General features: G+C 42.0%; 1 protein-coding gene across 1 annotated transcript; it reads right to left on the bottom strand.

Moving 5' to 3' along the window:
* Positions 1–24,042: 24,042 nt before the first annotated feature.
* Positions 24,043–56,223, bottom strand: VGLL1 (vestigial like family member 1). The gene is made up of 3 exons (XM_082263819.1): positions 56,004–56,223; positions 35,321–35,725; positions 24,043–24,811 (listed from the first exon to the last, which is right to left on the bottom strand). The coding sequence occupies exons 1-3, from the start codon at positions 56,215–56,217 to the stop codon at positions 24,738–24,740; spliced, it is 693 nt and encodes a 230-aa protein (XP_082119945.1). The 5' UTR covers positions 56,218–56,223; the 3' UTR covers positions 24,043–24,737.
* Between the last annotated feature and the right edge of the window lie 15,866 nt (positions 56,224–72,089).

The following is a 72,089-nucleotide window of genomic DNA, read 5'->3' as shown; positions in this document are numbered from 1 at the left end:
AAGTGCAGAATCACGTATCTTTACGTGATTCTGTGCAGAGGAGCCGCTGCCCCACAGTAAATGTACGTGGAGCGGTCGGCAAGGGGTGGAATAAATTGAAATCCTCTTTCCCTCATTGAGTATATAGCTAGGTACTTTTACTAGTAACTAGGGCTCATACAGCCAATCACACTTGTGTGCTGTGGTAATAAACAGTAAAATTTGCATTTAAAGCGGAGTTCCACCCTGGATTTTTTTTTTTTTTTTTTAATACCCCCGGGACAGTCAGGGCTAGTGCATTCCACAATGGCTAGCCTCTGATCTGTCCCGGGTTGCACTTACCTGCAAGACGAAATACTTACCTTGCAAACGTCTTGTCCAGCGCTGCCATCTCAGATGTGGGCAGCTTGAAGCCAGCGCGTCCTCTTCGGCGTCTTCTTCCGCCTTCTGCGGTCCCACGATGCTCTGCGCCGGCCCCGACGTCACTTCCGGGTCGCGCGCGTCACCCCTCCACAGCTTCTGGGCATGCCCAGAAGCTGTTTAGAAGGGGATGACGCGCGCGACCCGGAACTGACGTCGGGGCCGGTGCAGGCGCAATGATTCCTGGGAGCTATGACGTCCAGCTCCCAGGAATCATTGCAGAGCCAGGAAGTGACGACGGGCCGCGGCCGAGGAAGGAGGAAGAAGGAAGTAAGGTAAGTATATTTTCTTCGCTACGAGATAAGTAAAAAAAAAAAAAATATGCGACTATCCATTTCTTTTTCAGGTGACCCGGAGCGAGAAGATGGAGGTAAGTATAAAAATAGGGTGGAACTCCACTTTAAAGTATATTTAATGACAAAAAAACAAAAGCAGTACTTCTCTGCTACACATGCATCTTTTACCATGTTTTATCTTTTTAATGACCTTGCAAGCACAGATAAATACCTGTTAACGTGTCAGAAATGTACTCACCTTCTAATTTATTGCTGTGACCTGAGAACACACAGAATTTTATGGACTAAATGGTGTCAGCTCTGCCCTGTTGTCTTTTGCTAAACTACGGGGGTTTACATATATCAATGGCACTCCAAGTCCAATTATACTAAAAGAAAATGCACTTGTTGAATATTTTGTGCATTGTGTTGCTCTTTGTTGCCAAAATTATTGCAGGTGCACTTTTTCATGCAGTGAGATAAATTGACTGCCATTTTAAAACAAAGGGTTTGCATTAAAGCGAAGCATCACTTTCTCAATTACCCTGAACCATTTTTAATCCTTATGCTGCTAGCATTGGTAAATAGATAAGAAAGTATATTGTATTTGTTTAAAACATTTTTTTTTAATTTCTTCAGTTTTTTCCTGGTATCCAGGCCTAGACAAAGTATGTCATACATAGTTACATAGTTAGCCAGATTGAAATAAGACACAAGTCCATCCGGTGCAACCAAAAAAAAACAGTATTGAAAACCCAATACCTAAAACCTTGACACTTTTGGGGGTACCAGTGACATTACTACAGTAATCAGTACTATAAATATGCACTGTTACTGTAAAAATGACACTGGCAGGGAAGGGGTTAACTTTATTGGTGATCAAGGGGTTAAGTATGTCCCTAGGGTCGTGATTCTAACTGTCAGGGGGAGTGGCTTGTTGGATCATCACAGAGACATAGCAGGATTGCATAGCCTCAGTGATGATCTAAGGGAGAATGACAGAAGGCTGTGTTTACATCAGCCGTCTGTCTTTCTCCCTCTCCTGAGCGAAATCGTGAGTGGCCGGCGTACATCGGAGCTGCCGGTCACACGCGCGGGGAAGGCAGGGAACGAGTGGGCGAGTGACGTACCCATACGTCACTTTGCCCAGGAGAGGCTAACTGCCGCAGTATATAGTCGTGCGGCAGTCTGCAAGTGGTTAAGGAATCCATAAAAATTAGATACAAAGGCTTTGAAATTACAGCTCTCAATTATTTGCAGAAGTGCAGAAGTCTTCAGGAAGGAAGTCTTCTCCTATCCTTATGAGCAAACCAGCAGTGGTGAAATGCATCAAAGAAGGTTGGTTTTGGGTGGAGACATCAATGCATGCAGTCTTTTTTTGACAAAATAAACACAGAAAGAAGAGATAAGCTTTGGAATGTGACTTATATTTTTTACTTTTGACTGAGAGTGGAGATGCGCTGTAGTAGCCAGCACCCTGGTTGTCTGTGTGGGGTAAAAGGAGAAAGTCTGGAGCGGTGCCAGGGGTTTGGGTATGTTCTTGTTACAGTAAAATTGTCTTTTGGATATTCATGCTTTCATTGCCAACCAGTATGAGTTTCCTTGCCACTGGGGCCTGCTGGGAGAGAGTACATTTGGGGAGGGCAAAGTGTTTGCTCTCTTTCCTCTAGTCTGTGGAGGGTGTATGAGGAGCTGCTGAGTGATTAGGCCTGAAGCCTTAGGCCTGTACATGTGCTTGGAGCAGAAAATGACTATCTGTCCAGTGTGTTCAGGTGCTTGCAGCCTGGTATTGGTGCTTGCAGCCTTGGTGAGGACAGAATAGAACAAGATGATGTCTAAGATGAAGAACCAGAGGTGACACTGCTGCTTGAGGTCCTGGTTGAGGAACCTGTGGAAAGGCTGGGAAACCATCAAGATGGAATCATCAAAGCTGATGCTGCTACCACTAGATAAGATCTGGTTCGTCATAGAGACAGTAGCTTTTAGGAAGATAAAGATTGTTGCACTCAGCTTAGAGGACCTTTTTCTGTACTGGTGTCTACTGTTGTCTGCAATACACTAATTTGGTGTTCTGAACTCCCTACCCCTTCCTACCCCTCTCTTCCTGGAACTTTAGTGTGAACTAATAAACTCCTGTTTGTTGTGCATCGTAAATGAACTGGAGCCCATCTGTATAGATGTCCCTCTATTGCCTAAATAATTTACACCCTGAGGTGAAATGTCAGCCAACCCTGTCTCTGGAGGTGGCCACCATACCTCCTTGTTGGGGGGGATGGTTCTACATTTCTGGTGCCCAATGTGGGGCTCAGCAAGATTTTTGCTTTGGTTGCCCTTAGAAATGGGCTACAATTGCAAAGAAATTTCATTTGGCTCTGTGGGGAAGTGGCAGATTAAAATCCTTATGTCTCAGAGACTGTATTGCCATCATCTTATGCACTATGGGGAGAGTGTTGCCTGGTTCTTTGTCACTTCAGATCAATGCTGAATGGGTTAAGACCAAGCTTCAGAAGATTGTTGGTGTGTTGTTGGAAACAGAATGTGGGCGCTGAAGTTCTCAGAGAGTAGCTGGGCCAATCTCTTGGCAGCGGGAGGATTTGTTGCTCTGCTGGGAAGAAGGAGTTGCAGCCTGTGCCCATCTTGATACATGTGCTGATGGGATTGCTGCGAGCTTGTGGGAGCGAAGCATGGTGGGCTTTAGTCTTTCCAATGTCCCTTATGCCTCTGTGAACTTAAAGACCTTTGCACTTGACATTGGCTGGACTGAGAGAGACTGTCACAGCACCAGGTTATGTCTGCTAGCATGCAGCAGCCTAGCACTCTACACCACAGGTAGACTGGGTCAGCGGAATTGCTGCTGCTGTAGAATTTGCCAAACCCACTTTTGGACATTATGTATGCCTAACTGCCGCCGCAAAGAGTATTCCATCACCACCTGCCGCAAGTAAAACCAACGCTTGACAGACTTACCACTGCTGCAGTAGAGCTCTACAACACACCTAATCAGCACCAGATGCAGAGGGCTGTCTTCTGCTGACCCTCAGATCAGCAAAGGTCGGTAAGCCCACTGAAGTGATGTGAGTGCAAAGATCTGCTTTTGCAAGAGAAAGCTAAAGAGACACAGTCACTGTTGTTCCCGTTGTGGCTATGTCAGCGGCATACCAACAGTGGGGGGGGGGGGGGGGCGCTAAGGGGGGGGGGGGTCGGTCCACCCCAGGTGCCACACATTGGGGGGGGGGGTGTCAGGCTGGTGCTGTGTTTCTGCCATATCTGTACCAGGCACCTTCGTTCTGGGACAATACAGTGTCCCGGAATGAAACTGACACACAGCAGCCACCCTATCAGCTATATTGCCTGATTCCTGAACTGGTTGCTGGCCGCTTGCCGCCTGGCGTCTAGCAACCAGTGACGTCAGGCACACAGACAGATGCAGAGTAAGCTTGAGGCCCCAGCATTCACAGCAGAGGGGGATTTAACTTCCTCCTCTGCACTGAGTGCTTAGCTCCACCCACCCCCTCCTCTTCTCTGGTCCAGTTGCATGCTCTCAGGGATGGAGTGCTGAAGCTGCAGGTAATTGGGTTGTGTGATCATCTTCTTCTGCTGACAGTGTTGAGATGGCTGCCCATGCCTGACTACTCCTCCCTGCCTGAATCCCGACTGAGGGATCGTCCTCATCACAGGGTAGGTGTCTCCTCATGTACCCCAGATTGTAAGCTTTTGTGGTCATGTCCTTGTTCGACCCCTGTCACAAAGGCCGGATCCGTCCAAGCGAAATCCACCTGCTCAGCAGGGGATCTCTCTGCTGATCCCAAATGATTCCCGCTAGCAGGCAGATGACAGGTTCGTGTCTGCTCTGCACAGTGGATCAGACACATGTCCACTGACGTCCACTGTCCCATAAAGGACAATGGGTGGCCCGATCGGCTCTGCCTAAAGACGGTCAGGCAGACCGATCAGGTCTGCTGGTGTGAAAAGGGCCTTCTTTTTCATTGTTTATTATATTGTTAACTCTTGCTTGTCTATTCCAGACTTTTTCAACCAGGTGGCCCAGGCACCCTGGGTTGCCTTTAGGTTTTTTCAGGGATGCCTTGGCAAAATGCCCAAAATGTAGGCTTTTAGTTACTTAGTCACAGGTTTTAATTGTGCACCATTACAACCTTCTAGCTGCCAGCACCTAAAGACACACTGCAGGTGGCGATGCTGACACTCTGCATCTGGTGACAGGCGATGGTGGCATGCTGCATCTGGTGGCAGGTGATGGTGGCACGCTGCATCTGTTGGCAGGCATTGGTGGCACACTGCATCTGGTGGCAGGCGACAGTGGCACGCTGCATCTGTTGGCAGGCGAAGGTGGCATCTGCATCTGGTGGCAAGTGACAAGCTCAGGGTTCCCACTGATTCTGCATTATGGTGAGTTTAACTATTTTATTATATATTACAATGTACCGTATTTATCGGCGTATAACACGCACTTTTTTCCCCTGAAAATATAGTGCAAACTGTGGGTGCGTGTTATACGCCGATATTTTTTTTTTCCAACGAGGGGGGGGGCGGGGATTGGGCGGTCCGCTCCGCCTCTCCTGGCCCTAGAACAGCCCTGCCAGCGTACTCTGCAGTTAAAAAAAGAATCACTGCCAGCCCTTTTTATAGATCGTTACTACATAATATATCACTGTCATTGAAAAATGCAGCCTCTAAATACCTTGGTAGCTTCGTTCTTGCTGGCTGCTCTCCTCCTCCCACTCCTCCTCCTCTCTGAGTGTAGCTTCAGATTGGTGGAGGAGAGTGATCACATGACCGGCCATTGAACGTCAGAGAAGAGCAGTCACATGACCGGCCATGAAAGAATGGAGATACTGAGGTATTTAGAGGCACCGGTTTACAACAATAACAGTGACACATTGTAGGAAGCATCTATGGAAAGGGGCTGGCAGTGATTTTGTTTTTACTTTAGAGTACGCTGTCAGGGCTGTCCCAGGAGACTGGAGGTCTCCTGGGAGTGCAGGGGGGCTGTGCAATGTAAAGGGGGCTTTGTAATAAAAGGGGGCATGTAGTGTGCATGGGGGGAACTGTGCAATGTATAGTATGTATAGGGGGGGCTGTTTAATTTAAGGGGCAGTGTACTGTTATTTTTAAATATTTAAAATGTTTTTTTCCTAAAACTTCCCTCTTAAAGTGAAGGTGCGTGTTATACGCCTGTGCGTGTTATACGCCAATAAATACGGTAATCATAGAAATAATGTTGTGATTTGATCACCCTGACACCATATAAAGCATGGTGTTGGGATGATTTAAGTGCTAACACCAACCATTTGCCAAACAAATCACCCACCGCTGAATTTCCATCACTTGGGGGGTGCCAGATATAGCATCCGCCCCGGGTGCCAAGTGCTCCAAATACGCTGAGAATTTTGGAATACCCCGAATCTCGTGGGATGACATTCATCACATCCAAGAAAAATCTTCTAGTAAGATTTGGGATCATCAGTGCTTCCAGAATCTCACTGGAACGATCACGACATCACTCTTGTCCAGAGAACAAAAAATGTCTGGATGGCCGTACTCCGATGCAACTCTCATTTATTGGAAAAAATAAAATCCATACAGCATTGTGGAGGTACAGGAATCAAGAAAGCTGACCTGTTTCGCACGTACATTACTGCTTAGTCATAGATACCCTTGCCTAGCTGCAGCTGGCCTAAGGCATGGGTAAGTTAAAGTGATATTACAGGTTAGTTGTTTTTTTTTTAAATAATGATATTTTATACTTATCTGCTCTGTGCAATAGTTTCGCACAGAACAGCACCAATCCTCTTCTTCTCAGGTCCCCATGCCAGCACTCCTGGCTCCTACCCCTTGACCAGTGCCCCTAATTGCTATGGGGGAAACTGGTGTGTGCCCCATAAGACACATAGAGCCACCCCCCACTCTCTCCTTATTGGCTCACTGGCTGTGTCTCAGGTAATGAAGAGAGAGGGACCCAGAACAGCCGAGGCTCCCGTGCACATTGCTGGATCCAGAGGGGGCTCAGGTAAGTATTAGGGGGGTGGGGCTGTGGGGGAAGCAGCACACAGAAGGTTTATTTACCTTCATGCATAGAATGCTTAAAGGTAAAAAACCTTCAGCCTTCACTACCACTTTAAGAATATTTTCTATTTTTTTTCCCCACAGAATCTATTTTTTTTTTAAAGGGATGATTTTGTATGGGATTTTGTATGGGAGTAGGGACTCTGATGTAATGACTGGACTTTTTTCTTCGGTGCAAACTCTACTTTATCTGTAGTAGTGTTATTGAAACCTAGGAAAATCTAAACACTCCAAAGACATGCTGATTGGATCCTGACTAAGTTGGCCCTAATGCGTATATGCATGTGACTTACGGACATTAGATTGTAAACTCCTTGAGGGCTTGGACTGATGTGAATGTATAATATATATGTAAAGCACTGAGTAAATTGATGGTGCTATATGAGTACCTGCAATAAATAAATAAATGGTATGTGTTGTTAGAAACCCGTGTGCCTGCCTGGAATGCAACAATACTTTTTTAGGCAGTTACAGGGTGGCTTGTGTGTTGCCTTAGGACAGACACGTCACACCACTGTGTTGTATAGGTAGCCACAGAAACTACAGCTGCCATGAACAATCACTCCTATTCAGCCACACCATCCAGGTGCCTGGAAGAAATGACTGAAAACTGAAATAGTAAGAGTTTGTAGAAATGGGATTATGCCAAATGATGTCACTTTAGCATGTACTGCAGTTGTCCAGCCCTAGATTACTGGTCAGTGCCATCTTAAGAGCATTATAGGCCCCCGGGCAATGCAGTGCACTGGGGCCCCCGCCTACATAATCGCTCACGAGAATAAAAATGCAAATTATCGATAAGGTAAGGCGATATTTATTGGTAGATGTACATCGGTCCCGCGCAGGAAGCTAGGGGGCAAGCGTGCGCTGCCGGTGGCACGCTCCTGCCCCCACTTGGCAGCGGGGGAAGCCGATGCGTGGGTAAGGCGGCTCCGATTAGGGTGGAGAGCACAGGGGGGACAGGGAAAACCAGGGGGGGGTGAAGAGCACGGAGGGAAGGGGGGGAACTGTAAATCACTGAGGGGGGAGCCAGGGAGCACAGGGGGGTGGCGAGCACTGGGGGAGCCAGAGATCATAGGGGGGAAGCTGAAGAACACGGGGGGCTAAATAGCATGGGGGGCTAAAGAGCACGGGGGGACAAGAGCACTGGGGGGGGGACAAGAGCACTGGGGGGGGACAAGGGCACTGGGGGGTGTTAAGATTACGGGGGGGGTGTTAAGAGCAGGGGGGTGTTAAGAGCACTGGGGATGTTAAAAGCACTGGGGGGTGTTAAGAGCACTGAGGGGGGTGTTAGGAGCACAGGGGGGGGGGGGTGTTAGGAGCACAGGGGGGTGTTAAGAGCACAGGGGGGGTGTTAAGAGCACAGGGGGTGTTAAGAGCACAGGGGGGTGCTAAGGGCAGGGGGGTGTTAAAAGCACTGAGGGGGGGTGTTAGGAGCACTGGGGGGTGTTAGGAGCACTGGGGGGGTGTTAAGAGCAGGGGGGGTGTTAAGAGCACTGGGGGGTGTTAAGAGCACTGAGGTGGGTGTTAGGAGCACAGGGGGGTGTTAGGAGCACAGGGGTGGTGTTAGGAGCACTGGGGGGGTGTTAGGAGCAGGGGGGGTGTTAACAGCACAGGGAGGGTGTTAAGAGCAGGGGGGGTGTTAAGAGCAGGGGGGCTGGAAAGCACTAGGGGGCCAGCAAATTGTATTGGGAGGGGGATGGGACGGCTGTGTGTGGATGGGTTGGTCCTTCCGTGTTCCTCCTGCTGCCACTGGGTGACTGCAGGAGGGAGAGGAGAATCAGCCGTTCGGTGGCAGCGGGAGGAGTGCGGAGGGATGGATTCCTCTGTATGCAGCTGTTCCATCCCCTCTCCTATTCAGTCACACACAAGGCTGCTCACCTTCTTCCCGCCGGCTGCCCCCCCACCCCCGATAGAGAGAGAGAATAAAAAAAAAAAGGGCAGCAGTCTCATTACCTTCCCCCAGGGCCGCACACAGAGCTTCAATGGAGGAGGTGGGTGGAGCCATTCTAGGCACGGAGGAGGATGAGGAGGATCCTCCCCCGCTGTGCATGCCGGGTCCTCGCCTCCAGACGTCACTGGTTGCTAGATGCCAATCGGCTGGCCATCCTAGCAACCAGTGTAGCGCAGAGCCGAAGCTACAGCAGCTGGCGTCCGCGACTCCGCGGAGGAGCAGGCTAGTCTGGGGGGGCCTAGACCACCAGGTAAATTAAACTGGGGGGGGGGACAGATGGGGGTAAATTGCCACCCTGCGTGGGGCGCCTTGGCAAGTGGGGCCCCCGGGCAACCGCCGGGCGTGCCCATTCGGAAAGACGGCCCTGTTACTGGTACAAAGACGACAATGCTTATTGCCATTTCAATGCTGGAATATCAGTATTATCATTTCACCAAAGGAAGTTATATTAAAGCTGAATCTTTGGCACCTATTATAGCAGAGAACGTGGACAGAGCACCATGTGGATTTATGCACACACTCTGCACATGTATAAATTGTTTAATTTTTGCCTACAGCTACACTTTAAGTCCTGTAATTTTTAATATATTTGAAGAGGTGTAACTGTACTTTCTGAAGAATACTTTGCCCATAGAGCAATACAAAAATCTCAAAATACCAAACTCCCCCCCAGTATTTATATTTTTATATCTCTCTTTTTCCTCTCCAGGTCCTCAGTTTCGCACCTATGTAAAAGTGCATATTACAAAAGCAGAAACAACGGGGATTGGATGCAACGGATTAATTTTGTAATATATGAAAGAAGGAGGGAGGAGGGGGTGCCACCTGAGTGTAGTATTGCAGTATAGATTTCATTGCCACAGGTCTAAAAACACTTACAAGTGCTTATCATATGGTACTCAGCCCAAAAAGTCCTGCCGCCTTGCAGGCTACACCGGTTAGGTCCAGGTTGCTGGAAGGGGATGGATAGAGGCACTGACGCCCTGTGATTCAAGGGGAATTCTCACGGTGACCAGGGTAGACCACACAGGTGGAAATAACGTCACCGGAAGTAATTTGAGCTGAGGCTGGAACTGTCGGTCACAGGCTATGCGCTTGAAGCACACAGCTGGCCTCTACTGCCTTGATTAACGTATCCACAGTAAGCAAGAGTAAGGAAGAAATTTATATAAATAATGTTAGAGAGAAACCTTTAGGTGCTTCTGCCGAAAATTTCTGTATCCACATTGGTTTGTGCCACAATGAATGTGTCAGACAATTCTGTTCATGAGGCGAGGCAGCAGTGTAAGTGTAGATGATAGCCCTCTGATAGCCACTGAAATAGGTCAAACTGGTTGTAAATTCAGATAAACAGGTTGCAGTATTATGCCTGTAAGTGAACTGGAGTCATGGGGTTACAGCAGGGTCTGTGTTGGACCTTGCTCCAGAGTGAGTAAACCACTATCAACCAGAAAGAATCTTCGACTTTCCTCAGGGCCTGTGTCAATGTCATTGCTGTCTGTCTCATGTCTTCACGCTTCCAAGTGTCTGTAGTCCTCCATTGATAAATGAGGGTCTTCCGCTGCAGGGTACTCACAGGACGAATGTAAATTAAGAAGGTTCGGCATGTCCGGCATGAGGTAGTCGCAGTAACCGAGGTTCAGTAGCTGTTTATTTTGGAGTCAGGAAACAGGTGGTATGGCAAATGATCAGCTTGCATTGTCGGCAGAAATAGGCCAAACACCAAATTTGAATAGGTAAATACTATAAAAATGTAACTTATTAGATTGAATAGTGAAACAGTACAGTTAGCGAAAAACACTAAGAATGCAAACACTGTACATCTGTGCCCAAAGATATGTACAGTATCTCACTAAAGTGTAATTATTTTATTAAATCTTTTCATGTGACAACACTGAAGAAATGACACTTTGCTACCATGTAAAGTAGTGAGTGTACAGCTTGTATAACAGTGTAAATTTTCTGTCCTCTCAAAATAACTCAACACACAGCCATTAATGTCTTAACCGCTGGCAACAAAAGTGAGTACACCCCTAAGTGGAAATGTCCAAACTGTGCCCAAAGTGTCAATATTTTGTGTGGCTACCATTATTTTCCGATACTTTCTTAACCCTCTTGGGCATGGATTTAACCAGAGCTTCACAGGTTGCCACTGGAGTCCTCTTCCACTGTTCCATGGCAACATCACGGAGCTGGAGGATGTTAGAGACCTTGCGCTCCTCCACCTTCCATTTGAGGATGCCCCACAGATGCTTAATAGGGTTTAGGTCTGGAGACATGCTTGGCAAATCCATCACCTTTACCCTCAACTTCTTTAGCAAGGCAGTGGCCATCTTGGAGGTGTGTTTGGGGTCGTTTTCATGCTGGAATACTGCCCTGCCGCCCATTCGCTGAAGGAAGGGGATCATGCTCTGCTTCAGTATGTCACAGTACATGTTGCTTTTCATGGTTCCCTCAATGAACTGTAGCTCCCCAATGCCAGCAGCACTCATGCAGCCCCAGACCATGACACTCCCACCATCATGCTTGACTGTAGGCAAGACACACTTGTCTTTGTACTCATCTGGTTGCTGCCACACACGCTTGACACCATCTGAACCAAGAAGGTTTATCTTGGTCTCATCAGACCACAGGACATGGTTTCAGTAATCCATGTCATTAGTCTGCTTGTCTTAAGCAAACTGTTTGCGGGCTTTCTTGTGCATAATCTTTAGAAGAGGCTTCCTTCTGGGATGACAGCCATGCAGATTAATTTGATGGAGTGTGCAGAGTATGGTCTGAGCACGGACAGTCTGACCCCACCCCACCCCACCCCTTCCAACTCTGCAGCAATTCTGGCAGCATTCATACATCTATTTCCCAAAGACAACCTCTGGATATGAGGCTGAGCACGTGCACTCAACTTCTTTGGTGAGGCCTGTTCTGAGTGGAACCTGTCCTGTTAAACCGCTATATGGTCTTGGCCACCGTGCTACAGCTCAGTTTCAGGGTCTTGGCACTCTTCTTATAGCCTATGCCATCTTTATGTAGAGCAACAATTCTTTTTTTCAGATCCTCAGAGAGTTCTTTGCAATGAGGTGCCATGTTGAACTTCCAGTGACCAGTATGAGAGAGTGAGAGCGATAACACCAAATTTAACACACCTGCTCCCTATTCACACCGGAGACCTTGTAACACTAACGAGTCACATGACACCGGGGAGGGAAAATGGCTAATTGGACCCAATTTGGACATTTTCACTTAGGGGTGTACTCACTTTTATTGCCAGGGGTTTAGACATGAATGGCTGTGTGTTGAGTTATTTTGAGGGGACAGCAAATGTATACTGTTATGCAAGCTGTACACTGATTACTTTACATTGTAGCAAAGTGTAATTTCTTCAGTGTTGTCACATGAAAAGATATAATAAAATATTTACAAAAATGTGAGGGGTGTACTCACTTTTGTGAGATATTGTATATAGATTGTGTGTATAGCACTACAGTATGTGTTGAAGGATAAGAATGCAATTGTATACTACAGAGTTTTCAAGACATGTAAGCTATGAACCAGTATGTAAAAGGCACCCATTCTTACCTTGTCCACGTTGCTGGTCCCATCCAGGATTCAGGCTTTGCACATTAAGGTTGAAATACTTGTAGAGTAGTCTTCAGGGTCTGGGTTCCATCAAAATGGACCACAGCCCTGGACCTGAAAAGCACCCTGTGGCTAACTACACTTGTTGCACCATGTGCCAAGGTGAACACTGAACACAGGATCCAGTGCCCAGGACAAACATTATAGACCAGCCTTGCGACTGTAGGGACTGGGTATGGTAGCATGCTTGAGGGTCTTCTTCATCTCCTAAGAACACTAAGAAAAAAATTGGGGCCTCACAGAGTGGACAAGGTTATAAGGGGACACTAGATGGGTAGACCAAGCAAAGTTTTTGCCAGTGTCCAATCACTTGAAGGTAGCAGCATACAAGCCATAGTCTATAAATCATATACTTTTTTTTTCATATACATCTACAGTTTTTTTTTTTTTATATAAATGTGACACACTTTCAGGACAGAAATGAACTGCACAGCGATGTTTACACAAGCTGTTATCTAACTGTACTATTTATAAAATCATATACACTACTTTAATGATACTTTAAAATGTAAGGCTTTGTGTGCTAGTTATTCAATCCCCTGTGACTAACAATTCCAGGGATCCTAATCCTCAAGATGCAATTACTTTTTTTCCACTGGGCAAGAATGCAATCTGTGGTCAGCCATGGCCTAGCAGCCAATCAGCACATACCATGTCACCTGAAATTAGGTTATAACTTGGGTAGGTGACCTACAGTCATATTTGCAGCTCTCTGTGTCAATTTGAATCAGAAATCCCCTGCAGGACATAAACAAACACCATTATCTATTTATATAAAACGTTGCCCAGGTTGCTACAATTGTTAAGTGCTAAAGTTACAATTGAGAGAACCACTTATAAGCAATGGTCTGATGATCACTATAGCTGATTTCTTGTGACTAACAGCATACTTACTAAAAATATATAAATCCTAGAGTATTAGTATTCGCTTAGTATAGCAATCAGGAACCAATTACAGGCGGTCCCTGGGTTACAAACAAGATAGGAACTGTAGGTTTGTTCTTAAGTGGAATTTGTTTGTAAGTCGGAAAAGGAACATTTGTTAAGTGTAGCTCCAGCCAAAAAATGTTTTTTATGTTTTTTTGAATAGCCTAGGGAGGGGTTAACACCCCTGTAACATTTGTTTTGCTGTCTGTGCATTTCACCTCACTTTCTGTCCCTATGACAATTTAATTTTGAAAATTTTGGGTTGTTGTGGAAAACAGGATTGGTGATTAGGCTTCAGTAGAGACACCTTTTTCCCCATACTAACTTTTACAGGAGTGAATTTCCCTTCATAGAGGTAGATTTCCTCAAACTTCCTGTTGTTTTCTTTCGTTTGTAAATAGGAGTCGTTTGTAAGTCAGATGTTTGTAACCCGGGGACCGCCTGTATACATTCTAAACAAAAGAGACCTTACTAATCCTATACTTATCTGATTCTGAAGGACGTACATTAAAAAATCATAATGTTTGGCTCTGGTATGCATTTTTCATAAACAACCCTTGAGGGCATGATCACCTTATATAAGAAAGTCTTGAAAGCTGTAGATTACGTGGCTTTTTCATCATTCAATTTTTCATAGGCTACACTGTGTGAATAAAGAGAAAGGTGTCGGATTGCTATGTGTAAGAGGAAGTTTGCTGTTCATAGGCAAAGACATGTTCCTGTGAAATCCCACAGAGACTTGGCTAATGCGCATGCGCAAATGCGCGCACGTGCGAACGCAAGCACGCAACGTGTGACAGATACTGGCGCCAAATGGGCTATTTAAACCCAGCCTTGGCTCCGCTCCAGTGCTGTTTTGTCTTCAGTCTTTGTTGACCTGTACCTGCAACCTGTATCCTGCTTACCAGTTCCAGACCCGGCTTGTCCTGACCATCCTCTGCTCTCTGCCTGTACCGACCCCGGCTTGTTCTTTGACCTCCGCTCCAGTCTGCTCCTTCTGGCTCCTGCATTACCGTTTGGCTTCTGACCCGGCTTGTCTCACTACGCTCCTGTCTTCTCCAGATCCGATCACCTGCCCAGGGAAGGTTCTGTCAGTCTACCCTGCTATCCTGACTCCTGCCTCCAGCACCTGCTGCCTGCACACCTGCTTATCCTCTGGATCTACCTGGCTATCCCTGTCCGTGGACACTGGCCTGCTTCCAGCTTACACCAGGCACTCGTGCTACTCTACACTCCGGCGCCTCCTGTCTGCACTATCAGGGGCCCTGAGTCAGAGGCGTAAGAGAGGCCTTCCTCACCGTTTCAGGCTCACCTTCAGGTACGTGATACTATGATAGTAGATACAGTACATAAACCTTGACTGAAATATTCAGTCTATATATGCATTCTACATTTTGCTGGGGAGGTGATAAAGAATAAATCCAACAAGTCACATCTGAATTAAAGCAAACCTGTCACTAAACATCAGCTACCTCTGCCATGCTTTGGTATCCAAGCTGAACACTGTTGTTGCGACAGTCACATCACTTGCAGTGTAGAATATCCACTTGTAGCAGCAGAACCTACATATAGTTCAAAACCCGCTTCCATCAGGTTCTTTTCATACAGGAATGGTGCTTTGTGGTAGCACAGCTGGGCTGTGTTTAGCCTGATGCTCAGTGCCCGGGGCAGCAGAATAAGGATGGCAGGCCTCACATTTACAAACCGTAATACATTTTTTTTTCTTATTTCACTCTGTTCCTGTCCACCACTGTGCATTGATTTCACTGGTCTACAACTTTTGTGAAATTATTGACCTCCGAGATAAAATGTGCAAATCCTTACACATTTTGATTCGATGAATTAGAAAACAGGTGATAAAGTGCTGGTTGACTAAAGTTTTCAAGATATTTCACAATAAAGATTTATTCACAGAGAAGTATATTTGCCTACAAGGGAGGGAGGTGTCTGATGCCTCGTAACTTTTCGACAAAGTACAGTAGAACAATGAAAATGGTACCACATGGAAGTGTATCAATTTACCTTCACGTTGAGACTAAAAATTATTACTTAACCCTAATTTATTGTGTTTTATAGCCAGGTACATTTGTCTTGGTCAGATCTACCCATCATATAGTTACATCTGATGGCTTGTGAAAGTGTCATTGCCTAACATTTCTAAGGAACAGTTGCATGATATTTTCCCTCCGAAACTGACATGCCTCGAAACTGTGTAAACTGATAATTGTGCAGATAACTTGATGGCAGTGGTAAAAAAGGCATATCACGTATTTTTTTGGATGCAAAATAGGGGATCAGGAAAAGAGTTGGCCCCTCATTATTGTTGCATTACAAGTGCAACTTATCTGCGTCATTGGCTAAACAAGAAGAAAACGTCCATGTCTTTTGCAGTCCCAATGATGTGGAGGGAGCATAAAAATGTTACATGAAAAACCAATAAATGAATGAAAAGTTATGTTATTTGTATCATTAAAAAGATAAATTTATGATTGGTGTGGCACCATTTTGCTATATCACATATTGCAGAAAGGTTTTGAAGCATACTCACACATCCACCTCGTATTTTTGTGTTATTTTGATGCAATTTTGACCTGAAGGTGTATCTTGGAAACTGGAGCCAATTAATACTCAGAACTTAATTTTAATTTATTAGCAACCCAATTCTGGTATAATTTAGCTACTTTTGTTTCTGAGACTTTCTCCTTGTAGACCAAAGTTATTAAACTCAGCAAGAGAACAATAGGACAAAGGAGGTACAGGGGATGTTAAGAGGAGTCAGAAGGTTCACTATAGTTCTATAAACAGGAAGCCATCTCTCCTTTGTCTTGTTTGGATGTTTGTACAGGTATAAGTATCTGTAAATACAAACCAGTCTGCATGCTTTCTCCAGTAATGTAATCTAAATAGAATATAATAAAATAATTGCATGACACGCCGAGTAGAGTTGGTATAAAATGGGCATCATCATTTAGGACTGCCTAGGGCTCTTTGTTATCCTGATACATCCCGGCAGCACAGCACAAGTAAATAGTTAATCTAATTATTTTTTAAATCTGGCTATATCCTGTACATTTTTTTTACTATTTAATCACTTCATACAATTATAAAATCTGTTTTTTTTCCTAACTAAAATGTTCCTAATGCTCTTCCATTAAAAATAATATCTTCTGGCAAAAACAAGTCATACAATGACTTTCTAGAGCCTCAGGATTGTGATAGTCAATGTAGATTTATTTTACAATGACATGCAGCACACTAAAAGATTGCTAAATGATGAATTTGTAGCACATAATTCATTGGTAACATAAATACCCATTGTTCAGAATCTGCACAATGACTATGAGAAATGACATGGCACATGTGACTACAAAGGTTCATATAATAGCATTTTAACTTTCACCAATTGATAGGTACTAATAAGACAGCCATCAAGCTTATTTCACTTCAGACTAATGGAAAGGATCCTAAAATAAGTCAGCTGAGCAACGTGGACACATCTAGGTCTCTGGTAGCTTCCAACAAACGAGGGAATGTGGGACAAATTCTTAGATACACAACTTTGGAGAATGTAGAGCTGTCACTCTACAAAACTAAGGTCCATTCATCTTTCGATTTGTTATAGCATAGCCATCTGTGCAAGCATTTCCTTTGTTATTTCAGCAGGTGCACTATGCAGCAGATCACTGATAATAGAAAGTTATGTTTCTACTGATTCTGTCAGCATCTGTATTCAAGTTATTCAACCTAGCCAATAGCATTAACCAAAATGTGTAATTTCCTATTACTGAAACCTAACCAATAATCTAACTCTTAAACAATTAACACTTAACCCCTACATTAACCTCCAAACCTTAACCTAACTCATAAACAAAACTGCCACTCATCCTCTTCTGGCTCCATAGTAGGTACTCCCTCCCATACCCTTTCCTGCAGTATAGTACCACTTTACCTTTCACACACCCTGCTTTATAGTAGGCACTTGACCCATGCCCAGCTGTTTCTGCTGTATAGTAGGCACTCCACCTTTACCAATTTCTCCACTCCACTGTATAGCAGGCACACTGCCCATTCTCACCACCCTCTGTTGCATGGAATGCATACTGCATATACACACCCCCTAACTGAATAGCAGGAACCCCTCCTATATTCACTGTCCATAGACTCCCCACTGATGTAAAGTAGCGAACCCTATGCCCCAACCACCCCTCTGGTCTATATTAGGCACACCTCCTACAGTATCTCACAAAAGTGAGTACACCCCTCACCTTTTTGTAAATATTGTATTATATCTTTTTATGTGACAACACTGAAGAAATTACATTTTGCTACAATGTAAAGTAGTAAGTGTAAAGCTTGTATAACAGTGTAAATTTGCTGTCCCCTCAAAATAACTCAACACACAGCCATTAATGTCTAAACCACTGGCAACAAAAGTGAGTACACCCCTAAGTGAAAATGTCCAAATTGGGCCCAAAGTGTCAATATTTTGTGTGCCCACTATTATTTTCAAGCACTCCCATAACCCTCTTGGCAGGGCCGCAGATAGGGGGGGGCACCAGTCCCCCTGTAGGGGGCCCAGGCACACAGGGGGCCTGGACAGCTGGATGATCAGTGGAGCAGAAAAGGAACAATACCCTCTGTGTAACTCACCCAGCAACTGAAAGCTGGTTTCTCCCCTTCTCCCCCCTGCCGGCTTTCAGTTGCTGGGTGAGAGACACAGTGAGCCGGATTTAGGGGGTGCTGGGGTGGGTTGTGCCCACCCAGATTTCAGTTCTGCCCCCCCCCCCCCTGGCTGGCCGCCACTGAGCTCCCTCCCCCGCTCCCGCCCGCACTCACAGCCGGGACAAGGAGACGGGAGGTTGGACCAGAGAGGAAAGAGGCAGGAGGAGGTGCGCTGTGTTGTGCTATCCCTTCTGTCAGAAGACCATTCATCTATACAACACATGAGACAGGATCGCTCTTACTGTAGATCGCATTCAACTGCACACACACAGTTTGATTGCCGCCCCTATCCACATTTCATGCTGCTGGGAGGTGAGCAGCCCTTGGAGAAGATAGGGGGTGGTGTGTGTGTACTACAGTAAGAGCGATCATGTCCCATGCGTTGTATAGATGGACACTCTTCTGACAGGAGAAAGAGCACAACACAGCGCACTTCCCCCCGGCTTTTAGTGGCTTCCCACTGTAAGTTGGGTGAGGGGGGGGGGGGGGCTATCTGTGTTTGGAAATGTAATGGGGATTTGGGAAGAGGGGAATTTGTGCTAGAAAAAGGGATTGGAGGTGGTGATATGTGCTAGGAGGAGGGTTGGAGGATGACCAAGAAAATTATGGACTTAATGGACACTGAGAATATGGTTTGGATTACTTCAAATGGGACCGTAATATTTATCAACCATATATCTCAAGAAATTTATGAAGACTATTCCTGGTCTGTTTGATTCTGAACATGTTCATTGAAAGAGCTAATAACATGTTACAGGCCTAGCTGCCTATTGCCAATAAGAGACTGCTTCACACAGTCAGACTCATAGCATATGCTAATATCATCAGCTCAACCACCTGCCTTCTATACATTGTTGAATATGCTGATTTAATCACCTGTTATCTACTGTTGATTCTGTGTTTAAACTTATGATAATGTGTATAGTACTTCAGGAACTCGAGGACGGCAGTCTGCTAGTTAATTGGCTCAGGTTGATTGAATCACTGTCATCTGTTAGTTACTGGTGGAAAAGTAGTGTTGGTGGTTCTTTAGGTAATTAGTTCGGGTTAATTATATTTCTGTATACAATTTCATCTGCATATGATAATGTAATCAGGCGCCTGACCTGGTGGGGTAATCTGATCAGAAGGGGGGTGTCCATCCTGTATATATTCGTGTGAGTCTGTTCAATAAAGGTTCCAGTTCTATACAAGCAATTCTTGACTAGTTTTGTGGGGGCGCTGTAATATCTAATATCTACATTCAAGACTGAAGGAAGCGGTATTCTGATGGAAGACCCACAAGCGCAGTGTGGATCGCGGTTCCGTAACAGGGGGTGGAACCATGAGAGGGGATTTTTGAGCTAGGAGGGGGTGGGGGATTTGGGTAGGGAGGAAGAATTTGTGCTGGTAATGGTAATTTAGAGGGAATGGAGGAGAGATTTGTGGGGAATTTGTCCTAGGAGGGGAATTGAAGAAAGAAAATTTGTGCTGGGAGGGGAGATGGGATGATTTTGTTTCAGGAGGGCGTGGGGGAAGGAATTTGGGCTAATAGGAGGGATTTGGGGGATTTGGGGAAGAAGATTTGTGCTAGGATAGAAAGTTTGAGAAGAAAGGGGATGTGTACTAGGAGGGGGGATTAAGGTTGGATTTGAGCTGGGAGTGAGATGGGGAGGCAAATATTTGTGCTGGGAGGGGAGACTGGAACTGGGAATTGGTGGAATATGTGCATTAATGTTTAGGGAGAATTTTGGCTTGAAGATGGAATTTATGTTTTTTATGTATGATGGAGTGTTTGTGTCCACTAATAATGATTTTCATGTATTTTTTGTTAAAATATAGTTTTGACGTTTTCACATTGGGGGGGAGTGGCAGGGTGGTGGTGGAATCCCCTGGGGGGGGAGGGGCCCATCAGGTGGTCTGTACGGGGCCCCCGTGATTTCTAGCAGTGGCCTTGTCTCTTGGGCATGGAGTTCACCAGAGCTTCACAGGTTGCCACTTGAGTCCTCTTCCATTCCTCCATGACGACATCACGGAGCTGGTGGATGTTAGAAACCTTGCACTCCACCACTTTCCATTTGAGGATGCCCCACAGATGCTCAATAGGGTTTAGGTCTGAATACATTCTTGGCCAGTCCATCACCTTTACCCTCAGCTTCTTTAGCAAGGCAGTGGTCATCTTGGAGGTGTGTTTGGGGTCGTTATCATGTTGGAATACTGCCCTGCAGCCCAGTCTCTGAAGAGAGAGGATAATGTTTTGCTTCAGTATGTCACAGTACATGTTGGCATTCATGGTTCCCTCAATGAACTGTAGCTCCCCAGTGCAGGCAGAACTCTTGCAGCCCCAGACCATGACACTCCCACCACCATGCTTGACTGTAGGCAAGATCCACTTGTCTTTGTACTCCTCACCTGCCGCCACACGCTTGATACCATCTGAACCAAATAAGTTATCTTGGTCTCATCAGACCACAGGACATAGTTCCAGTAGTCCATGTCCTTAGTCTGCTTGTCGTCAGCAAACTGTTTTCAGGCTTTCTTGTGCATCATCTTTAAAAGAAGCTTCCTTCTGGAACGACAGCCAAGCAGACCAATTTGATGCAGCGTGTGGCGCATGGTCTGAGCATTGACAGGCTGACCCCCCCACCCCTTCAACCTCTGCAACAATGCTGGCAGCACTCATACGTCTATTTCCCAAAGACAGCCTTTGGATATGACGCTGAGCAACAATTGATATGATGTAGAGCAAATTCATATGATGTAGAGCAACAATTTTCAGATCCTCAGAGAGTTCTTTGCCATGAGGTGCCATGTTGAACTTCCAGTAAACAGTATGAGAAAGTGAGAGCGATAACACCAAATTTAACACACCTGCTCCCCATTCAGACATGAGACCTTGTAATAATACGAATCACATGACACCGGGGAGGGAAAATTGCTAATTGGGCTCAATTTGGACATTTTCACTTAGGGGTGTACTCACTTTTGTTGCCAGAGGTTTAGACATTAATGGCTGTGTGTTGAGTATTTTGAGGGGACAGCAAATTTACACCGTTATACAAGCTGTACACTCACTACTTTACATTGTAGCAAAGTGTAATTTCTTTAGTGTTGTCACATGAAAAGATATAATAAAATATTTACAAAAATGTGAGGGGTGTACTCACTTTTGTGAGATACTGTATATTCACCTACTTATTGCATGGCAGACACAACCTAAATTTACCACCACTCTGCTGCATAATATGCACCCTGCCTACACTCATCTACCCCTTTTGTGCTATAATAGGTACCCCATCTTTATTTACCCACCCTGCTGTTTAATAAGTACATCACCTATACTCCCTATGTCCCTACTATAAAGTGGGCTGCATGCCTATACTTATCTCATGGCTGTATAGTAGGCACCCCACCTATCTTCATCCCTTGCTGTACACTGGCCTATGTTTTATGCCTCCCGCTGCATAGTAGAGACCCAACCAATACTCACCTCCCCTAGCTTTAAAGTGAGTACCCCAACTATGCTTACCACCCCACAATGTATAGTAGGCATCCCACCTATACTCATCTCCAACGCTGTTTTGTAGGCACTCTGCCTAAACACATCTCCCTCTTCTGTATAGTAGGCATTCTGCATATACTCCCCACCCCCCACTGTACAATTGAATTATATTCACCTCCTATGATATAATAGGCACTTCCCTATGCTTAATCAATCCACTTATACTCACCCCTATTATCTCCATACTGTATAGATGCTATTCAACTCTATATTCACTCTATATTCACTGGCTCCTGCTGTATAGTAGGCACCCTACCATTACTGACCCCCCCCCCACCACCTATACTGACCTCCCCCAAACAATATATAGTGGGCACACCTCTTGTAGGCACCCCACCTATACTCACTATCATAAAGGTTTTTCCAAAAAGGCTTCTGGGAGTCATGTGACCACTAAAGGACCACTCAAACATTGGAAAAATTGCATCCCCTCTGACTTAAATAACAGCTTTTCCCCAAGGTCTGGTACTCTTTAGTGAGGGAAGAGGCTGTGTAGGAAGAGCTTGTTGTTGCTCGTAGGAAAGGTGTTTTGGGGTGACAGTAGAGGCAAGAGCATCAGTAATAGTTTAGCTTCATAAAGGCATATGCATATTGTCTGTATGCACCTGCACAGCAGTTTACTGTATGTAGCATCTATGTACACTGTTGTAGTTTATTTGCTAGTTGCTATCCGCCACTTTGTGAGATTGCCACATGGCCATTGATGTGTCTGTGTGCTATATTATTCATTTTGGCCTTAAAACATTCAAAACTTTAGAAGCTTGCAAATTATTCAAAAAGTCAGACAACAACAAATCAAACTAGACCTGGAACTAGAATCTGCCCTGTAACAGTGATGATAGCAGGCTCCACAAAATAGGGGCCTTATTTATCACCAGTTAAAGGGAATTTTATCTTTTTTACAAGCATCAAAGGTAAATAATATAAAAATGCACAAAATATACACAGTTTGAAAACCTGAATATTTTCCAATTCGATTTGAAAATACTTCTTTATTTTGTATTATAGTCTTATGACCAATGACCATTTTCTTATTATAGAAATATATTATAGAAAAAAAATCCTATCTGTAAAATGACATTTGAAAATAAAGATTAACAATATAATACAAAAAGAGCTGAAAGAAGAAAAAAAAAAACATTACACAAAAATAACAAACAGCCAAAAAAACTTCATTCATCTTAAAGGTCTATTTATAAAGGATTTATTCTGCAGCAAATGTCTGCAGGACATTCTTCAATCTGTATTTTACAACATTCGCTATTATTTTCAAAGAGGATTCACCCTGTTCATCTACCATTTTCAAAGGGGATTCACCCATTAGCGGTTAGCAGCCACATTCAAGGCAACAAAGAGAGAACAAAAATGTTGCTAACTAGACTCACTCATCAACAACTGCAATATACATAGGGTGAACCCTCTTTGAAATGATCTGCCATAAAATACAGATGAACGTATTGCATGCATTTACTGAGTGAATTCCATAACAAATCCTTAAATGCAAGATCCCTAGGTTTTCCAAAATATAGAATATGTTAGGTCACACACCCTTTTATTTGTCAGGGTTAGCAGTTTTTAAGTCACCAACAAAAATACAATTGCTTATTATTAAACACTTTAATTATTTACTTCTGTTTAAAGCTGCCAACTTGTCTTCTTTGCTTCAATACAAATCTGCAGAATATGTTTTCTCATCTGGACAGATAAGCAAGCAAAGATATACTGTGTGTATAGGGTATGGGTAACAACTCAGATACACAAACTACTGATACATTGCTCATCTCCTGGCCGTTGACCCACAGGAGAGAGCCATGGCTAGTGGGTACACCAGATCTCCAGGTATTGGACTAGACAGTGAAATTGTGCCTGAAGCTGCTCAGAGAGTAGTCATGGTGCCAAAGGGTGGGAGCATAGCCAGGGGTCATCACCAACAGTAACCACAGCTGAGCATTAAAATCAGAGCAGAGAGCAAGGATTTGGTTTTCAAGGTCAGGGTCAGGTGGAGATCAAGAATGTTTAGAACAAGTAGGTAAACAACAAAGGTGGATCCTAGAAAGAGCAAAGATTCACACCCAGTTATAATTGGCTCTCCTATGACTCATCCCTCCTCCCTTGCTGGCAAACTCTCACGAGAGTTAGAGAGGGAGCTGTGCATGATGTCATTAGTCTAGGCTTTTTACCATACAAGAAAGAAGAAGTGGGCTGTATAAGGTATTTACTGTCAGAAAAAAATGTTTTACTATCCAAAATTAAATCAACAAGGGCAAAGGAATTAATAGATGGAAAGATGGAAAAATAACTGAAGAGCCGCTTTAAGAGTGGTCAAATTTGCTCTTAAAAAATAAACCTGTGGACATGCTCTCTAGGTAGGAAGCACAATTTAGGGCATTAGGCAATGTTTGTGTGTATGTATAGATGCAGAAGTAGACTCGTGGGAGCCCTGATCATAGGGAGCCAAAAGCAGTGGGAGCTAGCAAGGAAATTAGGATGCACACCAAAGGAAGAATTGTTATAAAGATAAGTCAGCAAGAACTGACCTACCACAAAATGCTCAATGCCCGGCCATTCTCCAAATGGCTGACTGCGTGGTTATATGAATGATATGCAGATAAGTTCCTGACATCATGGATGTAGCATCTAGGGTAATGGGTAATTTATGAGATTTCCATTATCAAATTTTCTGAATTTTCAGGGCTCCTTCTAACATTGACTTGTCTTAATTTGCATTGATAATGTGATACATACTGTATATAGAGTTGGAATGGTAGAATCCATATAACTTGCTTTCAGGCTATTTAAAGATATTACCTTGAGTCTGACATATTAATTTATTCTTACTGAGAACTGGAGCTATTCAATCCATATTCCCAAAATACGTTTAATTAACATATCAGAAACAATTTTTAGAATGATGTCTATCCACAGATTTCAGATGAATAGCGTGCCCACCAAGTGGCTAAATAATAACAAATGACAACTCTTGTATGACTTCAAAAAGTAAAAACTTTGTAAAGTGTCTCTCAAATAAAGAAGTACCATTATTTCATCCTTAAAGAAGATATCTACAAAACAATCATCGTTTTCATGTGGAGGTCAACTCATTAAAATGTCCTTTGATGTACAATAGTAATGTACAGCGGATGCTACAGAAATGTCCAGAAAGTAACTTCTTAGCACTTTACAAAGATGAAATAAGTACTTAATAAAAATATAAATCCTTCCTTCTCTCTTGTGCGTGGAAAAACTCCTTTCTTCTATCCTGGGCATGAAGACCTAAAGTGAAAAAATATATAATATTACAGACACTAATTTGAAAAATAAAATTGTACTTTCATTGTTATGACAGATCAGCAAACTGCAGTAAGAATGTTATTATCTTTAATCTGATTCTGAAAGTTAAGAGAGCAAACTCTAGGGAAAACACTAGATTCAGCCATAATTATGTAAAGTAAAAAGTACTATTTTTCAATGTTTTAACTGAACAGAGAAGAGTTTAGGCAGCGAAACAGCTAAGTATTCCCTTTCTTTTTTTCAGGTACACTTGTTTTCTGAAACTTTTATGTCATTATTGTTGCTTTAAAGCAGTATTAAACCCGAAAACAAAAATGTAATAAATTGCAGCTCACCAATCCGTTAACATGGTGGCTGTTTTTTTGTGGCGGGGGAGGGGGCTACCCTTATTTTCACATGGTAATCTGGTCTGTGGCATACTTTCTGTCTTGGGGTAATCTCCATTCTAAATGAAGGCGCAAAGGAGACACCTTGGACAGCAGCATTGTCAGTCTGGGTAAAGGGTAGTGTTAGATACATCAACAGATTTAGATAGACTTGATTAACAAATTAAAGTCAAACTCTAGCTGACACTTTTTAAAGTATATGTGAACCCTTGCCTTGTAAAACAACCCATTCAGTTTGAAGTAGAAATACAAAATATATGTGTATATACAGTATCTCACAAAAGTGAGTACTCCCCTCACATTTTGTAAATATTTTATTATATCTTTTTATGTGACAACACTGAAGAAATGACACTTTGCTACAATGTAACGTAGTGAGTGTACAGCTTGTATAACAGTGTAAATTTGCTGTCCCTTCAAAATAACTCAACACACAGCTATCAATGTCTAAACTGCTGGCAACAAACGTGCGTACACCCCTAAGTGAAAATGTCCAAATTGGGCTCAAAGTGTCAATATTTTGTGTGGCAACCATTATTTTCCAGCACTACCTTAACCCTCTTGGGCATGGAGTTCAACAGAGCTTCACAGGTTGCCTGAGGTTGGAGTCCCTGTCCACTCCTCCATGAGGACATCACAGAGCTGGTGGATGTTAAAGAACCTGCGCTCCTTCACCTTCTGTTTGAGGATGCCCTACAGATGCTCAATAGGGTTTAGGTCTGGAGACATGCTTGGCCAGTCCATCACCTTTACCCTCAGCTTCTTTAGCAAGGCAGTGGTCATCTTGGAGGTGTGTTTGGGGCTCATTATCATGTTGGAATACTGTCCTGCGGCCCAGTCTCTGAAGGGAGGGGATCATGCTCTGCTTCAGTATGTCACAGTACATGTTGGCATTTATGGTTCCCTCAATGAATTGTAGCTCCCCAGTGCTGGCAGCACTCATGCAGCCCCAGACCATGACACTCCCACCACCATGCTTGACTGTAGGCAAGACACACTTGTTTTTGTACTCCTCCCCTGGTTGCCACCACACACGCTTGACAACATCTGAACCAAAAAAGTTTATCTTGGTCTCATCAGACCACAGGACATGGTTCTAGTAATCCATGTCCTTAGTCTGTTTGTCTTCGGTAAACTGTTTGCGGGCTTTCTTATGCATCATCTTTAGAAGAGGATAACTTCTGGGACGACAGCCATGCAGACCAATTTGATGCAGTGTGCGGCATATGGTCTGAGCACTGACAGGCTGACCCCCCACCTCTTCAACCTCTGCAGCAATGCTGGCAGCACTCATATGTCTATTTCCCAAAGACAACCTCTGGATATGACGCTAAGCACGTGCACTCAACTCCTTTGGTTGATCATGGTGAGACCTGTTTTGAGTGGAACCTGTCCTGTTAAACTGCTGTATGGTCTTGGCCACCATGCTGCAGCTCAGTTTTAGGGTTTTGGCACTTTCTTATAGCCTAGGCCATCTTTATGTAGAACAACAATTCTTTTTTTTCAGCTTCTCAGAGAGTTCTTTACCATGAGGTGTCATGTTGAACTTCCAGTGACCAGTATGAGAGAGTGAGAGCGATAATACTAAATTTAACACACCTGCTCCCCATTCACACCCGAGACCTTGTAACACTAATGAGTCACATGACACTCTGGGGAGGAAAAATGGCTAATTGGGCCCAATTTGGACATTTTCACTTAGGGGTGTACTCACTTTTGTTGCCAGCAGTTTAGACATTAATGGCTGTGTGTTGAGTTATTTTGAGGGGACAGCAAATTTACACTTATACAAGCTGTACACTCACTACTTTACATTGTAGCAAAGTGTCATTTCTTCACTGTTGTCACATGAAAAGGTATAATAAAATATATACAATAATGTGAGGGGTGTACTCACTTTTGTGAGATACTGTATATACTGTATATAAAAACATTAAAATTACCTTTTTTTTCTTTTTTCGTTAGTAATCACATGACCTCTGTTTTTTAGTTGTCTAAGGGGCTTAGGGAACTGGAGGTGGAGACTGCATGGGATATGTTAGCAGGAAGCATAGAAACAGCAGTACACTGATCTTCCCAATGATCAGCTCTGCAGGGAGGGGGGGGTGTCAGCACAAGTCTGACCATCGGAGTACAGGCAGACTGTATGGTTCATTTACTGAGGCTCCGTTTCCACTATTGCGACTTGTTGTGCGACTTGACACATGTCAAGTCGCATGACAAGCCAAAACTCATTGTTTAAAATGAGATCCGTTCTAACTTCTGCGACTTGAGTCGCAATGACTTGAAAAAAGGGTTTTGCACTACTTTTTGGGCGACTTCAGTTCGACTTGTCCCTCGTAGAAGGAAGTCGCACTGAAGTCCCAAGAAGTAGCCGCAAACAAGTCGCACTACAAAGTCGCGCTAGAAGTAGCGCGACTTTGTAGCTGCAATAGTGGAAACGTAGATTAAAACTAAAGATTGCAAAATCTAGCGAAGCTCTGCACAGAAACCACTCGGCTTCCAGGTTTTTTTTCTTATCCAAACCTAATTGAACAAGTTGAAGATAGAAGCTGATTGGCTACAATGCACCAGATTGTGCAGTCTCCAATTTAAGTAATTCAACCCCTGTGCTCTAATGTAGAATGCAAAGAGGAAAAGTGGTAACACTGGCAGGATCACCAGGTATTTCCCATAAAGGAAGTAATATAAAGAGTACAGGATACTTTTTCATACACGTACATGGTACAAGAGACACATATCAGGAAAATGATATGTTGGGGTAACATACATTTTAGGCAGTTACAGCAACAATTTTTAAATAAATTAATAAAAACATTGTAAGCACCCATGTCAGTGTTAAATGGTTTGTCTCAACTATCTAATAGCTACCTTTGCTGGACAACTTGGTCTGTTGAGGGACATTGAGAAATAACAGACTATGAAAACCAATGCATTTACCATATCCAAGAACTCATAAGCTGCAATATTATACAAATTATATATTTGGGTTTAACACCACGTTAAGGTTAGTTGATCTGGCTATGACATTGAGATTTTGCCAGATACAAGAGGCTAAAAAAGCAGGGAACCTCATTTCTGTCAGCATCATTGCTCTATAGCAGGGGTCTCCAAACTTTATAAACAAAGGGCCAGTTTACAGTCCTTCAGAGTTTAGGGGTGCTGGACTGTGACCATCTGGAGTAGAAAATGTCCCAGCATCAGTTGGAGTAAACAATGCCCCATCTTTGGTGTCAGTGAGAGAAATTGTGCCCTATTGTTTGTGACATTGGGAGGAATTCTACACCATCATTGGTGTCAACAGGCCCAATTGTTGGAGTCATTTGGAGGACCTGTGCCCCATTGTTGTTGTCATGGTTAGAAATTGTGTCCCATCACTTGTGTAATTGGGAGGAATTGTTCCCCATCATTGGTGTCACTGTGAGGAATTTTTCCCCATCGTTGGTGTCATTGGGAGGAATTGTGCCACACTATTAGTGTCATTGGGCTCCATTATTGGTGTCATTGGGCCCCATTATTTGTGTCATTGTGAGGAACTGTGCCCCATCATTGGTAGGAATTGTGCCCCTTCATTGGTGTCAGTGAATGAAATAGTGCCGCAAGGGCCGAATAAAAGCAAGCACATCTGGCCCTCTGGCCAAAGTTTGGAGACCACTGGACTATAGGTATGAAAATTGGAGCAGAGAAAATAATATTAGTGAGGTCGTTGCTTGTAGCAGCCAAATATCATTTTTGTTATTTCCATAAAAAGAAAAATAGAACCAGATTGCTCCTTTAAGTTTTTCTTATTTTATCATTTTCCATTTTTACGATATAGTCCTAATTCACTAATTTGTGTGAATTATCTAAACTCTGTTATTTAATGTATCAAACAATAATTTTCATTAAAAGCATTAAATTCATACATATAAATCAGCTTTTCTCAACCTTTTCAACACAGAGGAACCCTTAAAATAAATTTCTGGTCTTGAGGAACCCCTGCTAAAAATTTAAAATCTACTCAAGACACAATAGTGTGACAGTGGGAAGGATGTTGTCTTGTCATCATTGGGAAGAATTACCCCCTTACAGATAGCTAAAAGGAACAATGGTGTCATTGGAAACTTATCTGAGAGGTAGAAATTGCCCATTTCTCAAGGAACCCCTAGCAACCTCAGGAGGAACCCTAGGGTTCCACAGAACCCTGGTTGAGAAACCCTGATTTAAATATTGCATTAGTGCTAAATCGTGATTTTGAAATAGTATTAAATGGTTTGTGTATTGAAAGCCTCTAACTCTTATGAATTGCTATTTTCTCATGAATCAAAAGTTTTCATTGCATTGGTTCCATATTCCCTTCAGCAGGAACCTCATAGATCCACACAATTATTAACAGACCAAAGGGTAGCGGTGTTTTATGGGACAAAAATGATGGCGATATTTTTTATTTAATTGACTTTTATATAAAAAAGACCACAACAATCGATAACAAGATAAAATAAAGCATGCAGCTCAATGCTCTGTGCTATAAAAGCTTCAGAGAGCTGAAGATAATTTTCATTTGTAAAAATTAGCACATAAAGCATGGTAATGAAAATATTACATGCATTACTCTCTATTGATTTGGCCCTTTTAGTGAGTAATTTCAACAAGGCTTTACAAAAAAAATATCAGTCCACATAAAACTGATATATCACTTTTGAGCAGATGGTTCTTTTAATATGAATCTAAGATAAAGAACATGGGGAGTATGGCCTGAAACTAACAGAAGGAAAGCTGAAGTAGTAGAAGTTAAAGCATAGAAGAGACTTCCAGCAGACATAGCGAGTCAGTCAACAGAAACTCAATTTAAAGTAGAACTATGGCCTTCCATTAACCAGTTCTGGACTGCCAACCGCATATATACTGCGGCAGGGCGGCCCAGCTGCGTGAAATCACGTACATTTACGTGATTTTGTGCAGGTGTTGAAGAGCGTAGCGCTGCTCCTGCTGTGATTGGACACTGTGGGAGCCAATTTAGCACCGCAGATCGTTCGGCCGAATGACAGAACGGCGGTCTGCCTATGTAAACAAGGCAAACCTCTGTCAGGGAACAAAAGAGAGACCTTGTCCTCTAGTGCAGTGGTCCTCAACCCTGGTCCTCAGGGCCCACTAACAGGCCAGGTTTTCAAGATAACTGAAATCCATCCCAGGTGATATAATTTGCTGCTCAGTGATTGCAGTACTCTAGTCTGCATCTCCCCAAGGTAATACCTAAAATCTGGCCTGTTAGTGGGCCCTGAGGACCGGAGTTGAGGACCACTGCTCTAGTGCATCCACTCCCCCCACAGTTAGAAAGCTCTCCCTAGGCACACATTTAACCCCTTGATCGCCCCCTGGTGTTAACCCCTTCTCTGCAGGGGTCATTTATATAGTAACAGTGCATTTTTTTAGCACTAATCACTGTATTGGGGTCTCTGGTCCCCAAAAAGTGTCACTTAGTGTCAGAATTGTCCGCCGCAATGTAGCAGTCCCGCTTAAAATTGCTGATCGCCGCCATTACTATTAAAAGCAATTAAAAAAATAAAAAGTCCATAAATATATCCCATAGTTTGTAAGCGCTATAACATTTGTGCAAACCAATCAATATTAACTTATTAGGATTTTTAACCAGAAATATGTAACAGAATAGATATTGGCCTTAACTGATGAAAAAATTGGATTTTTATCATTTTTTTATTGGGTATGTTTTATAGCAGAAAGTAAAAAAATATTGTTTGTTTTTTTTCAAAATTGTGTTTTTTTTTGTTTATAGCACAAAAAATAAAAAATGCACAGGTAATCAAATACCACCTAAAGAAAGCTCTATTTGTGGGGGAAAAAGACATTACTTTTATTTGGGTACAGCCTCGCATGACCGCGCAATTGTCAGTTAAGGCAACTCAGTGCCGTATCGCAAAAAATGGCCTGGTCAGGAAGGGGGGTAAAACCTTCCGGAGCTGAAGTGGTTAAATTAAGCCTTTTTTTTATCAATCAGAAAAAAAATATCAAGACTCACATGTGTTTGATGTTTTTTTTTTTTTTTAAATGTCCTCCGTGGAACTTGGTTTTTCACTTGTCCCCTGACCGCACTGCTTGATACCTGTTCAATTTATGCTCTCATTCTGTACTCCAAATTTTGGTGCAGTTGCTGCAAACACCGAACACATAACACAAAAAACATGTCTCTCCCTCTCTTTCACAGAGTGATTGACAGTGGCTTTTGCTGTGTGTCCTCCTTACACCTCTGCATGTGCTGTGCTCGCAGCAACTGCATGTGGACCTGTAGTACAGGGGACTCATATGGAACTTCAAAGGCCCCAGGAGCACAGAGGACATACATAGAACAGGAAAGGTGTCAGCGCGGCCAGGGGACAACTTAAAGGGTAGCTCCACCCAAAAAGGAAAACCCTTCTTGTTTGTTCCCTGTATACCTGTCAAAACCAGGTGCTTGCTCCTACTTCCGGGTAATATTGCCGCAAAACGATCTCGGCGATTTCCAGCCCCTCCTCCATACCACCCCCCCCACTGCCTTCTGGGAGAATCACAGGTCCCAGAAGACAGCGGGACCATTCAGAAAGCACTGCGCAACTTGAGCATGCACAGTAGGAAATGGGCAGTCTTCCTGTTGCCCTTAGTGTAGATGCCCGTGCCTGCACCAAAAGCCAATGGACGAATCGGCAAGGGGTGCCGACAATGCGGGATACCTGGACCTGGATACCTAATGCAGGTTCCTATGATTGTGTGGTAACGATGCTGCACTGCTTCTTGTGTCTTCCTGTATTATGCTGGATCGAAGAAAATGTTGCAGGGAGGCATTGCTATCAGCACTGTCACTGTAGGTTGTCAATCTGCACCTGGCCACGCCACTTCTTTCTAGATTGACAGAACTGCCTATGATGCTAAAACCCTCCCACTGTGAGCTGCACTGTCTGGGGAGGAGAGCAAGTGAGATACAAATGTACTTGTTTAGACTGTCATACAGGAGACTTTAGTTGTACATTTAACACACTTGTGATGAAGAAATATCGATGCTTTGTAGATGAAAGGGAGGCTCGATGGACTATTTGGTCTTTTTCTGCTATCGTTTTTCAATATTTTAGAGATTTGAAATGTATAGAGAAGGGAATTGGATTTTCAAGGTGCCGACACAACTGTTGTAAAAATATCCAAAATTTTATTATAATTATATGTTTAAAAATAAAAATTTCATATAAAACCATCACAGTGAATCCCTGCAGCTACAATACCTATGCAATAGCTTCAGCTCAACATGTTTTGCCAATTACTGGCTTCTTCAGGAGGCTTTAGAGACTTTTAGTACTGCATGCAAAATCACTGGAGTACTCATTAATTATGCTAACAGGCCAAAAAAAAGGGGCTGGCACCAACAGGAAAATCTGCGGGATATCAGTAGACCATAGGGAGGGATACGGCCCAACAAGGTGACTGCTAATTTTGTTTTGAGGATGAAGGAACACGCAAACAAGCAGATTAAGAACCCCTTTTGTCTCTCGCCCGAGTAAAGTCAAGCTCATGGGTTAAGCAATTGTAATTTTATCATATAGAGCAAAATGACCATCAGTCCATAGTTGCACTTAAGCAGGGTAAGTAACAAGATGCTGATCCAGCATCCAACCTGTGAGAGGCCATGGCCTCAAAACAAAAGTAACAGTCACCTTGTTGGGCCAAATCCCTCCCTATGGTATACTGATATCCCTGCAGATTATCCTGTTGGTGCAAGATCTTTTTTTTTTTTTTACACCAGTGATTTTACATACAATATTTCTAAAGTTAATTGCAAAAAGGCAGCGATTGGCAAAACATGTTGAGCTGAACATGCACATGTATTGTAGCCGCATGGATTCTTTGTGATGGTTCTATATGAAATTGTTTTTAAACACATATTTATAATGAAACATTGGATTATTTTTTTTACAATAATAGTATGGGTACTTTGAAAATCCCGTTCTTTTCTCTATACATACTTTTTGAATTTCTTTGAAGAGGTGTGGTTCCCTTGAGTCTCAGACAACAGGTAATTCTACAAATATAGTAGAGTAGGGACAGGTTAAAATCTCTGACAAGTGTCTGGATCCTGGATACTGCATTATGACAAACTAAATATTAATTAAGGACACATCAAGTCTGTATGATAACATAGGCATGTTTTGTGATGACCCTTGATGCCCGCTTTCCAAAAAAAATAAATATATAAAAAATTCTGATAATGTATTTATTGCTGTAGTTGCCTTTCTGTTGCAGAGATAACTGAACCCTTGTACTTCTTGTAAGGGCATCAGAGTGATAGAAAGTAAAGGGGGAAATCTTTACAAATGAACATAAGGAAAATACAAAAGGCAGAAACAAAAAACCTGACTGAAATCTAAACTCATCCCTATTTTGTTCAAATTTTACAAAAATATCAGTTTGGCTGGAATTAGGCTTTAAAGACTAAGTTCACCTTTTCCAGAAAATAGCCTATGCAGTCAAGGGGCCTCAGTAGATATTAAAAACTGTGCAGCTTTGTAAAATATTCTATATCTGTAGAACCTTTTGTTTCAACCGCCTGAAGCTATATAAAAACTCCCAGTTAGCAATCTCCATTTAATGCCTTGTTGCTAGGGCATGAAAACTGTTGGTATTAACCACTTTAGGTCTGCTCACATTGCTGCTACTGCAGCAATGTGGCTCGTTATCGTCCAGCGACGTAGTACTACGTCGCTGGACTCCTCCCCCTATAGGCTGCGCTCGCGCGCCGCCGGAGGCGCGCTCCCGCTGTTTTCAGTCACAGCGGGAGTTGGGCCAGGGGAGGAGCGGCGGCGATCGCCGCTGCTCTTCCCCGATCGTCGGGGAATCGAGTGTGGAGATCCGCCCGCTTGTGTAAACAAAGCGGGCAGATCTCCTAAGTGACAGGCAGGGACAGATAGCATGGTTCAGCATAGCGGAACATGCGATCTGTCCCTGACTCACTCAGTCACCTCCCCCCACACACGTTAGTAAGCACCAGGCATACATTAACCCCTCCCTCTCCAATAAAATTAACCCCTTCCCTGCCAGTGTAATTTTTACAGTAACAGTGCATATATATAGCACTGATTACTGCAGTAATGTCACTGGTACCCCCAAAAGTGTCAAAAAGGTCAGTCAAGGGTCCATTCTGTCCGCCGCAGTGTCGCAGTCCCGCAAAAAAAAAATCGCAGATCGCCGCCATTACTCGTTAAAAATAAAAACACCAAAAATGACAGAAATCTTTCCCTTAGTTAGTAAACGCAATAACTTTTGCGCAAACCAATCAAAATACGCTGATTGTGATTTTTTTTACCAAACATAGGTAGCAGAAAACAAATTGGCCAAAAATGTTAAAAAAATTAGATTTTTACATTTTTTGGGGGGAATTTCATATAAAAAAATGTTAAAAATATCGTTATTTTTTCAAAATAAACGCTCTTTTTTTGTTTATAGCGCAAAAAGTAAAAAACGCACAGGTGATCAAATGATCACGACCGCGCAATTGTCAGTTAAAGTCGCACAGCGCCAAATCGCAAAAAGTGGCCCAGACGTAAGACAGCAAAATCCTCCAGTGGTAAAGTGGTTAATTCCTGTAATGCTGGGAGTGGGCATACAACTACTGTTAGTCTTAGCAACAAGACAGGATCTGAGAATTGCTAGCTGGAAGTTTTTGGCCAGAATTCCTGGGGGACCCAAATGGCTGGCCTACAGGTATGGCACTAAAATAAATGATCGCTTTACAAAGCTGCACAGTTTTTCATACCTACTGAGGCCTCTTGAGTGCATAGGCTATTTTCTGGAAAAGGTGAACTTGGCCCTCAAGAAGAAACAAATTTGGTTTGGTCAGAATGGCCAATCGATCTGGTTTTTAAACTGATTAGCTCATCACTTCTTATTCTCTCTTGTCTTCCTCGCCTCTCCTTCTGTAAAAGCCACAATAACGTGGGGCGTCTAACTTTTACTCAAGACCAGGAAACCCAACCCCATATATTTCACCGTTGAAGTCATTGAAAGTTGTAAAACGTCACACTAGCACTACATCTGATATATCCACTTTAACAGACAGACACATTAACACTAAAAGGCAAAAACATACCTGCTTGTGTGTGAGTTCTTTGATTCACATTTGATTCAGATATAGAAGGCCCAGTAGCTGCGGATGTGAGGAGATCAGGTTTTGATGCGGACTCCTGCAGCTGACCTGAATATCTCTCAGGCTGCAGGAGATTAAGAAATGAGCCACATTTTCCATCAGGTCCTGGAACCATATGAAATTCTGGGACTGAATGGTGGTGATACACAGAATTAACATGGCTAGGGGGTCCAAAATGGTGGAAATGCCAGAGATCTGCCTGCTGCTGGTGCTGCTGGTAGACTGCTGTGGATGGGTAGTGTTCAGACGGTGAGCCTAGCGGTGATAATACAGGAGATGTCATCTGAACAGGAGGGTTGGATTGATAGGGCTTTGTCCAGGTGTAATCTTCCACCAACACATTACCGCCTGAAATGTCAAGAACAGAAACTGCAAATTGGTAAAAATAACAACATTTCAGAAAAGTAATACTATAGTTTATTTCAAGTCACAGTGCATATTGGGAACACATACTGAGTAAGTAATGTAGTTTATCTGAAACTAATGTCTGATGTGAGAATTTTATGTAACCAACTTTGCTGTGCTCTATTTTATGATAATAATTATATAATAATTGTACAGCTCTGTTATTTTAATTACAGATTTTATATACAAGCCATATGGCGTTGAGGTATGTGCACACTGCTAATTTTAAACAGGCATAACGACTTAAAGAGAACACCTAGTATAAGTTGCTGCAGATTTCATATCTATTTGATCCGTCTTTCCAATAATGTAATTTTAGTCAATACACATTTTGAGTTGCTATGTTTAATTACTAAGTGACTTTTAAGTATCGATGTATATAAAATTTGCTGTGCAAATGTGTCAATTTGCACAGGTGCAACAAATCTTTACTGTAATTTGTTTAGTATGTTTATTACCTAGGATGTTCAGCACTGTTTAGTGGAAATAATGCACTATTTTTCCTGGATTAAGGCAATTTAGGAAAAATACTGCATTATAGCCACTAGATGACATTGACAATTCTAGGGAATAAACTTTTAGGCATATTATGGTGAAGATTTGCTGCACCTGTGTGAATTAGTGACACTTTTGCAAAGCAAATTTTTGTACATAAACCCCTTAATTTAACTTTCACATTTTTATATGATTGCTGTATTATATTTTGATTACTGTACGGATACTGATTTGCACGGTACATTTGTTTTTGTTGCTGGGAGCATGGTGCTGTCTTTTTACACAGGAAGCGAATAGAAATCACAAACTTTCCATAACTATTTCAAACCTAAAGAGTATTAAAGAAACAGCTTGGGTGAAGACAGCCCTGGATCCTAGAGCAGGTAAGTGTCCTTATATTAAAAGTCAGTAGCTACTGTAATTTGGGGGGAGACTTGAACTCTTTTTTAACCCTGCTAACCTAACTCTTCATTTTACCACTTCCAGACCGCCCGCCACAGTTATATGTCGCTACTTTGATGTCAAATACCAGGGTTATGGCAGCAGATAGCAACCAATAAACCTGGTGGGGGTTCTCATACTCATAAAAGTGGTCCCAGTGGCGGATTTGTCGGTGCCCCCCCAATCCCCCCCGCTCCCACTGCTTCCTGTTCGTTTTCCCCCACTTACGGGCATTGGTAGCGGGGAAAGTCACAAGCTGGCCCCCACTCGACTCTAAGGCCTTGGAGGGCCGGAGAGACATCATACGCTGCCCAACGATCTCAAAGGGCCCATTTTTTTCATGATAAAAAAAATTACTTTTTTTTTTTTTCGCTTTTAAGTGTAGATGTGAGGTCTTTTTTTTCCAAAATAGATGTGAGGTCTTTTTAACCCTAGCTCTCACATTAAAGAGGACCTTTCCTGCTTATTTCTATTACAAGGGATGTTTACATTCCTTGTAATAGGAATAAAAGCGATCAAAAATATTTTTTTACAGGGACAGTGTAAAACTAAAAAATAAAAGGTAAAATAAATAATAAAAAAAATTTAAAGAGCCCCGTCCCTCCGAGTCGCGCCCACATAAGTATACGGTGTTCAAACCACACGTGAGGTATCTCTGCGATTGTTAGAGCGAGAGCAATAATATGAGCCCTAGTTCTCCTCTGTAACTCTAAACTGGTAACCTGTAGAAATTTTTAAAGCATCGCCTATGGAAATTTAGTACCAATGTTTGTCGCCATTTCACGAGCGTGCGCAATTTTGAAGCATGACATTTTGGGTATCTATTTACTCGGTGTAACATGATCTTTCACATTGTAGAAAAAAATTGGGCTAACTTTACTGTTTAGTTTTTTTAAATGCAGTGAAATGTATTTTGTCCAAAAAATTGCATTTGAAAGATGGCTGCGCAAATACCACGTGCCACAAAATATTGCAACAACTGCCATTTTATCCTCAAGCGTCTGTGCTAACAAAAAAAAAATATATATATATATATATGTAATGTTTGGGCGTTCTAAGTAATTTTCTAGCAAAAAATACTGATTTTAACTTGTAAATTACAAGTGTCAGAAATAGGCCTGGTCCCTAAGTGGGTGATCTTACTGCTTAGACTAACCCTTGAAATCCGTCCTGAAACTAAACCTGTCTAAATCCTTGGCAATTACAAGTAAATAGATGATGAAAAATGGAAACGCAGAGGCTACCTTCTGTGAAGGCTGCATATCAGAATTATCCATAGATCCAGAGATATAGGCAGTTGAGTTTGAATATAAATATTGATTTTTCCTCTAAAAGTCACACTCAGAGACTATTGCACTACTGTCACTGATTCTTTTTGAATCACCCCCTTTCTTACTTCCTTCACACTTGGGTCTCCCCCCAAGCACATTGTTCACCAATACGTTGTTTAACAATACATGGAAATAGTATTTGTTGTTCAATAAATTATCATTGTTTTATTTTATTTAATTCCTACTACCATTTTTTTTGTATATACCTTATCTATATACTTATTATTATCATCCACTTGCCCGCAAAGTCCCATCTTCTTTGGTTTGAGGCACCAAACAAACCCCTCCACTTTTGTTTTTTTTACCTATGCATGACCTCGGTTGGCAAGGGTCATGTATTTTCTGGTAAGAGGCTTCCATCTCTTGGTGGTGGTGCGCTGGAGTTGACACGCTTAGAGTATTGATCTGCACATGCAGTTTTTCACTTGGACACATGCTTATTGGTTTTCAAGGACACATTCTTATTGGACATTTTCTCTCACATGATTTTATTTTATTGCCTTTGCATTATTCATGGTAATGTTTATTTGAGAACACGAGTTGTTTATCTTAGGTTGAAAGAAAAGCGCAACATAGATTCTCTCCATCAGATTTATTACCTTGTAGTCAGGTATTAATGAACGTAGTCTCTCTATCACTTTTATTTATTCAAGGTTTGATTTAATTTTATTGAGATTTACAATATTTATTTTAACCAAACTTAGTGTATTGAAGAATAGAGAATACGGTGACCAAGTTTAACTTTTACACAAAATGTTTTGATATTGCATATATTTTCAGCAGTCTACATCTTTAAATTTACTGACTGTTTTAACATGAGGTCTCTAAAGGTTACCTCTGCTTATACATTTTTGTCATCATATCCCATGTTTGGTTTTCCCAGGTTTGTGGCAGGGTGACTTAATGCGCCTTCCCCAACACCTCACCCTAAAATGTAATCCTTACCTTAACTGTAACCATTGCTAATTCCCCTAACCCTTGACTGAACATTAAACTAATCTAACCTTCAAACTGAACCTTAACATTAAACAACCCCATGCAGTATATGTCTTATAGGGCTCCTGTAGATAGGCATTCTTGTCAAGTACAGCATTTTCCATTTAAATGCTGCTCAAATTAATATGTTCAAATGGAAATTTGAAAAGAAAAGGCTGGGTTTGCCCTGTTTTGCCTGCGGTTCAAATACACCTCTAAAGGCCATGCTGCACCTAAAAAAAAAAAAACACAAAGCAGATCAAATGCAACCTCTGACTTGTAATTACACTGCTCTATTGAAGTCAATAGGAATTTGCTGACCTGCATTTGATGTGTGTTTCAAAGCAGGTCAAACAAAAGGAAACAACAACCTTCTACATGAGCCTTTGTCTGCACTGGGAGTAGTACCAACATATCCTCATAGTTCCATGCCAAAGTTGACCAACACCAAGACACTAATTCTGAAAGTAATTGATCCACATATTCTCCATCCAGTGCAGTGGTTGTCAACTTAAGAGCTAAAGGGGGCCTTAAGTGTGGCTCCTGGCTACACCAAATCATCACAGCACATAAGGTTCAATTTATGTATTGCTTAAGAGGACTGTCAGAAACTGAAAACTTCATAGAGAAAAGAAGTCAGAAAGTGTGAGCATGCTACATTTTTGGCCAGGGATATGCTACAAAAGACAATACAAATCTAAGAACATGTTACATGAGGCTAATAGAGATCAATTATTATTACCCTAATCAATGTTCCCACTACAGACTGCTGAGGTCCGTGGGCAGACATCATATAACAAAGGGCCACAAGTTGGGCACCAGGGATCTAGTGGCTATCTACATGTCCTTGGAAACCCAGAGCCAATCAGATCAACAATTCAGCCACAAAGAGAGTACAATGTTTGCAGTAAGCCAGGGTTAACAAATGGGAGCTGTCCTTTAAAGGTGCAAGTTCTGGGGCTGTGATTTCCAGTTATTGAACTGGAACAATTATGCAGCCAGTGATGCTGGAACTTCTGAAGCACAGATGAGGATGGCATGGCGATTACATTTTCCTTTTCTTTTTAGAAAGAAAAGAAGGATTGTGAAGTACCAGTGCGCTTTTTTGTCATATTTAAATGCTCAGGCAAGCCAATTTTCACGGGTTCTGATGTGTTAACTTCCCCCAGAACAAGTAGAGATAAGAAACACTGACACTCATTTAAAGCATGCTTAATTCCAATCTGTGACTTAAAAATACTGAAGTCAGAAACAGCCAGGCAAGTAGCATTTTCAGAAAGAGCCAGCAATGGCAACCCCCTTTCTTCTCTCATGACAGATCCACTTTAAATATATTGCTGTTGACATAGATGCCACAGACAAGGCCGTATTTAGATATTATGCTGCCCTACAAACACCCAAAAGAGGATGCCATCGTACAAGCTCCATCCTCTGATTATCTTAGGAACAACATGTGCTTCAATGTGCCATTGTGATCTTCTTTATATGCTATAACTGTATAGACCACCCAACAAGAGACAGTAGAGATGTTTAATTGTTTCCATGTACAGTTCTTTATATTTAGCCTTAAATATCAAAATTATGGGAAACTTTACACTCAACGTGTTCATTTTTGGGATTGGTGCTGCCCACTTGAACCTTGCTGCCCTAGGCTCTGACCCATGAGCACCATTGGCCTGCAAAGCCCCATCTTTTTCTTTCCCTTTTTTTGTTGGTCACCATTATGTTAAATGCAGCCCTGATCACAGATGTTATTGTCTGGAGGTTTGAGTTAAAGAAAAAAAACAAAAAAAAAAACTCCAATTTGGGAGTATCAGGACAAACTAATGGCTCTCAGAGTGATTACTGAGTCCCATTTAATTAGCATGCTTTTTAAGAGAAAAGAGTCTGATAAATGCTAATTGCAGGTTAATGTGTAATTACATTTGGTGCTATGGCTACCAAGTCTCACTAATGGTTAGTGAGACCTACTAACCACTACAAGTTCACACTATAGGGAAGCTCTTATGCGCATCCATACCAACACTTGCAAATGATTGAGACTACTTAAACTTTCTATAAATTATAGTTAAATTTGACTTCATATCTATTTGTAACTAAGTAATACATAATTAACAAGTTAATGAGGATATGAGCTGTGGCTTATAGCATAGCATAATTTTTTAAACCAAATATATTTGTTCTAAAGACACATAATGAAGTGTCCAGACGATAGTTTGTATTTTTTATGTAAATGTTTGAATCTAATTTGATGACTATAAAGAAACACTGAGCGTTGTTAATAATACTTTTTAAGGGTTTTTTTTTTTCAGGGATTTGTTATACTGTAAATCTCTAAGTTGCATGCTAGCTTCAGAGAAGTCATATTACTGCTAATGACCCTGCATATATTTAGCATCACTGTGATTGGGAAGAGTATTTAGGATAGAAGTTAGAATGGCAAGGTATTTTACCTTGCATATGTAAAAATCAGTATGAAAAGATATGATTTGTCTTCGTGGAGTTAATAATTTGATGCTTGTTTTATGTCAATCCACTGATAAAAAGCGAGTCGGGTCCCCTTCCAATGACATTCAGGCAGGTGCTTCTTTCTGCTTCCATTAGGTGTCACACTATAGAAACCTATAGAGAGCCTATAAGGCCAGCTGCTTTTGCTGATAACATTTTTAGGAAGATGGAAAATGGAGTTTATAAGTGTATGCTGTAGGTCTCAGAAATGTTTGGGTTGTATTAGTCTTAAAAATGTACACTCTTCAAAAATAACATTGATGGCCTTTTCACATAGATATGGTTTTGTTGTTTTAACACCGAAGGAATATAACATTTATTAGAGACAAGTCAGGGATTATCAAACGTAATTCCAAAGATGTGGTTGTCATTTTTTTTTGCGCTTATATTAAAGTCTTTTTAACTCTAAAGTAGGGGTTGAATTTCCCAAAAGCATACCACTCCTAGGGAGGTTACTAGAGTTGTCATGCACTCTACCATTGCACAGGTGCCTAGCCCTGATTAAACAGCCTCTAATTTCGAAACAATTTTTATCGAAGATGTTGCTATTCTCGTCACATTCCTTTATAACCATACCTACCAGACTAATGCTTAATTTTTGCTCTGAGATGGACGCCTATATTAAAGTTATGTATAAAAAATACTATGCTTTCAAGAACCCCAACAGAGGCCTACATTGATAAATGGACAACATAGTAATCTTGACATTCTGCTATGGAGATGTTCTTATATAGCTGCCTTATTATAGCAGATGTTCAGATTATTGGTTAATCTAGGTGGATATAGGAAATTGACCCCCAACCTAGGACATTTTCACTTTACTTCTATTGCAGGCTCCCATTCCAAATCCAATATCCTGGCCCCCACCAAACGTGAATACCTTTGCATACGTACAGCCAATAAATTCAAAAATGGTTATCGCCTACTCCTTTCATTTGTCAAATTTTAACCCATATGGTACATAAACTAGTGATTCTTGACAACATTGATGCTACTAAAGTCAAACACCCCCATCTTTAGAAATGTACTGGGACCCTTTCTTAAAGCACACACCTCCCCGTAAAAACATTTGGTAAATCATTGATGCATTCAAAAACACAGTATGGTACAACATGACACATAAACAATGCACACATGGCACATCAACAACTTCAAACCAGCAATCTGACTGTCGACTCTCATAGACATCAGGACATATACTCATTAATGACTTCACTCTACCTCTAGAGTCTTTACTAGTTTACCTATCCACTAAATATTTGTCTATTGATTATGCCTTTGCTAATGTAATCTATTAGTGTATGTGTCCATCAGTGGCAAGGCACTGAACAGGATTAGATGATACCAGGCCAATCACCACCTTATTTCTTTCCATGAGTTACCACCTTTCTCATTTGATTTGCTTCATGGTCCCTTACTCTATCTACCCCTTGTTATATTCTTCGTTATATTCTTTTACTGTTGCTTATATTTCAATAAGGTAAAATGAAAATATACAAAAAAACTGTTTGACAGATGTCCTTTAAATGTACGCAATGCCTTTTTATAATGTACTTATATCAAAGAATTATACAGCCCCAACTGTTGCCCACACAATAGTGAGGCAAGTACCCAACAAACCTGCCTTAGGTCTTTATTCAACACTTTGGCTTGGCCTCAACAAATGTACAATATCTAATGTGAACAATGTGTATGTTGTTTGCATTCTGTGAAAGCAGTTAGGTATTTCTCAATAAAAATAATGTAAAAAAAATGAGGGAAAGGATGAAATACAATTTAAATAGACAACCTACACAAAATATAATGAATATCCCCTTTTTACCCTATCCCACCACTGAAAATGTGCTACTGAACAGAATAATTCAATAATTATACGTACAGTATCTCACAAAAGTGGGTACACCCATCACATTTTTGTAAATATTTTATTATATCTTTTCATGTGACAACACTGAAGAAATTACACTTTGCTACAATGTAAAATAGTGAGTGTACAGCTTGTATGCCATTGTAAATTTGCTGTCCCCTCAAAAAACCTCAACACACAGCCATTAATGTCTAAACCACTGACAACAAAAGTGAGTACACCCCTAAATTAAAATGTCCAAATTGGGCCCACTTTGTCAATATTTTGTGTGGCTACCATTATTTTCCAGCACTGCCTTAACCCTCTTGGGCATGGAGTTCACCAGAGCTTCACAGGTTGCCACTGGAGTCCTCCTCCACTCCTCCATGATGACATCACGGAGCTGGTGGATATTAGAGACCTTGTGCTCCTCCACCTTCTGTTTGAGGATGCCCCACAGATGCTCAATAGGGTTTAAGTCTGAATACATTCTTGGCCAGTCCATCACCTTTACCCTCAGCTTCTTTAGCAAGGCAGTGGTCATTTTGGAGGTGTGTTTGGGGTCATTATCATGTTGGAATACTGCCCTGCAGCCCAGTCTCTGAAGGGATGGGATCATGCTCTGCTTCAATATGCCACAGTACATGTTGGCATTTATGGTTCCCTCAAAGAACTGTAGCTCCCCAGTGTCGGCAGCACTCATGCAGCCCCAGATCATAACACTACTACCATCATGCTTGACTGTAGGAAAGACACACTTGTCTTTGTGCTCCTCACCTGGTTGCCCGCCAGACACGCTTGACACCATCTGAACCAAATACGTTTATCTTGGTCTCATCAGACCACAGGTCATGGTTCAAGTATTCCATGTTCTTAGTCTGCTTGTCTTCAGAAAACTGTTTTTGGGCTTTCTTATGCATCATCTTTAGAAGAGGCTTCTTTCTGAGACAACAGCCATGCAGACCAATTTGATGCAGTGTGTGACGTATGGTCTGAGCACTGACATGCTGACCCCCCCCCCCCCACCCCTTCAACCTCTACAGCAATGATGGCAGCACTCATACGTCCATTTCCCAAAGACAACCTCTGGATATGAAGCTGAACACGTGAACTTCTTTGGTCGACAATGGCGAGGCCTGTTTTGAGTGGAACCTGTCCTGTTAAACTGCTGTATGATCTTGGCCACCGTGCTGCAGCCCAGTTTCGGGATCTTGGCAATCTTCTGGTAGCGAACCTTGGCACCCCAGATGTTTTGGAACTACATTTCCCTTGATGCTCATGCAGTGTAGTTGAGCATCATGGGAAATGTAGTTCCAAAACATGTGGGGTGCCAAGGTTCGCCATCACTGGCCTAGGCCATCTTTATGTAGAGCAACAATTCTTATTTTCAGATCCTCAGAGAATTCTTTGCCATGAGGTGCCATGTTGAACTTCCAGTAACCAGTATGAGAGAGCAAACGCAATAACACCAAATTTAACACACCTGCTCCCCATTTACCCCTGAGACCTTGTAACACTAACGAGTCACATGACACCGGGGAGGGAAAATGGCTAATTGGGCCCAATTTGGACATTTTCACTTAGGGGTGTACTCAATTTTGTTGTCAACGGTTTACACATTAATGGCTGTGTGTTAAGTTATTTTGGGGGGACAGAAAATTTACACTGTTATACAAGCTGTACATTCACTACATTACATTGTAGCAAAGTGTAATTTCTTCAGTGTTGTCACATGAAAAGATATAATAAAATATTTACAAAAATGTGAGCGTTGTACTCACTTTTGTGAGATACTGTATGTGGTTTTTTTTCTTACAGTTCTACAAACTTTGTAAAGAACAACACCAGCTGAAGTTTAGGTTTCAAGTGTCCATTTTTGTTTAATTGCCTTGGAGAAATTTTCTTTAACTTCCTGACAGTTGAGGACCTGAAAGGAAATCTCTTTAATGGGGACACAGACAATTTGATTGAGTGAGGAAGGGCTAACGCTTGTAACAATGTTGTTTTATTGCGGTCAGTTCCTTCCTGTTCCAGTGAATACCACTCCAAGCCTTCCTTGTGTGGGTGTCACAGGGACCGTAAGTGAGGGAAAATCTCCTTAATGGTGTTACAAACAGTAAAAAATTCCCAACAAAAATTGTATTCTTCCTAAACTAAAAAATATTGGCTGGACTTAGACTGCAAGTATTACTGTGCCCACTAGGAAATATTTTTACTAGTTTCCCAAAGGAGAACTGTATACAGAACTTTGTCAGTGGAATGTTGTGTCTAAGCACATGACAGAAATTAGGAAGGCATTAGGAATTAGGAAGGCGTTTCATAAGCACAGAATTGGAGATATGGGGATGGGAAAGGGTTTAGGTAATGTGGTATTGTGGTTTTGAATTGTTTTGTGCACTCTGTTTTGACACTGTATTAAAAACTTTTAAGACAATGCAGTGTAAAAGTTTAAAAAAATAAAAGAAGTTGACAAACTATGTTCTTAAACAGTTTTGCCACTGGCCAAATTCTATGAAATTGGAGGCTTTAAGAGTAAACTTCCCCAAAGCTTTTAGATCTGTTTTGGCTACTACTTCAACAAGTCAGTTCAGGTCAATTACCACTTCATAAAAAATCAGGTATTTTGGCCAAAACTACCGAAAAGGGCCGTTTTTCCAGTTGAAATTAATCATATTCAGCTGCTAAACATAAAAGTTAAAAATATCAGTTACCCAACCAAAATATACAATACCAGAATACAGTGTCACTGATGCTGTCTTTGAAAATTGTACTGTTCTGTAACACCACATACAGCTTGAAGGCCTCTGCCCAGCATTTAGTTTAAAGAATTAGTGTTTTTTTCCCATGTCGCAGAATTTCCACCATAAAGGACCTTCGGTACATCATTACATTTGTTTGTTTTTTTTACTTTGTTAAATGCCTCTCATGACAGTGTCCAGCCCCCATTGCCATTTTTAACAATAGTTTTCCAAATAACATTAAAAACTGCCCAAATGTAGTATCAAGATCAGGGCTGCCGCTAGAAATCCTGGGGCCCCATACAGCCTACCTGACAGCCCCTGCCCTTCCACCGAAAATATCAAAATTATATTATCACCCCTCCCGCAAACCCTCTTCCTAGCAGAAATACCTCCCAATCACCCCTCACGGCGCAACCCCCCAAATCCCTCCACAAATTCACAACCCCATCCTCGTACAGAGTGCAGGGGTCAGGAAAGCATTACGTACAGAGTGCAGGGGTCAGGAATGCATTGCTTAAAGAGTGCAGGGGTCAGGAATAAGTTCAGGAGAATGCTAGATACAGAATGCAGGGTTCTGGAGTGCATTATGCACAGGGTTCAGGAGAGTGCTAGATAGGGAGTAGTGCCTTACTAAGCTGACCAAGATTTCCCATAGATGCAAATGTTAGACAGGGAGCAGTGCTATACCAAGTTGACCAAGATTCTCCATTGAGGCCAATGTTAAAAATCGGGAGTAGTGCTATACCAAGGTGACCAAGATTCTCCATTGAGGTCAATGTTAAAAAACGGGAGTAGTGCCATACCAAGTTGACTAAGATTCTCCATTGAGTCCAATGTTAAAAAACGGGAGTAGTGCTATACCAAGGTGACCAAGATTGTCCATTGAGGACAATGTTTGAAAACGGGAGTAGTGCTATACCAAGGTGACCAAGATTTCCCATTGAGGCCAATGTTAAAAATCGGGAGTAGTGCCATACCAAGCTGTACATAGTAGCGAATGTACGTAAATGCCTCTGTACTGCACCTCTTCCATGCTGCTACAATCTCTGCAACACACACACCTCTCCTCTGTCCTCATCTTCCCCAAAGGTCCCCCATCTTCCACATGATTACCTTTCTAAAATACCTTTCTGTTGCTGGCTGCCATATCTTTCTTCTCCTTCTTCCCTATGCACGTGTGTCTTGACACAGGGGGCGGATCTGAGTAGCAGTCCCGCCCATTACCGACATCACAGCATGAATTTGACAGGTGCAGTCTCTCATTGTGGCTGCATAGTGCACACCCAGCTGGTTTGTTAGCCAATCCCTGGCTGTTCTAAATGTTCCCACTGCTGCAGGTCCTTCTGAGCTAGAAGGTAACATTTATCACCAGAATTATGCCGGACAAAGCCTCTGTACAGCGGGACAGTCCTGCCCAGGTTGGGAGGTATGCTGTCATCCTACCGATCTTCCTGCTGTCCGGGCCCCCCTATGTGCCAGGGCCCCAATACAGGAGTACTGGCTGTACCCCCCTGATGGCGGCCCTGATCAAGATTCACCCACCCTCACAGATTTCAAGCAGGATTCTACAAACTCCACAAGAACTTGGGCAGATTCACTCATCCCTTCTTATAATCATCACAACAGCAGCAAAGGACTGAACATCCACAACATACATCTGGGATAAGTGTATGTAAGATACCAAAGATAGGTAGTTAAAATTAAAGTTGATATATCTTGCCCACATTGCTAAAAAAGAGATTTCAGTCAATGGCTACTATGGATACTTGAAGAGCCCCTACAAGCATAGGGGGAACAGAAATGCCAATGACTATGATTTTCTACATTGACTTTGAATGTCAGATATGTGTGTGCTTCAAATTCCATACACAATACAAAAAAGTAAATAGAGTTTTCTAGAAAAACTGGAAATCTCTCATTTGCTTTGTAAGAATACAATAGGTCCTCACTCCCAGCCTTCCAAACATTCAGAGGTGTGGCTTGAAGATTTCACATACAGTTTCCATCTTGAAACTGCTCATTGCCCGTTATTGAGCTGAGGGCTCTAAAACTAGTGCGTGGCATGGCATGTTCCTCCACAGAGCCCAGCAAATCAATAGGTAAAAATGCACCAGCACTTCAGCTGTAACTACATAAGATATTTTTTAATAGAAATCCCATTGCAGGCAGCCAAATTGAAGGTAGCAGGTAATTATGTTTAAAAATTCAGTAAAGAAGCTTTGTTGAATTCCTCAAAAATATAAAGGAATGTAAAGACCTGATATAGCTCAGTAGATTATTACCCTCTATTAACAGTTTTCAAGATCTGGAACTCCTGCTTGGTTATCATTTATATGCATAGCAAAATTTGCATACATGGTATTGAACAGGTTTTGAGTCCAAATTAATCTCCCACAGATGTCCCAATTGATAGTAAAGTCTCATGACAAAAGCCTATAGGAAGCACAACGAAATGTCGGCCATCTGGAGCTGTGGTATGTGACTAAGTAATAATTATCAGTACACTAATGTCATACACATCTCTGTCTCACTGCACAAAAATATAAGCCGCTGTGCTATCATACCACTATGATAAAAAATATTGTATTGTGATAAATGTATGCATCTAATACATGTCATAGTATTCAGGATATGAGTTTTCTTCACATGCCTTTTGGTTTATTTTTCTCTGCATTTACAGAACAGTTAAACCACTAATCATTTTTTAACTGCTTAGTGTACTAACACAAAACGAAACATTTTACTGATGATATTTTTCTGCTGGCCCTTTTTTTAACATTTAAACGTTATAATACCATCAGCTCATGTGTTGAATCAACCCTTGCAGCCATTGCTAGAATCTTCACCATCCAGAAGTCTTGTTACAAATTCCTGCTGTATAGATCAGTTGTTCCAGTGACTTTTTTCTAAAAAAAGATCTTTTGTATTTAAAACCTTTTATAAAAACCATTTGACTGGAAAATGCTAATTTCTAAAGACCACTCTCAATGTTTATAGAAAATCAAAAGCTGATCGTAGATTGTGTTGAAATTCAGTAGGTTCAGCAAGGACCGGCTGAATTTCAATCCACGTGTGGCCCCTGCTGCTTGACAGAAGTCGGTCTAAAGCTGGCCATGCATTATACAATTTTCTTGTTCAATTTCCTTTAGATTTACCTTCAACTATGTAGTGCAAGGGCCAGCCTGATCGCATACAAATTGAAAGTGTTTAGGTTTGACCTCATATTATATGGTTTTGGTAAATCTAAAGGAAAATTGATCAAAAACATTGTATAATGTATGCCCAGCCTAACAATCAACTTCTGTAGAATGGGAAAGTTGGAACATTTTTCTCAATCAGTGGCTGCAGACAATGTCGCTACTGTCAGAATTCAATGTTTAAGTAGGAAGGATTCCCCCATCCATCTTGCTTGGATGGATGGGGGAATTCATTGTTTTTTTTATCGCTAAGTCAGCTGGAAGATCAAAAAAAAAAAAGTAATCTATGGCCAGCTTAAAAAGGTTGAAACCTTGGATAGGAAAAGTTAACAAAGCACATTCCTCTATAGTGTGTACTAGCCTGAATCCAAAGCACCGAGTGTGGATCCTCTCTGATCCCCCTGCTATCTGCATGAGTCCCTGAAAAAATTCTAAGCGGGCACAACAGTCCAGAGGGAGACAGCATGCCCCTTCTCCAGCAAACAGTAGGTGTCCCAAAGCCTCAGCTTTGTATGCTTTTCTATGGCAGCGGGTAGAGGGGTATGTGTCCATTCCCGCTACTCAGCTATCAGATATCAGAGAACTCTGTGCTCTAGCTCTGTAGTGTAAGTGATGTCAGATCTCTGTCCCCTGCCTGCTAGATCTGAGAAAATCCTTTGATCTGTGTTGTTTTAGAAGGCTCTATGGAACAAATGGATGTAGATAAACATCTGGAGGAAGTAGATGGATTTGTTTCATCTCTGTATATCACCTGAGGCTTCACTTCACTTCACTAGATAATATGTAGGGTTTAAAACCACTTTAACTCTAGATATGATGAAAAAACTAAAAATATGTGACAATGTGAGGCCCTACCTGTCAGCAAAGGGCTCACCTGCAGATGGCACTGCGGCTCCTAGATCCATAGGCTGCAGTTCCAGCGTCCACCAGCGGGTGTCTCCCAGCAGCCAGAAGCTCATATCATTAGTCAACACCTGATGCTCATTGCAGGAAATATATATATATATATATATATATATATATATATATATATGCATTGCGAAAGCATTCGGCCCCCTTGAACTTTGCGACCTTTTGCCACATTTCAGGCTTCAAACATACAGATATAAAACTGTAATTTTTTGGGAAGAATCAACAACAAGTGGGACACAATCATGAAGTGGAATGAAATTTATTGGATATTTCAAGCTTTTTTAACAAATAAAAAACTGAAAAATTGGGCGTGCATTCAGCCCCTTAAGTTAATACTTTGTAGCGCCACCTTTTGCTGCGATTACAGCTGTAAGTCGCTTGGGGTATGTCTCTATCAGTTTTGCACATCGAGAGACTGAAATTTTTGCTTTCTTCTTGGCTTTCTTCTTGCCTCTCTTCCATAAAGGCCAGATTTGTGTAGTATAAGACTGATTGTTGTCCTATGGACAGAGTCTCCCACCTCAGCTGTAGATCTCTGCAGTTCATCCAGAGTGATCATGAGCCTCTTGGCTGCATCTCTGATCAGTCTTCTCCTTGTATGAGCTGAAAGTTTAGAGGGACGGCCAGGTCTTGGTAGATTTGCAGTGGTCTGATACTCCTTCCATTTCAATACTATCGCTTGCACAGTGCTCCTTGGGGTGTTTAAAGCTTGGGAAATCTTTTTGTACCCAAATCTGGCTTTAAACTTCTCCACAACAGTATCTCAGACCTGCCTGGTGTGTTCCTTGTTCTTCATGATGCTCTCTGCGCTTTAAACGGACCTCTGAGACTATCACAGTGCAGGTGCATTTATACGGAGACTTGATTACACACAGGTGGATTCTATTTATCATCATTAGTCATTTAGGTCAACATTGGATCATTCAGAGATCCTCACTGAACTTCTGGAGAGAGTTTGCTGCACTGAAAGTAAAGGGGCTGAATAAGTTTGCACGCCCAATTTTTCAGTTTTTTATTTGTTAAAAAAGTTTGAAATATCCAATAAATTTCATTCCACTTCATGATTGTGTCCCACTTGTTGTTGATTCTTCACAAAAAATTACAGTTTTATATCTTTATGTTTGAAGCCTGAAATGTGGCAAAAGGTCGCAAAGTTCAAGGGGGCCGAATACTTTTGCAAGGCACTGTATATGTCCTATCTGTCCTCTGTCCTTCTCTTGTTGCCTTGGTGTTTTGGTCTCCATGTGCCCCTGTCCTGCAATCCTATATCCTGTTCCTGAACCCTGACCCCTGCCCTGCAGCCTGATCCCTTTCCACCTGCTCTCTCCGTCTTCTGTTACCCTTTCCTTGTCCTGTCTTGCTCCAGCTCCCTCTGCTCTGCTACGATTACCATTTTGGATTCCCTACTTGCTGTATATACATAGTTTAGGCAGTTGTTCATCGTGTGTCACTATTTGTTTGGTTATCTGGTTTCTTTTACACAGTTTGGTACGTTGGAGGTGCATTTACATCTATGTAATTCACTTATCTTTTAAATAAATTATATTATTTCACACTGTACTTGTGCCTGGTATTCTCTCTAGCAGTCCACACATTTCTCGTCACACCTAATCCTGACACTACCACTGTGCAAAATTAGGCAAAAGTAACACAGGGCTCACACATATCCAGAGTATATATGGCTTTGGAGTATCGATTTTGAGCAGAGAAAACTGTTTTTTCGGGTTTCTCCTGAGTTTCTGGTCACACTTGTTACTGACATAACACCAAGGTCAGTCCTGACCAGAAGTGGCTGCACAGGGAAGCCCTCTATGCTCTGCTGTTATTTGTGGCAAAATGCATCCTGAGGAGGTTGTATACTTTTCTTTGCTAGTGACAGAGAAAAAAGAATACTGCTGTCAGATTTCGAAGGAGTGGGCCAGAGATAAGTTGTTTGAATGTATTTATCTTGCTCATTCCCTAATTGTTCAGGGCAGGATCCTGTTTGGTGATGTTCAGCCATTGATTCAAGTTTGTGCGGAGTTGGCTTTGTCCAGTACTCCTAAAGATTGTCATGCAAAGAATAAGTGTCCACCCGCTAATGGGTCTGAAAGCTCTGAGTCCTCACGTGCCTTATATGGGTTACCTGCTTGGACTGAGATTAATTTGACAGTTGCCTTGATCTAATTCCTCTGGCAGTGTGTTGCTCCTATGGCGCCTATGGTGCCAAAGCCTGGTGGTCCGGACATAGCCTTGGTTACTGGCATTTGACTTCATGGCCCTGGTCATGGTAAGCTCCCAGGGAATGGCAAAGTACAATCTGTGCCTTGCCATGATCCAGATGAGATTGTCACAGCTCCAGGTATACTAGGGTACCCGGGTCGGGTAACCAGTGCCTCAGAGAGACCTAGGTTGCTTTTAATGTGCGGAGCAAGTCCTGGAAACCAGGCAAGCTACATGGGTCTGATGAGACACTTCAGTATCTGGGTTCCGGTATTGTCACATGACCCCGGGGCTAAGTTTTCAGATAACCTGTGGGACCCCAGCATTGGGGGTAACTAATGTTTTGAGGGACTTGGAGTGTCGAATGCTTTACATCTCAGGAAATCTGACCAGCAGGATACCCAGCCAGTTGCTTGACCCCAACAGGGGGGTACCCGGCCAGTCACCTGACCCAGTTGGTGGGACACTTTGCCTGTTGATGGATCTTGGCAATAGGGAACCTCTCTTGGAACCTGGCACTTCTTAAACCTACAAGGAACTTTTTCTCTGGACTTGTGTAACAGAAGACTGGCTTTTATGAACTGGTTCAGCTATGACTGTTTGGAGCGTCCTGAGGCCGCTCCTTAGAGGGGGGTACTGTCCGGAAAGGGCTCACCTGCTGGTGGCACTGTGGCTACTAGATATACAAGCTGCAGTTCCAGCGTCCACCAGCGGGTGTCTCCCAGCAGCCAGAAGCTCATATCATTGGTCATCACCTGATGCTTATTGCAGGAAGTATATTTAAGTCCTGTCTGACCTGCTCTGGTTGCCTTGGTGTTTTGGTCTCCATGTGTCCCTGACCTGCTATCCAGTATCCTGTTTCCTGTTCTGATCCCTTCCCATCTGCTCTCTCTGTCTCCTGTTACCCTTTCCCTGTCCTGTCTTGCCCCCAGCTCCCTCTGCTTGATCTTCCATGTTTGACCCTGGTTCTGCTACGATTACGATTTTTCATTTCCTACTTGCTGTACATACTTTGTTTAGGCAGTTTTTCATTGTGTGTCACTATTTGTTTGGTTATTTTTTTTATCTTCAGTTTGGTATGTTGGAGGTGCATTTACATCTTTTTCACTTATCTTTTAAAATTAGGCAAAAGTGACACAATGCTCACACACATGCAGAGTGCAGGGCTTTGGAATATCGATTTTGTAGCGGAGAAAACAGTTTTTTCAGGTTTCTCCTGATTTTCTATTTCCTGGATTAGGTTCTAGAGTTTGGAGACTTCAAAAACTTTGGGAGGGAAGAAGCCTCCAGTGTCCCAGCCTTGCTGGGGACTGGCAGGCTATGAGTGCAGATGCACAGTACACAGCCTTTCTATTCATAGGTTTGGGCTCTCATTAGGAGACAGGCATGCTCAACTCAAGAGACAATACTCAATGCTGGAGTAAGGAGGTTCCTTGTCCAGACGACTGAGCGAGTCTAGAGGGCTGAGAGAGTCAAGATGACAAAGCAAGTTTGGAGGACAGAAAGAACCTAAAAGCCTGAGAAGACTGAGAGACCAGAGAGACCCGGGAGAGCTGAGAGAGAGGCACATGAACACAGAGGTCTTGTGTGACAGGGTCTGAAGGACCAGCCTAAAGGAAAAAATTCAAAGCTGAGTAGTGTTGCTGGGAGAAGAAGCCAGATGGCCTAGTATTTTTTTTCCATTCAGGTTGAGATGGTTGAAATCCACTTGTGAGGGCAACTGTTTTGTGTTCGACTCTTTTTTCAATAAAAGTGGGCCAACAAACCCTAAAAAACAGTTCTGACTATCATGGACTCACTGAAAAACGCTACTAATACCGAGTTAGATTCCCCCATATCACAAATAAAAATTTTAAAAAAAGTTTCCATGCTTCCCTTTATGCAGTGTTTCTGAAATAGAGTGCCATGACACCATGGTGTGGCAACTCCAGGTTGCAGGGTCACCACGTTGTGGCCGGTATTTTTGCACATTTTAATGCATTAACAAGGTGCATGATGTGAAGGGATGGGGGTGGTGACTCAGCACTCTCATGTAAAAGTGTTGGGGGGGAAAGGGAGCTGAGGACAGTGATGTGAAAAGGTGGGAACTAAGAATTCTGCTTTGAAAAGGATGAGGGGGGGGGGAATCTGATGTGAAAGAAGGGGAGCGTCTGATGTAATGGGTGACCCCATTTTAGACTGGGTGCCTTGAGACTTTGCAAAGGGTGCTGTGACTAAAAAAAAGGTTGGGAAATATTGTATGGAGAAAGTTTGGGCACGTAGCAAAGTAAGTACTGAAAGTGGTCAATCTTTATATGCATTAAAAATAGAAACAAAAACACTTTTTAGTGTTCCACATTCAATAATCCTGTGTCCATTTATACATAATTATTCTTTTCTGCTCTATATGTGGAGTACATGTAGAGTAACACAGTGGAAGAGGTACTTTGTCCCTTATATGGATACACAATATTATATGATACAAATGTTAGATATCAGCAAGTGGGTCACCCATCACCCTGTCTACCTAATTTACCATGGTAATTATTTTTAAAGTTGAATTTCAGGAATTCATGAATTTCAGGAAGGCATGCTATGAGTTAAGTCTAGCAAGGTGCATGGCACCTCCTGGACTTAGCTCTATTATTTATATTTGACAGCCTTATAGTACCTTCAGAGGGCTGTTGTTTCGGGAGCCTGACGTTGATCCTTCTGAGCTATACATCTTGAACAGGAGCATTGTTGCAGCTGCTGTGCCCATCCCTCCCCTTCTCCTGCCTAACACATTTACAAAATACAAAGGCTTCTGTGAATGGGCATCAGAGGGGAGGGGTGGGGATAGCTGCTTTGTGTGCCTTTCTCCTCTCTCACAGACCCAAGTGTCTTGAGTGTATGTCTGGCAGAGGAAAAAAAACCTGTCAGATACAAATATTAGAGATCAGCCCAGGAGATGCCATGCAGCTCATTGGACTTAACTCTCAGTGTGCCTTCACATATTTTAAAGGGACTACATTTCTGGAATTCAACTTAAAAGCTTTATATGGATAAGGGGTTTATCTCCATCTTTATGCTTTTATGTCCTTTTATTTGGATTCATTCCCAAACCGGTTTGGGCAATCCAATCTGCACATGTGTGGAAACTTATTTTTTACTGAAAATATAACTACAACAGTAAGTACAGTACGGGTACTGTTTCATAGTTATAAGTCATACTAATAGCCTTTTTGCATGTAAATAATAGTGTTTTAAGTACTTTGGATTTAATTATCCTTTATCTACGGTAATATCAAGAGGGACACCCATAAGAACGATAGGTACTATTACTTTTCTTGCATGGCACTACTACTAGCTCTTTTACATAAGAATATTAATGTCTTATGTACCTTGACATTATAATACACACTTCAGCTGATTATGCATAGAGACATGCATATTCTTTCAAAGAACACATTCCGCCAACAGTCATCAGAACGCTCAACAAGTGAGGTTTCCTCCAGTACTGAGGCTAAAAAGTGGCTAAGTGCTTTTTTTAATACGCTGGTACTATATACCTACAGAAAAGAAATACATAAATGTGAGTTCTCCAAAGCTTACTGTTTTTTGGAAGAAAGTCATCACTTCTATTTTTTGTACTTAAGTCTTGTGGGTCTTTTGTATTCCTTAATGCTCTGGAGAAGTGCTCGTCAACGACACTGTTAATGTCCCCCTGATAATATGTGAAAACTACACAACGTGAGCCTATTTCTGTGGTCTTCACTGGCTGCTCTTTACTTCTATATTCCACAGGGCTCTTCCTCAGTTCTTCCATGTCTTAACAACAGTGTCTGTAAAAAAAAAAAAAAAAAAATTAATTATATTATACAAAGCAGTACACACTCTATTCATAATTCATAATATAAGGGTTCAATCACAGCAGATACCATGGCGTCGCAGTCTAGCCGTGCACGGTCCCAACACATAAACAAGTAAAAAAACACAAGTATTGACAGGTTGTGTAGATTCTATCACCTAAGTTGGCAATAGATCATTAGAATGAATGGTTGATTTGGTGTTTCCTTTGAATGGAACAGAACCCTTGGATTTTAAGCAACATTCTGTGATTAATGATTACTAATGTATACAAACTGTTTATGGTGATAACTGTGTTCATATGAGCACTGTGTATCACTGGGCCAAAAGATGGCAAAAAAAGTGTATAAACTGTGACAAAGGTGTGGACCTGTGATAACATCTAAGGAGCTTCACAAGGAATATGGTAATGAACTGAATAAGGCCAAATGCAGATCACTCAAGTGAGAAATTTATGAGAGAATAAAAATTTGACGACACAGTTTAGGCCACATTATTGCTATTCATGGATACTTGAAAGTTTTTTGAGCTATGAGTCCCAAAGAGGCATCAGAAAGTCAAAGAAAATCTCTCCAAATTTAGGGAATACTCATCTTAGATAGTTGTTACCATAATTTTCTGAGTGACTGAGTCAGACCTCCAGATTTGCATTTCTCTGCCAAACAAAGACCCCCTGACTGTATTTGACCTCTTGCTACAAAGCCAAGATAAATATATAGAAAAAGATTGATTATTTTACTGCTAATTGCTAAGGTGGCATGAGTGGCTTTTGCACTGCTTCAATCAGCTTTAAAAGATCGTTCTTGCGTGAAAGATTAGCACTAAAATATGGTACCATACAAGTTAATGTCCAACTCAAAATTTTAAAAAAATGACTCAAATCATTGGCCCAGCACGATTAAAACTTCTAAAAATGATCTCCTGCAATACTTTTCTTCCCTCCAGCTCTGACCCCCAAGGACTCATTGCTCCCTGATGAAGAAGTAATCCTTTTCCAGATGTTGGGCATCATTTAGCTCACTTTCTGTGAACCCAGGCCATTGTGGACACACTCCATGGAGGTACGTCATCATGCTGGCCCATGCTCACAGTACTCCTGGACAGTGCAGTGCTCACGAGTCATCTAGTGAGCTCTGTGATAAGAACTACCAACCACCACCAAGGGTGGGGAAGAGGTAGGGCTCATGATGTAAGATGACCAGCCAGAAGACTGCAAAATAAAAGCTAAATTATATGAGATATTTTTAATGTGGTTGTGCGTGGGGGGTCAAGGTGAGAGGAGAGTGGAGGGAAAAGTAGAGTTTGGCTTTAAGCTATTCCAAGTATACCTTGGATCAGTGGTCCTCAACTCCGGTCCTCAGGGCCCACTAACAGGCCAGATTTTAAGTATTACCTTGGGGAGATGCAGACTAGAGTACTGCAATCACTGAGCTGTAAATTATATCACCTGGGATGGATTTCAGTTATCTTGCAAACCTGGCCTGTTGGTGGGCCCTGAGGACCAGGGTTGATGACCACTGCCTTAGATCACACATCTATGTATATTTGCTGAGCACCAGAACAAAAAACCTGACAAATATTTTCTCAATATGGATCATCCTGACACGTTTCTCTAATACTACAGTTTGTACATACATCCCGTTACAGGTCCCCTTTAAAATGTCAGATGATGATTTATTCACAATTTATTTCTACAAGGCACATCTAAACTTTAGCCTTGACTTTTGTGTAAACACCACACCACAGTCATAGCTGTGATTGATTTCATCCAGGAAATGTGAAAGAGTAGCACAGCAATCTATATAAAATCCTATATAAAGGAGCTGTGGTGTCCTTCATAACATAAAGGAATTCATCACACATACGAAGAAAGCCTTAGCTGCTGTAAATACAGCAATTTAAGCAATCCATCCATTCAAAATCACAAACATAAAATGTTCTGTGACCTACAAGTAGCTCGGTATTGTGGTAGCTTTTTCAAGGGCTATGATCCAATCCTATGTGCAGATTGAAATCATAAAGGTCTGCAAACTGTATTTATTTTTTTTTCTGGTAAGTATAAATGGTTATATACAGGAAACTGGTGACCAAACACTATATAATCTAATCTGTCATCAACTTTGTAGTGTAATGGTCTGCCTGATTTAATACAATAGAATGAATTGTTTGTGTGCGCACATTAAATTGTTTGGGTAAGTCTTAAAGAGATCGTATATAGATTGCACAATCCTATTGTAGAGAGTATGGCCAGCTTAAGAAGTCTGTAGTATATGCACATAGCAAACAATTGTATTTTATGATAAAAAATATGTGATCCTACATATAACTATTTTATTGAGAACGTTTAGTTCTGATTTCATTTCACCACCTGCTCAGATAACTATTTTTGGCACAAAGTTTAAAACTATTTCTAACCCTTACAAGTCTAATAAAGCATTAAGATAAAGCAACATGACAACCATCCTCTTATAGACAGAGTCCTCCACAATTAAATAAAGCCTTTTTGTATCTTAGAAAATGGCAGAATTTGTAAAGTGGGAATGTAAAGGAGTATTGAACGCAATAAAAAGAATGTACTCTGTTGCAGCTTACTAGTTCTTAGATATGATGGCTAAATTTGTTTTAATTTTTTGGGCTTTTGTTCTTCTGGGCCAATAGGTCTGTTATTTTTCAACCTCCTTTAACAGACCAAGCTGTACTGCAGATGTAGCAGTTAGACTGTTGGGACAAACCATTTAACAGTGACAGGGGTGCTTACAATGACCAGCTTTTATTTATTTATATAAAACCTTTATCCCAAAAAAAATGTTTTCTGTAAATGCATAAAAAGTGTTACCCGGAATTTCACCTCAATTTTTTAGTCAAGTCTTCCCAGACAGACAATGCTGCTGTCCAAAGGTGTCTGTTTTACCACTTTATCCAGAATTCAGACACCCTAAGCCTGGAAGTGTGTTACCAGCAGGATCACCAAAAAAAATAAAAATTAAGGAGATAAGCCTAAAAAAGAAAACTAATACAGCCCCCACATCTACGTATACTACATCTACTACTATACAATGCGTCTAAGTAAACTGCAATATATGACATTTCTGTTTTTGGGTCTAATACTGCGTTAATATTTTTAGGACATATTATGGAGTACAATTTAAAATATAATATAGAATATCCTACTCCTAGTAATGTTTGAACACATCAAAGCAGTTTATATACATATATGTATAATATATAATAATAATATAATAATAAAATATATAATATAATATAATTATATTATATATTATACAATATATAATATAATTATAATATATATTATATAATATAATAATATAATATAATAATAAAATATAATATATAATATAATATACATATATATAATATACACCAAAGAAAATAGGACCTGCTTATTACAAGTGATTGCAACTCCTATCACGAATAGATAACACATAAAAATAAAAATATATAATCTGTGTAAATCCTTATAGAATTCCCTTTAATCTTTCTTCTTCATCATTTGTGTCCAAAACTACACCTATGCATTCCAACCCATCACCTATGAAAACGGCTTCATGATATGACCCCTATTTCTAGAAAGGTCAAAGATTGCTTGCAATCACAGTAATGTGACTCAAGATGTCAGGATCTTGACCTCAAATGGTAAGCAGGGACTCATCTGCCACTTTATTCCACCTAGAAATCATTTGTAGCAGTATGCTTAAAGAAGAAAAAGCCAAATCATAGTAAAAACATGCTATCCAAACCTTATTTAACCACTTAAGCCCCGGAAGATTTTACCCCCTTCCTGACCAGGCCTTATTTTGCAATTCGGCACTGCGTGATTTTAACGGACAATTGCGCGGTCGTGCGACGCTGTACCCAAATGAAATTGACGTCCTTCTTTTCCCACAAACAGAGCTTTCTTTTGGTTGTATTTGATCACCTGTGCAATTTTTTGATCATGCGCTATAAACAAAAAAAGAGTGACAATTTTGCAAAAATAACAATATTTTTCACATTTTCTTATATGAAATTCCCCCCCCCCCCCAAAAAAAATGTAAAAATCAAAATTTTTTAACATTTTAGGCCAATTTGTTTTCTGCTACATATGTATGGTAAAAAAAAATCGTAATAAGTGTATTTTGATTGGCAAAAGTTATTGCGTTTACTAACAAAGGGAAAGATTTTTGTCATTTTTATTGTTTTTTTTTTTTAACGAGTAATGGCGGTGATCTGCGATTTTTTTGGGGGGACTGCGACATTGCAGCGGACAGATCGGACCCCTGACTGACATTTTTGATACTTTTGGGGGTACCAGTGACATTACTACAGTAATCAGTGCTATACATATTCACTGTTACTGTAAAAATGACACTGGTAGGGAAGGGGTTAACTTTATTGGAGAATGAGGAATTAAGTGTGTCCCTAGGGGCGTGCTTCTTACTGTTATGGGATGTGGCTGTTTGTGTAACTACAGAGATATACGATCCAACATAGCAGGACCGTATGATCTCTGCACTTACACAAGGGAGAATGACAGGCGGCTTTATTTACATTAGCCGTCTGCCTTTCTCCCTCTGTACCGGACGTTCGCGAGTGACCGGCGGACATTGGGTCCGCCGGTCACACGCGCGGGGATCACAGTGAACGAGCGGGGGCGGGAGCGCGCCTCCGGCGGCGCGCGCTCGCCCCCTATTGGCTTGCAGGTGAGTGACGTACCCATACGTCACTTTGCCTGCACGGGGCTGACTGCCGCAGTATATGTACTTGCGGCGGTCGGCAAGTGGTTAAAAGAAAAAAATCCATAAACTAACATTAAAAGAGTGCCCAATAACACAGTGCACAATGCACCTCCATCAAAACACTGCTAGCAGGGGACAGTTTTGGCCAAAAACACTGATGGCGTGAGTAAAATGTGGTGGCGCCACCACAAGGATGCACCCAAGTCCAGCAGGTATAGCGTATTTTTCACTATGAGTTGCCTTTTTCTTTTTGAGAAGATTGCAACAAATGATTTCTGGATGGAATAAAGTGGCAGATAAGTTCTTGCTTATACTTTGAGGTGAAGATTGTGACATGCTTGTAATTTCAAGCGATTTTTGACCTTTCTAGAAATGGGGGTCATATCATAATGTGAGCTGCATTCCATATGTGGTGGGTTGAAATGCACAGATGTATTTTTGGAATTGAGCGATGGTGAAGCAAAATGAAAAGGACCTTTATTAGGATTGGCACTGATTATACTATATGTTATTTGTTCTATATTTGAAGTAGATTGTATTTATTTTGTATCTATTAGGATTTATATATTCATGTATGACTTATAATCGCGTGAGTGCTTCCTCTGTTTGGTATAAATCTTCTGTATCTCTATGTTCTTATTTCTGTAGTCACCAGGGTAGAAAATGAGGGGAAATCCAACCACTGGCAATTGTCACAAGTGAAGAGATGCATTTAAGAGAAGCGTGAAGAGGAACAAGTGAAGAAAATTCTTCAAATGAGGATACCGAGACCGGCTCATCCAGCACCCAGGGCAAGGATTCCAAACTGTCCCCCTCACCACTGCTGATGCATAATATAAAATGGGTGTACCATCCTGTACCCATTCTCTGTCCCCTTGCCCCAGCGGCTCATGGATGGTATTGAGTGTGTACTGCTCATACAGTACATGGCCAATTGCCTACAGTTAGAGGGTAGCTGCGAATGCACGGTGTGTTTTTTTGTGCCAGCTATCAAGAAATGTGGTGGAGAGTGGGCATGTTGGAGCAGGGTACAACAACAGTAGCTACCAGAGCAGACATGGCGTTGTGGTCCGCTGGTTGCCAGCCACTGCGTACGATGAGGAGGCGCCCACCAACACCACTACCATGCTCAGGGTAGTTGCCCCCTCTGCCCACCTTTTGTCTGGGCCCTAAGGATACCTGTAATACTGTCAAATGTGGGGTTTCTACCTTTAAAAGCTGTCCACCATTATCACAATAATTAAAAACAACCTACCAGGCCCGATTTATAACAGCTCCTAAAACATGAGCCTTGATGGGCACTACATGTGCCCACATTGTGCTTCTTATACATAAAACGAATCTCCATTTTTTTTTTTGTACAATGACTATACAGTAAAAGCTTGGATTGCGAGCATAATTCGTTCCGGAAACATGCTTGTAATCCAAAGCACTTGTATATCAAAGCGAATTTCCTCATAAGAAATAATGGAAACTCAGATGATTCGTTCCACAACCACAAAAAAAAAAAGTTGGCAATAGGGAATTCAGAAAGCAGAATACAGCAGGAGCTACAGAGTATAAAAGAGAAGAGAGGCGCCTCTAAGTGCCGGTTCACACTGTTCCGACTTGTCAGGGGACTTGGTCGCCTGACAAGTCGTGCTCCATTCTGTGCAATTGGAACCGTTCTAATAGGAGCGACTCAAGTCACTCCTTAGAAAAAGGTTCCTGCACTACTGTTGGGCGAAGTCAGAGCGACTTGCATTGACTTCCATTATGTGAAGTCGGTGCAAGCCGCGCCGAAGTCGCGGTGCACGGCGACTTCATTAAGTCGCGTCGCCATAGTGTGAACCGACACTAAGTGTAACAATATGGTTACATTTAATGGAGGTACAACATTTAGCAATGCACATGGTTGATGAGTAAAACAGGCACATCTAAGTAAGCAGGCATCCGGGGTAAAGCTGTCCACATAGACCGCACTCCGCACAACCATCAATGTCATCCCTTCCACGCTGCGCTCCATGAGCATTTCAAGCCTCCCTTTCAGCTTTCGCTCTATTGCAGGGTAGTCTTCCCGGTCATAATTGCAGACTATCAGCGGTGAGAGTCGGCGGTGCAGAGGACAGTCTATGTGGACAGCTTTACCCCGGATGCCTGCATTCTTAGATGTGCTTGTTTTATTCATCAACCATGTGAGTTGCTAAATGTTGTAGCTTCATTAACCACTCTGCAACCGCTCACAGTAATACTACTGCGGCAGAGTGGTTCGTTATCGTCCAGCCACGTAGTATTAACGTGACTGGACACTCCCCCTTCTGGGCGGCGCTTGCGCGCCGCCGGAGGCTCGCTCCCGCTGTTTTCATTCACAGCGGGAGTCGGGCCAGGGGAGGAGCAGCGGCGATCGCCGCTGCTCTTACCCGATCGTCGGGGATCGAGTCTGGAGATCCGCCCGCTGTGTGTAAACACAGCGGGCGGATCTCCATAGTGACAGGGAGTGACAGATCGGACTGTTCAGCATAGCTGGACATCCGATCTGTCCATGAATCACATAGTCACCTCCCCCCCTACACGTCAGTAAGCACCAGGCATACATTAACCCCTCCCTCTCCAATAAAATTAACCCCTTCCCTGCCAGTGTCATTTTTACAGTAACAGTGCATATTTATAGCACTGATTACTGCAGTAATGTCACTGGTACCCCCAAAAGTGTCAAAAATGTCAGTCAGGGGTCCGGTCTGTCCGCCGCAATGTCGCAGTCCCGCAAAAAAAATCGCAGATCGCCGCCATTACGCGTTAAAAAAAAAACACCAAAAATGACAGAAATCTTTCCCTTTGTTAGTAAACGCAATAACTTTTGCGCAAACCAATCAAAATACGCTTATTGCGATTTTTTTTACCAAACATATGTAGCATAAAACAAATTGGCCAAAAACTTTTAAAAAAATTGGTTTTTACATCTTTTTTGGGGGGAATTTCATATAAAAAAATTTGAAAAATATTGTTATTTTTTCAAAATAAACGCTCTTTTTTTGTTTATAGCGCAAAAAGTAAAAATCGCACAGGTGATCAAATACCACCAAAAGAAAGCTCTGTTTGTGGGAAAAAAAGGACGTAAATTTCGTTTGGGTACGGCGTCGCACGACCGCGCAATTGTCAGTTGAAGTCGCACAGCGCCGAATCGCAAAAAGTGGCCTGGACGGAAGACAGCAAAATCCTCCGGTTGTAAAGTGGTTAAATGTAACCATATTGCTACACTTCGAGGCGCCCCTCTTTCTTGAGCCTGAAAAAAGTTAAATTTTAACCCTTTGCTAGTTAAACGCTTGTTCATAAAATCACTGTTCCTCCCAGTGACATGGACAGCCCCTCTCACTGAAGTAGCACTGAAGTCATATCACATTGTTACAAATCTCACAGAAGTAGTGCTGAAGTAGTGTTTGAAGTCGGGCTTTAAATGGCACCGCTTTAAATTGTGCTCGGTGTGACCTCAGGCTTCTACTCGTATTGCAAGACATTGCTCATTTATCAAGTTCAATTTTTTTTTTTAATTTTGCTCATCTTGTAAAACACTTGCAGACCAAGTGATTCGCAATCCAATGTTTTACTGTATATCAATATGTATCCTTGGACTAGCCCTCTTCTTTCACAGTCTTTAACCTATCGGATAGCGTATTCCCCCTAGAACAGATGGCTAGCGAGCCACAGCTGTTGCCTAATCTAACCAAAAAGGGGTCAAACAAATGTATTTTCGTGTATATGACCACACAACTAAGATGAAGTTTGACTAGTTATAGTGGAGTTAGAAAAAAAAAAAAACACGGACTGTAGGATTTTCTTTCACAGAAAACACCCTTTTGATCATAAGTCACTTCTCCGTGACTGAGCTGCGCATGTGCAGCTCTGCTCTGTACTGTGATGATGTGACCCTGTGTGCATGCAAGGGAGAGACATCATTGTGGCCCGAAGAGTTGGAACCCAGAATGAAGACTGGGAGAAGATGGATGAGCCCGTGACCAACAGGAGCGCTAACAGCGCAGTGCTGGAAGGGATCACTAGCCAGGTAAGTCTTCCATAATGGGCTAACAATATAATCCTTCTGTAATGTGCACCACATCCTGTGCTCTGCTCCATTCCTTGCTGAATAAGTACATCCATGTTTGCTTTGCGCGGTATATTACCCAGGATCAGGGCCATCTTTAACACAGGGCAAAAGGGGCAGCTGCCCTGGGCCACGTCATATTTGTGGGGCCCAAAGCAGCTGCCCCTTGAGCCTTCACTGCCTGCAAATAGTTGAAAGTGAATTTGGCAGGGCCCAAAAAAATATTTGCCCAGGTTCTAATCAATAATAAAGATGGCCCTGCCCAGGATAGAGGATATTCTAAATAGTATAAATGTCTAATTCAATTGTCAATCATATGAACAGACCTGACATGAATTTTCTTCTTTTTCCCAGGAAGTTTCTCCTGTCTTCTATATTTCTTGGACAGAGGCTCCCGCTGTCTTCCCCAAGTTACACTTTTGGTTTCTAAACTATTTTGTTAACAAGCTACAAAGTTCTTTTTAACAAAGATTTAAATTAAGGGCTTGTTCACACTTACTCAAAATACTGACGCTTATCAAACGCGTCTATAGCGTTAATGCGTGATAATAGGTGCGCTTGATAAGCGTTTAATGAGCATTAAAAATGCTCCCCCAAACACCCTATGCATGTTTGTGGTGCAATTGACAAGGATTTTTGTCTTTTTAAAACCGCACCACAAACGCCTACAATAGCTGGTTGTTAAGAAATGGGATGGGAAGCCAGTCGCCGCGTCCTTATCAGCTGATGAGTAATCAGGGCGTTGTGATTGAGGACGGATCTGCAACGGGGGACATTGTTTTTTATTTTTAATAAAGGAATTGTCAGGAATTGTGTTTGTGCTTTTATTTCTTTTTGACACTTTTTTGGTGAATGAGGAGGAGTGCAATGTACCCCATACTCATTCACATGGGGGGGGCGGGATCTAGGGTTGTTAATGGGGGCTTCCAGATTCGGTTAAGCCCCTGCCTGCAAACCCCCACAGCCACCGCCCAGGGTTGTGGGAAGAGACCCTTGTCCCCATCAACATAGGGACAAGTTGCTTTGCCTCAAAGCACCCCCCCCCCCCCACCCATGTTGAAGGCATGTGGCCTGGTAAGGTTCAGGAGGGGGAACTCGCTCACTTTTCCCCTCCATTTCCTGACCTGCCGTGCTGCATGCTCGGATAAGAGCCTGGTATGGACTGGGGGGGGGGGGGGGGGGGGCCCACAACATTTTTCCCCAATTTTTTTTTATTGCCAGCAATCATTTTTTTTACAGCTGATGAATCATCTGTTTTTAGGGACGCAGCAGTTGGTTTCCTGACCTGTTCCTTAACAACCAGCTAAGTTGACACTGTACTAATGCGCCGCAGTTCTGCTTTCTAGATAGAATATGTACACCACAGAGATGATGTCACTGCTACTTTTACAAGATAAAAGCTGAGTTTGCAAAGCATTTGGTGCACAAAGAGTGGATTTATATCCTTTATAGCTATTGAGAAATATACAGTGCCTTGCGAAAGTATTCGGCCCCCTTGAACTTTGCGACCTTTTGCCACATTATAAAGATATAAAACTGTAATTTTTTGTGAAGAATCAACAAGTGGCATACAATCATGAAGTGGAATGAAATTTGTTGGATATTTCAAACTTTAACAAATAAAAAACTGAAAAATTGGGCGTGCAAAATTATTCAGCCCCCTTAAGTTAATACTTTGTAGCGCTACCTTTTGCTGCGATTACAGCTGTAAGTCGCTTGGGGTATGTCTCTATCAGTTTTGCACATTGAGAGACTGAAATTTTTGCCCATTCCTCCTTGCAAAACAGCTCAAGCTCAGTGAGGTTGGATGGAGAGCGTTTGTGAACAGCAGTTTTCAGTTCTTTTCACAGATTTTCGATTGGATTCCGGTCTAAACTTTGACTTGGCCATTCTAACACCTGGATATGTTTATTTGTGAACCATTCCATTGTAGATTTTGCTTTATGTTTTGGATCATTGTCTTGTTGGAAGACAAATCTCCGTCCCAGTCTCAGGTCTTTTGCAGACTCCATCAGGTTTTCTTCCAGAATGGTCCTGTATTTGGCTCCATCCATCTTCCCATCAATTTTAACCATCTTCCCTGTCCCTGCTGAAGAAAAGCAGGCCCAAACCATGATGCTGCCACCACCATGTTTGACAGTGGGGATGGTGTGTTCAGGGTGATGAGCTGTGTTACTTTTACGCCAAACATAACGTTTTGCATTGTTGCCAAAAAGTTTGATTTTGGTTTCATTTGACCAGAGCACCTTCTTCCACATGTTTGGTGTGTCTCCCAGGTGGCTTGTGGCAAACTTTAAACAACACTTTTTATGGATATCCCATAAGCTTGGGAAATCTTTTTGTATCCAAATCCGGCTTTAAACTTCTCCACAACAGTATCTCGGACCTGCCTGGTGTGTTCCTTGTTCTTCATGATGCTCTCTGCGCTTTAAACGGACCTCTGAGACTATCACAGTGCAGGTGCATTTATACTGAGACTTGATTACACACAGGTGGATTCTATTTATCATCATTAGTCATTTAGGTCAACATTGGATCATTCAGAGATGCTCACAGAACTTCTGGAGAGAGTTTGCTGCGCTGAAAGTAAAGGGACTGAATAATTTTGCACGCGCAATTTTTCCGTTTTTTATTTGTTAACAAAGTTTGAAATATCCAATAAATTTCGTTCCACTTCATGATTGTGTCCCACTTGTTGTTGATTCTTCACAAAAAATTACAGTTTTATATCTTTATGTTTGAAGCCTGAAATGTGGCAAAAGGTCACAAAGTTCAAGGGGGCCGAATACTTTCGCAAGGCACTGTATTTAAATGAAACGTTTGTGCAAGGAGTACAGTTTTAGGCATTATCTATAAATCAGCTAATTCCATTCTTGTTTTTAGTAAACACTAAACTTGTTTTCTTTCCTCTTGCCACTGTCCACACTGGCCATTCAGAAGCTGTTCACCCATAGGGCATTTACAGTCTACCACCAATCATACATTTAAAGAGCAAAAACATGTATGAACTTTCAGCTGGGTGTTAAGGAGCCAGCACTCTCTGCGTCTTTAACCACTTCAGCCCCGGAAGATTTTACCCACTTCCTGACCAGGCCCTATTTTGCGATTCGGCACTGCGTGACTTTAACAGACAATTGCCTGGTCATGTGACGCTGTACCCAAACTAAATTTATGTCCTATTTTTCCCACAAATAGAGCTTTTTTTTTGGTGGTATTTGATCACCTGTGCAATTTTTATTTTTTGCGCTATAAACAAAAAAAGAGCGACTATTTTGAAAAAATATTTTTTACATTCTGCTATATGACATTCTCCAAAAAAAAAAAATTAAAAATCAAAATGTTTTAACATTTTAGGCCAATTTGTTTTCTGCTACATATTTTTAGTAAAAAAAAAATTGCAATAAGCGTATTTTGATGGGTTTGCGCAAAAGTTATTGCAGCTACTAACTACGGGAAAGATTTATGGCATTTATATTGTTTTTTTACTAGTAATGGCGGCGATCTGTTATTTTTAGCGTGACTGCAACATTGCGGCAGACAGATCGGACCCCTAACTGACATTTTAGACACTTTTGGGGGTACCAGTGACATTACTACAGTAATCAGTGCTAAAAATATGCACTGTTACTGTAATAATGCCATTGGCAGGGAAGGGGTTAACAGTATAGGTGATCAAGGGGTTAAATGTGACCCTAGGGGAGTGATTCTAACTGTATGGGGGTTGGGCTTCTGAGATGACCATAGAGACATGCGATCCTATATAGAAGGATCACACAAGCTCTATGATCATTTCAGGGAAGGACGGTCGGCTGTGTTTACTTCTCTCTGCGGGAAACAATCGGCAGTGTCAGGTGGTAAATGGAGCCGCCTGACACCCGCATCAACTTCCCCGCTGGCAAGCAGGGGCGGGAGATTGCCCCCTAGCTGCAGGCACGCGACCGACGTAGAGCTATGTCAGTTCGCGCAGGAGGGCCGCCTTACCGCAGTAAATCTGCGGCAAGCGGACGTCTACTGGTTAACAACCATGATTGATCTGCTATTAGTGGGATTCCCTGCTGACAGAAGAAAGTAAACAAAAGAAAAGCCAGCATTAAATAAAAAAAAAAAAACAGTGTGGGCCCCCATAAAAAATTAGCGAGAGGTCCCCCCCCCCCCCACGATCCATACCCGGCCCTTATCCAAGCATGAAGCCTGGCAGGCCAGGAAAGGGGGGCGACTAATAAACAATACCAGACCCCAATTCCCCCAAAGCACCTTGTCCCCATGTTGATGGGGACAATGGCCTTTTCCCCACAACCCTGGCATGCCGATAATTGTGGTAGTGTGAGGGGTAATTTATTAGAATCCAGGAGCCTCCTTTAACTAGGGGGCCTCCAGGTCCTGGCCCCTCATGTGAACCCCTACTCATTCTTCCAAAATTGCCAAAGTAAATATAAATGGAGCCAGTTTTTTAAAAAATAAAATAATGTCCCAACAAAGTAAATCCTGCGTCAATCCCGATGAACGCCAGCCACTAGCCCACACACACACATAAAAAAAATGGTCCACACCCAACGCTTGGCTCTCATTGACCCACCTGCCTCTATATAAACTAAGGGGCAGGGTCACCCAGTGATACCACCCATTGTAACATCATTGACCCAGCAAGCTCCAAGTGTTTTTGCTTTTTAACAGCAGACGAGTCATAGTTGTGGCGGGTGTTGGTTCCTTAACGACCAGCTATTCACTGGCTGTTATGGACACCAGCGGGTGCCGGCATTAACATACCGTAAGTTTTCACAAAGAAAATACCGCATCACTTAAGGAAATAGGGCATGTGGTATTTTAGTAGCGTTTTTAGTGATTTGCAAAAAAACTTGGGGAAAACGCTATGAGCTATTTTACCTTGGATCCTTAAGTGGTAGATAATGTTTTGTGAATTAAGCCCAGTGCCACTTTAGGCTACATTCACACCTGAGCGTAGCGTTTTTCGCGCGTTTTTTACCGCGATTTTACCGCGATTTTTGCGGCGTTTTTTACCGCGATTTTACCACGATTTTTACCGCGATTTTTGTGCAGGCGTTTTTAGATTGAATAGAGATCAATGGAAAACGCCTGTATTCTGCCCAAAAAGAAGCTCGTGTCCTTTTTTGAGCTTTGGGCGTTTTATATACAGCGTCAAAACGCTCAGATGTGAACAGGGGCCATTGAAATGAATAGGATTTGTCTTGTTGGGCGTTTTGAGAGCTGATCCTAGAGCAGAAAAACGCCCCAAAAACGCCCCAAAACGCCTAGATGTGAACGGAGCCTTACAGTATATCTAAAACAATCACTTTTTTATGGTGGTTTGTTTGTTATGGTTAAAGTAGAGAAATAATAAAACCCTGGTCAAGAGGAAAGGGCTGACAATCCTTTAGTGTATGGCCAGCTGTGATCAGAACATCCCCTCACCTGCTGTTTCTGTGACAACTCAAACATTTTGTAATTTCCTTCACGTTCACTACCAGAGACCATGGTCACCAGGACAAATGATGAGTGTAAATCCCTCCAGCAGGGATACAGACAGCAATAAAAACCTGACAGTTGTTATTGCCGTCTTTAACAAATTGGCTTTACAAATGCTTTAACCACTTCTGGACCGCAAGGTTTTGCCCCTTTAATGACCAGGCCTTTTTTTGCGATACGGCACTGTGTTAATTTAACTGACTATTGCGCGGTCGTACGACTCTGTACCTAAATAAAATTGATGTGTTTTTTTCCCACAAATTGAGCTTTCTTTTGGTTCTATTTGTTCACCTGTGCTATTTTTATTTTTGCGCTATAAACAAAAAAAGAGCGACAATTCTGAAAAAAAAACAATATTTTTTACTTTCTGCTATAAAAACAATCCCAATATAAAAAATTAAAAAATCTAAATTTTTCATCATTTTAGGCCAATTTGTATTCTTCTACATATGTTTGGTAAAAAACAAATCGCAATAAGTGTATATTGATTGGTTTGCGCAAAAGTTATCGCGTCTACAAACTAGGCGAAAAATTTATGTAATTATTTAATTTTTTTTTTTTACTAGTAATGGCGGAGATCAGCGATTTTTAGCAGGACTGCAACATTGCGCCGGACAGATCGGACACCTAACTGACAATGGTGACACTTTTGCATGGACCAGTGACATTACTACAATAATTAGTGCTAAAAATATGCACTGTTACTGTACTAATGACACTGGCAGGGTAGGGGTTAACACCAGGGGCAATCAAAGGGTTAAATGTGTGCCTGGGTGGTGCTTTCTAACTGTGTGGGGGATTGACTTGCTTGATGAACACAGAGACTTGTGTTCCTAAATAGGAGGAACAGAGGATCCCTGGTGTTCATCACTGACAGAACAGCGGTCTGCCGTGTTTACCAAAGGAAACTGTCTCCACCGGGAGCGATTGCAGGTGCCCGGCGGACATCACGTCCATCGGACCCGCTGATTTGTTCCCCCTTTGGCCAATCAGCGCTAGCGCGTGTCCCCAATATCTGTCCCACCAAACGATGTACAGGTACGTCGTTTCGTGTGACAGACCCGACCTGCTGCAGTATAGGTACGGCGGCTGGTTGGCAGCCAAATTGGGATAACACCTACTTTATATCTGTTACATGTTCTAATTCAGATTGCATAACTTTAAAAAAATATTTATAGCTGAATTTCATTCACAAAAACTTTTGTTTATAGTCAAAAAGGATATAACTCCACTGTGTGTGCACCAAATGCCTTTAAAAAAACAGTTTCTACCTTGTAAAAGTAGTAGCGACATCATCACTCTGCTGTACATGGCCTGTGCTGAGAGCAGACCTGTGGGAGGGACACAGCAGACTCCACCTATTATAGGCTGTCTTCAGAAAACTACAGGAGGGGGCGGATACAAGACCAGTTACCCTGCACAAGGAGAGAGAGCAGCAGTGACCGGTCTTTTTTACAGGAAGCTCCGGCACTGTAGTTTCACATTGAATTACTGCAATGTTGTGGAAGAAATATACTAAGTACACAAGATTTA

This window comes from Pelophylax lessonae (assembly GCF_965119305.1).
Source record: "Pelophylax lessonae genome assembly, chromosome: 7".
Classification (NCBI taxonomy): Eukaryota; Metazoa; Chordata; class Amphibia; order Anura; family Ranidae; genus Pelophylax; species Pelophylax lessonae.
Note: the sequence above shows the minus strand (reverse complement) of the source record. Positions and strands in the feature narration are given on the sequence as shown.

What these genes read in the sequence shown, in the direction of transcription:
- VGLL1 (XM_082263819.1), bottom strand. Translation starts at nt 56,217, where the DNA reads ATGGAAGAACTGAGGAAGAGCCCTGTGGAATATAGAAGTAAAGAGCAG. An exon ending in TGACTTTCTTCCAAAAAACA is followed by an intron (nt 35,726 to 56,003) that starts GTAAGCTTTGGA and finishes TTGACATTTCAG; the next exon opens with GCGGTAATGTGTTGGTGGAA. An exon ending in AAGAACTCACACACAAGCAG is followed by an intron (nt 24,812 to 35,320) that starts GTATGTTTTTGC and finishes TTTTCACTTTAG; the next exon opens with GTCTTCATGCCCAGGATAGA.